A 60,711-nucleotide genomic window follows, 5' to 3' on the forward strand; every position below is an offset into this window, starting at 1 on the left:
AGTGATGATGATCCTCTAGACAGGAAACCGGGCGACACAAACCTGTCTCATTCTGTAAGATGGATGGAGCATAAGTCCAGAGTCACGTTATAAAGAGACAGGACTCAGCCTTACATTTGAATACAACTGTCAGGCATGTGTGTACTTATACAGATATGTTTAACTGACACACAAAGCATGTTCTAAATAGCAGTTTAAAGACAGAAAAGAGGCTAGAAAGTGCACCATTTATATATACCACACTATAAATTGTTTCTGTATGTCTGAGGCTGTGGCATCAGTGTGGTCAAATGTATCTAAAACAAACCTCCTGGGCATTAATGTCATGCATTTTCTAAGTAAAAGTGTCTGTCAAATTGTCTCCTCCTTATTATCTCCTTCTTGATGTTCATACATTTTCCTTACAGCTGGTGGAGGTTTACAGCAACCAGCTGAAACAATTGTAATCATCTTGAGAGAAGTGATTACCCCCATTTAGATGATATTGCCAGTCTTCATTTATTTTCCACTTTTAGTAAAAACAAGTGTCAGGATGAAGAGAACATCAAATCACTTGTTAAGCCCGACGTGTTCAGCTCAGCAGAGAGAGATGAAAAAGTCTGCTCAGGTTCAAGATGTTGTGTTTTGAGTTTATTTTTAATATATCACCGAGAAAGCAGTCATGACAGAGCGCTGGTATTGCATCGCAGTCATATTTGATCATGAATCTTTTTTTAAATATTTTTTTGCTAGCTTCTCACTATTTTTGTAAAAACGTGAGGTTGGGTGTGCAGATATGCGTGTCTTGTTGTGAGTAATGTTTTTTAAATCAAGCACAAATCAGAGGGCTCTCCGTCTCCATCTTCCAGTTCAATCTCATATATCACTCTTCATTCATCTTCACATTTATCATAAGGCACAGACCAAACCCCTCCTCCTTGATTGAAGATACCAAATTTTCTAGCGTGTTCTTTCAAATGAAAAAGGAAGATATATGGAGGCATCAACAACACACAGTTGATTTTTCCAAATGGTTTAAAGATGCATTTTTAGCCCTTTTGTTTAGAAGTCTTACTCACAGCTTCTTTAAAATGTTGTTTGACATAAAAACACACTCCCTTTTCATTGTCACCTACTGTCACTGTCAGTGTTTTTCATAAATAATATTATTACACTGTTTAGAATTTAAAAAAATGTAGGTTAACATGTTTCGTTTATTTGTCTTCACGCAAAACTACCTCAACTATTTTACACCTTCTGTATACTTCCCTTGATTATTTTTACTCTGGTGTCTCTTGAAATGCAACGTACTGCACATTCAGTACTATTCCACATTGGTTACATACTATAACCACAGCTCCACGACAGGTAGCTGAGCCCTTTAACAGACCCTAATCAGTTTGTGCACTTTCCTCTGTCAAGGAGCACAGTAAGATTTGAATGTTTCTGTCTGGAGGGGCCAAGTCTCGTACTGCTCCACACATGAGATTGTAGAGCTTTTAGTGAACTAGAACGTCATATTTGTTTGAAGTTAAGCCTCCACAGTATCTTGATAAAGATCAGTATAAGTTAGGACACGAATGAAATAAATCAGTAAAAAGAAGATGAAAATGAAAAAAAAAAATAAAATACTGCTGCAATTTAAAGAGGCTGTGTTTTTATTTTATGTGAGGGAACATGCAGAACTTCCATCACTTGTGTTTTATAGTCGTCCTTTTCATAAAAGCCTTATAAATAACAATATTTAATGCTTTGGTGAAGGTCTTTATGGACCAACTCAGTAAATCACACAGGTAGTGTATGAATTGCACTGGTGATGTTGTGTGCCTGAGTGTATTTGCATGTATTTTTGCATGTGTGTTCTCCCATGTGTGTGTGTGCATACTGTATGCATGTGCGTGTCACAGCAGAATGTAAACACATACTAAGACTTCCTGTCTGAAGTCCAAACTGGGGGAAGATTTAGAGAGAGAGGGAGGGAAGTAGAAAGACAGTCATTGAAGGGAAAGAGAAAATGATGAGAGAAGAAGAAGAAAGACACACTGAAAGGAGTGAGACCTACAACAATAGGAGCAGAAAGATCTGATGATGTTTGAGAAATCTAATGTGAAAAGAATACACTGAGTAACAGCAGACATTTTCACAAAGGGACAGAAATGACAAGGAGACCTCTTGATGCACTGATCTGAAGAAGAGTGTTGTTTGCATCCGGCTGGCATGACTCGAGAACCTGAATGGAGAGACTCGACTGACACACTGACAAGGGAAAAGACATTCTCACTGAAATGCTGAACCGCTCCAGACAGAAGAGCAACTGACCTACGTGGATGTTCAGAGATGACACAAGGGTGCAAAGGTCACTGAGGGTTGAAGCATCCTGAGTTGGAAAAGATCCAGCATCACCTAGTTGGACACTGACCAAGGATTTTTGGATTAGGAAGGACATGAGGACACATCAGATACAGATTTGAAGTCAACAGTTCACATGTTGATGGTTTGACACGAACCTGTCTTCTCTAGAGGTAAGTTGTCCTCAACAGTGAGTAAGAAGTGTTCACATTCTGGACTTAAAAGAGAGGAAAAAGAGTGATGTTTCATCCTGAAAACCAGACTAATCACAAGGTGCATGTACAAAGGTAATGCAAAAGATCACTAAAACAGGGGCATGGCTAGTCAAAGAAAAATATTAGGATTGCATTATCTTAACAGTATGTAGAATAGAATAAGGAAGCAAGACCATCCATTTATGAGTTTTTCCACAAACTATCTGTAAATGAGGTAGAGTGTTGCAAATTACAAATATGCTATACTCCAGACCATGTTGGTAATATATTACACAACCAGAGTACAAGGAAAGGCCCCTCTGAACTGTAATTGCAAGTACAACTATCACTAAATTTAGAGTTACAGCAGCAACAAAATGTTCCATTTGCCCCAAGGGGTTCTCTGCAGAGCTATAATTTGATGCAGGACAGCGTGAGATCTGTATACCAGTATTTCATCCTGTCTCTCTCCCTTTTATATATATTTCTGTCTTTCTGACAATCCTAGGCACACACACCCAAACTAGACTCCCACGCTGCTGGAATTTATTTGGACAGTGTTATTTGTGATCTGCCTCTCGGCCCTCTGCTCTCCTTTTTGTATCACTTTACAGTGGTTACATCACCACTGTCTTTGATGTTGGAAAGGCAACAATAGCATAGAAACAGTGACGCATTAGATTATCAAACAACCTTGGTTGACTCAAATTAGAGGATACACAAACTTGTTCCCGTGTTCTTTATATCTATTTTCAATTAGTGCTGATTTTCACACTGTTTTCTCTGGAATTACAACAAATCCAGTTATTTTGGTTTCCCCCTTGAAACATGTTACTTTCAAAAACTTGATTTATTGTGTTTTAACACAGGACATTTGAAAATAGACCAGTCACCAAGATATCAGTCAAGTACAATGATTTTCAGATGCTTGAAGGCCTACAGCCACAGCTTTAATGTGAAATTCCTTTCATCCAAACACTGTATGCCTGTAGGGAAAAGACTATTTTCATTTAAAAAATTCATAATATCATTAAGGATAAATGTAGTTAAAAAAGTTAAAACAAAAAAACAAAAAGACAAAAAACAAACAGAAAACAAACAAACAAAAAAAAAACCAAAACCCAACAGTTGGTTTTACGTTATTTAGTAGGCCCACTTGGGTTTTTATCATTTTTCCCAGAATTAATTTTGTTGGACGTTATTTAGGCCAAATGATCAACTTTTTGAGTCGTCATGAAGGAATGGTTGCCTACTGTAGGTTAAAGTTTTTCTTTTATCCTTCTTTATGCTACTGCACAAACGAGGGCTGTGCTACAGCAGTACTTTTAGTTAAATGTTGACACATCTTAGTTTAGCATGTTATCATGTTAACGTTTGCCGGTTACCAGTCAACACACACACCAGCTAAGGATGAAAGTAGAAGTTGAAGTTGTTTGGTCATGAACCAAAGTGTTGAACACATAAAAATTTTGCCTTCATGATGGGGGTAGAGGAAAAGTGCCTGAATGCCTGTTAGCGATTATCCATCCAGTAGCTGTCAAGACATACCTCTTAAAACCACAAAGGTCAACCTAATAATGGCACAAGTAAGGGGATCACCAGAGATGTCGGGTTACATCCTCGTGTGTTCTGTACTTGCATGGCTAAAAGGAACACAGTGTAGCTTTGTATAGTCAGCTTTGACTATACATCACTGAAAACCACTTAAATACTTTACTTGTCCTTGTCATTTGTTTCTCAACATATGAAGTGAGTGGTTTAATACATAATTTCCCCAGAGCAATGCTCATAACACTCGTTAGCGCTGTTAATGATGATGAACTAGCTCCAGTACACTGAATAATATCAGGGGATATTACTGTGAAAACACCCATTTATTTCCCTCAGTGGTCTTAATGTTCTATGGCCAGACTGGTCTTGGTAATGCAGATGAATCATATCATTCATGCCTCATCCTCAGCTGAGCATGTTATTCTCATTAGCCTGAATAGACTACATTTTTCATCAGCTGGATAATTATTTTGCTGTGAGAGATTAGTTGTGAATTGTGAGCGTATGCAACACAATATGCTGGACCTCTTCAACCTTTCCAGGCTGGGACTCACATGAGCAATTAAACTACATTTGTCATAGAAGGATGCAGTAGCATGCTAGCTGCCAGCTAATTTTGGGTTCACACTCATTTGAACGCTACGAGGAAATTGTACTGTTTAGCCTCATGTGTTCTTTAATGTTTGAAATGCCAGTGGATTCCTTACGAGTTTGATTCAATCTATAAGATTTTTTCATCTTCTTCATAGTCCTCAATTGATACTGTCGCCTGTGAGAGTCCTCAGATCAAATCAGTCTATTTCAAATTTAACCAAAGTAGTAAAATAAACGAACCAAACACTAAAAAACAAAACCAGTTGTCATGCCTCAAAAACAGTATGGATGACACTGTCAAAAAATCACCTTCTGTTCCCCTTTTTCTTCTCCTTTTTCTTCTCTTCACACGTCTTCATACACAACCCTAATGCTTTTTTTATTACGACTGTCCTTCATGGGCCCTAAAGGCTCCATCCTAATATGGCCATTGACCACTTTATGAGCCGTGTCAACTGATGAGGAAACACCTATAAGGACAAGCAATTCATATATGATAAATTTATATCTATTTTCAGATTATATTCCAATGAGATATATACAGTGCAGTCACTGTCTGCCCTCTGCTGATATTCACACCTGGTAGAATCAAATGAATATTTGCATATTTATCTGAGCTGAAAACAACGTGGAAGGAAAGGGTTTTGATTGTGCGCTGTGAGACAAAATCATCAAACTGTGAAACTGCAACATGTGAAAAATACCCTGAAGATGACATAGTAGTCTGTATTTGTGTCACCTGCAGTTGTAAAGTGATTGTACATACTGCAGCATCTGTTTCACCTTTATCCACTCAGCAGTTATTTTAGAATAATCAGTGGATGTTTCACTTTTTGTTACTATAATTCAAAGCTGGGAAAGGCATTTACAGAGAAATGTCTTCTGGTTGTTGAATATCATGGAAAACTTGATGGAGCCAGCTGCATGTTAATAAGATCATCTGATTTGATTTGTAGCCAATAAAGGTGTTATGAGGTTTATAAAATGCTGCACCCACAGTAAAATCCCATTCTGCTCACCTTTAAGTATTTACCAGTTAATTCCTAACAACATATCTGCATAAGGACTCCTCTGATTTATTATATGAAATTACACACAACTTAAAATTGTAAACATCCTGAAAATAAGGCTGTCCTCACACAATTTATCCAGTTTACCCAGTTCCACTGTGTTTATCCCAATTACGAGAAGAATTCACCAACTTTGTTAGAGATAAATAAACACATACAGGCTATCTCTGAGATAAGGAGTGATTCACACAGACACTGTAGGCATAGATAAATAATTATATTATAAGCAAAGAGTCTAAATAAATCAAATATTGGAAAAAAAGTGGCTTTGTCAGTGTGGCCATGCCAACAGCAACAACCACAGCAAGGTCAGAGACAGGGGGGAGAGTGGACGTCAGGGCAGGGGAGTGGATGTTTGTGAATGTCTTTGTGTGTGAAAGTGGGGTGGAAGGGAATATTTAGGAATCAGCCTCACTAACCGGATAAACAAGAGTAAGACTGACTCATTATACAAATAACATTTTTTAAAGTGGAGATTAAGTAAGATGAAGTAAAAAGGATTTAGCTGCACCGATCTGGCTAAAGTCATCAAAATCATCTCAATAACCTCAGAAGAGGTTGAACCTTTGCCCTGCTCTGTATGTTACTCTTTTGTTTCCATACAGTTGCTATAAGTGTGAACATGTGTGGTGATGTTACAGATGTGTTCAGGGTGTTTCCTAGTCACCCTAGTGCTGGCTGGGAGAGCCTCCAACTCCTAAAAAGCGATACATGGGTATAGAAAATGAATAGATTATACAGGAAAATAGAATCCTTCGGTAAAATACATTTTGCAGCTTGCACCAGACTAAAATCTAACATAAATATTTACTTCATCACAACACTGTGTCATTTTGTCTGACAGTTTCTGCGCCAGCTCCGAATCATCATCATTGCTCTCTCCGTCTTCACGTACTTGCATCATCCTCATCATTATCATCATCATCACTATTATGATGAACTTCAACAGTACTGAGTCCTGGGTTTTTATCAATACTTCATTCCCCATCCTGCCTGTAATAGCTAGTCCCACTAACAGGAGTGGCATGGAAGCATATCTTCAAAGGCTGGCTCATTTAGATGAAGGGCTCTACAGTGACTTCTACGGCCTCTGGATCGCGCTGATGGTCATTAACTCTCTCATATTTCTGGTAGGAACATTTTACAGAGTTGTTTTTGATGTTGTAGATACTCGTGCTCTTTCCCCATCCATGTTGACTATGCAAACTCTAATTTTCCTCTCCGTTACTTCACGCCTCTCTCGTTTTTCCAGGTGGGCATGGTGCTCAACACGGTTGCACTTTACGTTTTCTGTTTCCGCACCAAGCAGAAGACCACCTCAGTGATCTACACCATCAACCTGGCAGTGACAGACCTCCTGGTGAATCTCTCTCTGCCGACTCGCATCCTGCTGTACTACAGTGGAGGAGCATGTCTCACCTGCTCCTACCTGCACATCTTCAGCTACTTTGTCAACATGTACTGCAGCATCTTGTTTCTGACCTGCATATGTGTTGACCGTTACCTTGCCATTGTGCAGGTGTGTTTTCTGTAGTTTGGTAACTGTCCCTTTACAACATACTGGATACCTGCTTATTCTGTTCTGAAACACGGAAGGGATGTAAAACTTATTCTCTTATGTCCTTGCAGGTTGAAGCTTCCCGTCGGTGGAGGAACTCCAGTGTGGCCAAATGTGTGTGTGTCTCCGTGTGGCTGTTTGCCATTGTGGTCACCTACTCCTTCCTCTCCTCTGCTTTCCAGCATACCGGCTGCTGCCTTTCAAAGCTCCTCTTTCTTACCATCACTGAGTTTTTTCTACCCCTCATCATCATTGTGGTCTTCACTTTGAGGATTATGTGGGCCCTTGCTGACCGCCGTCTGATGCAGCAGAGCAGGTATAAACACTGTTACACTCGCAGAAAATACAGAATGCAGACTACCATGGCATTTCAGATATTTGTGCCTTGTTTGCTTGTTTTAGGTGCTGAATACAGCTGATGGGATGTCAGCAGTGATGGTTTTTACTGTGTTTTCTTAGGGAGAGGAGAAGGAGGGCTGTCCAGCTGCTGACCACAGTGCTGATCATCTTCACTGTGTGCTTTACACCCTTCCACGTTAGACAGGTGAGGGAGTGACAGGCATGACATATTAACAAATATTTTGTAATGGCTGTGGTGATGCAATGAGTGTGTTGTTTTTTTGTGTTGTAGGTGGTAGTGTACTTCTACCCTGAGATGCCTCATCATGTGATTGTCTACCACTTAACCGTCACTCTCAGCAGTTTGAATAGCTGTATGGATCCTGTCGTCTACTGCTTTGTTACAAATAATTTCCAGGTAAGACTTGAGTGTCTTCTTTACTTCCTTTCTCATCTTTCTTCATTCCATTCATACCAACATCCTTCCTCTCTACCACCTGTCCATTTATCCATCCATCCTTGCCTGCAGCCGTCCATCACTATTATTCACTTATCGATTCACTGAATGATTTCTGCCTTTTTCTCTCCCAGGCCACTATGAGACATCTTTTCCGTCGTGCAGAGCCCGAGCAGACCAGCGGAGACATCATCAGCATGCAACACAGCTCCAAGGCCTCAGGAGCAACGCCAAACGCCATCACTAATAATGTGATCATGATGACCAAGATGCATACAGTGTAAATCCCCTTTCACATGGGGTGAGGAGAACTGAACGTTACAGAGATGCCACAGTTGTCTGGGGAGGTGTGGCTGATATGTCTGGACTCTGCAGTATACTGACCACTGATTACAGCATCAGTGTGTAATGGCACAGTGCTGAGAGCTCAGCATCGGCGGCTACTGCCATCCACAATAATTTAATAATGAGCAAAAACCTACTCGTACAAAGTAGGATACCGCAACAAAGCTAGTTCAGCAGCCTAAAAACTTTTACTAACTACTTGAATGAATTACATGACTGACAAGAGACAAATTTAGTCCGCACCCTTACATTGTCATCCTGCCAATAAAACACTCTCATTACTTTTCAGCTGACACTCCCAAATTCAATACAGCTTCCGCATTCCAATATTACATGTTTTCAAGTGTACTTGCACAATCAAATACACTAAGTCAATTCATTTTTAAGAACTAAAAAAATCATATCTGCAGTGCAGCTGATAGATGTAGTTTCCATTTTGGTAACATAACAGAGATAGTCTAAACATCTGCAGCACTACTTAAAGGTTTTTTTCATACCGTATGTAATCTCCAAATAAATCCTTTGGTTAAAAGCAAGTGAAATTGGTATTGCAAAAGGAGTAATGTAACCTCTGTTATGCAAAAAAAAAAAAAAAAAAAAAATAGAAATGGCCGAGACAGAGGTGCTAGCATTAACAAAAGAAGAATTTGATGGCCACCCTAATACCTGCCTGGGAGGACATATATTGGTAAACAGCTTCTTAAAGTAATAGCTAGTTAAGTGCGGAAATTAAAAAATGTACAATTGTAACATAATGTAAATCAGACCACACTCGTGTATTTCTCTTACTGGAGGATAGTGATATGATATTTTTGCTTGGGTTTCATGTTGACCACAAAAAAGTATTTGGGAATGATGACCACTTTTGTGCAGCAGAGGGCAACATTGCACTCTCATTTAAAGACCATTACAGGACGAGACCAGAGACAATTTTATCAGTTAGATGGAAACTGCTTGTTTGACTGGGAGGACCTACATTGTGATTGATTGTGAATGTTTGCAATGGGTTGTTGGGCTGTAATCACATTGTTTCATGAAAGTAAAGTCCGATATTATATGCTGTTAAATGAACACTTTGTAATTTTGGCCTAGTCAACAATCAGCAGAACCTCTCCTTTCAGAAAAAAAGTCACATTAAATGTAGATTTGAAAAAGTAGGGTGGAATTTGATCTGGTTATTTTCCTTGTCTGATGTTGATGGGATCAGGTTCTGGTGAATTAAGAAGGTAAAATTGTAAGAGTTGCTCTGTCTGGTTCTTCAAATGTAAAATAAGTCTCATTAGTCTTTAGATTTCACGTCAGAGGAATGATGTTTATAAAACAAACAAAGCACAAACCACACACAAAACACCCAAGTTAAATGTTTCATCATAGCAAATTTGAAATATTTTACCTCCCTTCAAATGATTGATTTACTGTTTGTACATTATTATTACTTGTATTAGTTTTATTTCATTGTTATCGGTATTATTAATGAGTAATACCTATACCATAAGTAAACTATTTTTCTGTAATTCCCTTTTGATATACAGTCCATGGTAATTCCTCATCCTCCGTGGGGGAGTAGCTTGCTCACGTCACTGGCGTTTCTCTTTTGACCACGCCCCGCTTTGTTACTGTGGAAACCAACGAGACTGATGAGTGTAGTAAACCAGATGGTCACTCAGTTAGCTGGCAAAGGTTAGCCAGATTGCTAATTCAAATAGGGAGTTTTGCCTCAGCGTTATCACAAATATTCAAAACACGGAAGTGGCTGTACTTCACCTTAAAGAGAGAAAAATCTCAGGTATGTTACATCTTTCTTTATCCATTTTGGGTGGTTCCCTGTGTCGCAACTTGTTAATGTTAGCTGCCAAATTTATTAGCCAACCTAGCTCGCTGAAGGAACGTTAGCGCCTGCAAGTCAAATCTCAGTGAGAAGTTAATATGTCAAGAGTCAGGTTTTTTCAGCCGAACGAAAAAACACGTATAAATCTATCTATCACCGTGTGCACCATCCTCACATGCTAAAACTGGCTGATACTGTGTGGTTATTAACTGTATAGACTATAGAACAGGTTGTCATGTAGTTCAGGTAAGTCACCGTTAGAAAGAGTTGTCTCTGAGCTAAACATGTCTCAACTGGTTCAGTGAGCCCCCTCAGACACACACCTAACGACATTCCTGTGAGAAACACTAATTTTCAACTCGACTTCGAGGAGGTTAAAAACTCCTATATAGTTGTTACTGTCCACAGGAACAGGTTACTCTGTCACTCCGTGAAAACATAACGACAAGGAAATGTTCAGGACTGTCTCACATGTGTGGTTTTAAGGCTCAGTTCATTTTGTTTAAACATTAACCCATTCGTGACCGGGCCTTTATTTGGGATACCAGTCCTTTGTTTACCTCAGAAAAGACAGACATAACGTGACAGAATAAAGATGAGAAAGAAATGAGGCTTTCATTTGTTACATGGTATGTATTCATTCCAGCGGCAGTTTAGGAGATGAGATCTACCTGTTTTACTGTTAACAATTATGCAACAGCTATAGTGTTGCAATAAGGGTTGATTTCTTAATGTGGCTTTGTTCATGCCTCTTGATGTCTTTATAGTCTGCCAGTTATATAGGTCAAGGTTTATGGTTTTGGGTGATGTCACTGAGTTAAACACAGTCAAGAAATGCACAAATGAAAAGCTTAATAGTAATTTGAGGTATAAAGGTGTGGCAAAACTGCTTGATCCTTCTTTCCTTTATTCTGTCATATGATGAGTTTATACTCTCAATAAAATGTTAGTTATGTATAACAGGATGTGTTTTATACTGTGTAAACTTGTTGTGAATGTACTTCATCAATGCAGGACAGCATTTTTCTAAAGCCAAGGGATTTTTTGTTTCCCTTCATGGGACCCAACTGCACTGAAATATTTTTACACATGGGAACCTTTTAGTATTTGGCCCCTGACCCCATATTTAGAAAAAAATAAATATTAAAAAATGCACTTTTTTTGACTTATCTTATCATTAGCTGTAAAGTATGGACACCACTTCAGAAAATACCTGAAGACTTGGCATATTAAAATCAATGAATTGTACCCCCTGTTTTATAGCTTTAGCCTATCGTCTAACTGGTGTCTGTTTTTCTGCAGGTTGCTGTGTGACTCTGTGAGTTTCCACATGTTTTGACCCTGACTTGTCCAGAAGAACACTTAGATGCACGTGCACAGACTTCTGCTGACCTGCACTCTAATCTTACACAATCCAAAATACTGCATGCATGCAACTTAGAACACAAACTGACTAACAACAGGTAATGCAGTTGCAGACCTATCCTACTTACCACAAACACAGCTACTGGAACCCATAATACATATATCGCAACCCAACCCTCTCCTCCCACCTCTCCTGATCCTTCTTGCTCCTCCCCTCTGCATACCTCTGGAGCTGTGCAGATCACTGCTCTTCCTGAATTTTGAATTTGTGCAAGCCGCAGTGAGGAATACTACTGCTCTCCCGTTAAGATACTGAGTCATGCACACTGGTCAAATGATGGCCAAAGGATAAGATGTATGGAACATATTTTTACCTCATCATTTTTTTGGACCGATTAATCTAATTATAACAATGATCTTTGCCTCTTCCTCAATTATTTTCAGTTATTTGCTTTTAAACCCAGAATGTGCTGACCAGCAGAGATGCTCGCTGATTATTCTTTCTGGAAATCTTTGGCCCCTCTTAAACAGTAAGTGATCAAGATAAAAATGATGGCCATTAGATGTTCTATTAGTATATTATAACATGGTACAGTGTGCTTACATATAAAGGAAAATAGCAATAAGTGGTATACATTGATACATAGCAACCATCAAGAAAAATAAATGGTTCCTCTGAAGTCAAACAATGCTGAAAAGGGAGAAGAAGCAGAGGAGAGGGAGGCTTCTGGCCTTCTGGAGAGGAGAAAACTTAAGGAAGAAGTAGAGGAGAGTGAGAGTGAGAAGGAGATGGAAGAGGAGGGCAGAGGTGTACGGATCCCTCTGCATCGCTGGGTAATGCATGGGGCAGTGATGTTTGGACGTGAGTTCTGCTACGCCATGGAAACAGCCCTGGTGACACCAGTGTTGCTACAGATAGGTAAGGAGATGCAAGACGCACAAAGACAAACACACCCTTTCTCTTCTCTCGGTCAAGCAAAGGTTTTACCAATATTATAGGTATCTAAATTCAGCAATATTCAGCACTGGAACTTCCACTTTTCAAGTGTTACTCTCGCTTACTTTTTCAACTGTGATAAGTATGGGACACAGACATTAACAAAACCTGTATTAAAAGAACTTGTACATGACAGATGGGTGAGTGACAACAACATGTGTTATTATTATTAGACCCTTCCCACTTAAGTAAAAGTGTAAGTGATATGGTAATAGTTCTATCATTATAGCCATATGATGTTTCAAAGATAGTGTTTACAGTAACTGTAATGTGTAGCACGTTTCGTTACCCTGTCAGGTACCTTAGTTATGCAGCGTATTTGTGGCAGTGTTCCTCTGGTTAGTGTCAGGAAACTGGAAGAACAACACTAACAGTTTGTCCAGATGAGCATCTTGTTCTTGGTGCATTTTCTTGATATAAAAATGTTTGGGTTTGATTTGTGATGAATCCTGTCACAGCTATCCAAAAAGAGATGCCCATCTATCTAATTTCCAGCTGCAACAGTTGTTGGGTAACAGCAACAGCAATGAATTTGACCATCATTGATCATCCTGGCTGCACCACTGTGTCATGTAACCTGTGTGCCCAGCAGCAGCCAACAGGAGCTATGCAGTTAGATGTAAGGTTTGCCACCATAGCAGAAATGGAACAAAGGCATTTTTCCCCTAGCTAGGTATTACAAGAATGTCTAACACAGCACATTTCCGTCTCACTGTTTTCCCCCCTTTTCACAATTTTGTAAGAAAGAAAATGTTTTAAAAACTTTCAACCATATCGCGTTCAGGGTGTTTTTGTCCAGTTTTCCTTGGTACTATAAAAAAGTAATCTATATGGTGAATGTATACAGTCAGTTAAAATTGCAGTTTAATTTATTCTTTATGGTATGTATGTATGTAAAATGAGTTGTTGTGTTGTTTTTGAGTGCCTAGAGTCCAAGGCCAGACCCTCGGAGAGAAAAGACCGTTGTAAATTAATTGCCATATAATGTGGGTGATAGGCGACAATTGACTATTTTGGCATAGGATGTTTGGTCTTAAGTAGTGTACTTGGGGTAACATAACCTGCCACACTTGGTGTTTGGAATATATCTTTTCCAGGAGGTGCCCTTTAAAGAGGGAGAGGTGCACACAGGTAGACCAACGAGACATGTCAGGCAAAAGAGTAGTAGACTCTGTACTCTGCATCTCTGTTACCTCACTGTGTCCATTCAGTGATGCAAGAGTGTGTGACAACACCACCTTCAGAAACATTAACGTGTTAAGCTTGGATGAAGTACTACAAGTTTAACAAGTTTAAGTTAAAACATTAGCTCTGTGTCTTTACAGGGTTGACTTTGCTTTTCATTGTCAACACTGTAAAATCTATATTAATCTACAGTTTGCTGAATTTCCTAGAACACTTCAAGCATGACAATACATTTATTAATACAGTCTCTCTTGGATTGTCTTTGAGCACAGTCGATGTATCAGGTGGACTGTTATTAGCACTTTTAGGGCAGTACATCCATACATTGTTAGACATAAACATGGATCAGTTGAAATGGAACCTATTATGACTGTCTCAAAGCTACATAGGACCAGAGGTTTGTGTTTATGTTTTATTTAGTGCAGATTTTCATTGCATGATGCATCACCAATGATGCAATTATACTACTCCTCATCTTCCTAGCAATACCCAGGAAACCCATGAAGTAATTCTTGATTTTGTAATGTCTGCTTGAATAACCAACAGTTTAGCTTAAGTCATACACAGTAAACGCCAAAGAAGGGTTTGCATTGATCATTTTGACACAAACAGTGGAAATGGAACAGTGGTGTCCTGTTTTGATTCTCCAGTCTGAACAGTGATCTTAAGTGTGACTGCATTGTCAGCCGCTGCAAAGTGCTGTAACATAGCAACACTAAACTCAAGCAGGATGTATGTTCAGCTTCTTGCAACACAAACCTAACTAATGAGTGTGTCATAGTTTTGCTTAAAGGTGCCCTGTGGAATATTCTTTAAAATAATAAAAGAGTTATGTTCACATACTGCGTTACTCACCGAAACACATTGTGTGAAACCTATAGGTCTAATAAAATTGTTGAATTTATTGCTTCTTCTTTTAATATTTGCATAGCCAAACCTGCATTATTTGCATGCGTGTTTACAATCTAGTAGTCTTCTTTCAATGTCAGAACTGTGTTATCATGTCACCCACGTGCATGTGCACGTGCTTGTGCATGTCTGTCATTGTCCATATGCATGAAACCAACATAATGGAGACCCACTCATAGAAAACTGCCTCATTGTGCTGCTTGAGGTCAAAAACTCCTCAGAGTACCTTTCAGTCTTCCTGTAGGCCTGTTGACAAAAAAAAAGAGTGTGTAGCGTTGGGAAAGAGAGACAAGGCAAGATATTTTTCCTACTGCAATACAGTCATCTGCTGTTTTGTTGACTTAAGGGAGAGGGAAGGCAGGAGCAGAGCAAGGCAGCATGGGTAACAAGTTGTTCCCGTGAGAATCAGTATGCTCACCCAGCCAGCTGCCTGGATTCAAATGCACCAGATTTTTACATTGAAACTAAATATGTCTTTATATGGGGTGGAAAATCAGGAGATTTTCATGTAGCACAGACTGTTTTTTTTTTTTTTTTTTTTTTTGTACGTACTTACGCATACATTTTACATAGTGGAACAATATAAACTATCAAACCACATTGGTGTTAAACTGGCTATAAGGATGAGTGTTTCCTCATTTCATTTCACAGCATGATAAAGCCTGTGCCTGCCTTATAACAGGGCTAACTGGAGGTGATTTCACCACTTTCCTGGCTGGTTGGTGCATATTTCTGTCTGTGTTGTAACAGGCCACCTCATTATCTGAAATGTTCCTGCCACCCTCAAAGCCAGTGTAGAGGAAGCTGTTTAAGAGCACTAGTGGTTCTTCAGTTATGCAGTGGTATGCAAGTGCTGTCATGTGCTACGCTTTTATAAACAAAGGAACACAGGAAAACTTTCACCTTTTGTGCAGACAAAAAAAAAAACTTCCTGCAAGACAAATGAATGAATAGGTTGATGTGATCTGTACCAAGATGGCAGTAATTCAATACAAAGGACATTAGGTTCATGATAAAAACACTAAGTAAAACAAATTAAAATAAATGAAAAGGTTTACTGATTTCAACAAAATTAACACAAAAGGCAGACTATATTAGATGCAGCAAAGAATGTTTTATGCTTTAGCTTGGGCAATACTAGCAAGAATTATGTCTATAATATTATGAAACACAGAATGGGTCGATCCCCTGCTTGAGAAAAAAAGTATATTTTAAGTCTATTCTTGGCTTTAGTCTGATTCTACTTTCTTAATCTGAATACAGCTGACAGCTCTGTTCTTGATTGTTTCCAGGTCTTCCTGAGCAATATTACAGTTTAACCTGGTTCCTCAGTCCCATCCTTGGTCTCCTCTTCACCCCTGTGATTGGCTCAGCCAGTGACCGGTGTACTCTGCGATGGGGACGGAGAAGACCATTCATCCTGGCTCTGTGTGTGGGTGTGCTGCTGGGAGTGGCACTGTTTTTAAATGGATCATTAATAGGTGTGTAGACAGTTTCAAAGAAGATCTCAACTTATGAAATTAAAATAGTTATGTTTAAAACCATCTGTGCATATGTTGTGGTGTTCTTTCAGGCCTTTCCATTGGTGATAGCCCAGGCAGCCAGCCAATTGGAATCGTCCTTACTGTACTAGGTGTGGTAGTGTTGGACTTCTGTGCTGATGCTTCTGAGGGACCAATCAGAGCTTACCTACTGGATGTTGCTGACACTGAGGAGCAAGATATGGCCTTGAATATTCATGCCTTCTCTGCTGGTAAGACATGCATGTATGAATACTCACACAGACTTGCACAGACCGTCCACGTGGACCTGTATAGAAATAAGCTGTTCAGAAAAACATCTAAGGAGTGCACACATGTACATCCTCAAAACTAACAACTTATTTAATAATGTGAGCTTTAAAAATTTTTTGAACATGTAGACAATATATTCTCAGGGATCTGTCTGTTACTGTATTCGTCCTTGTTTTTTGACACAATAATTATCTCTCTGTCTCTGTCCATCCCTGTTGCTTTAGGGCTTGGTGGAGCAGTGGGCTACATGTTAGGTGGTCTAGACTGGACTGGCACAGCTCTGGGCCAAGCATTTAAATCCCAGGAACAAGTCCTTTTCCTGTTTGCGGGCATCATCTTCATTATCTCTGTCACACTGCACATGTTCAGTATCCCTGAGCGACCTTTCACTCGATTCAACCAGCTTAAAGTTACAGGAAGTGGGGAGTCTACCAGCCAGTTGTCTCTCAGGCCCGTAGGCCACATGCCACCTTTACTTGATGTGATTGCAGAGGAAGATCCCTCTGCTCAAGCCCCATCCCGAGAGGATGACGAATCAGATTCTGATGAAGGGGAGATGGATTTCCTTGCTGTTGAGCGAGTGCGGAGTAAGAGTGATTCAGTCTTAGCCATGCCAGACGCTACCATCGAGTTGGATTCGGACCTCAACCCAGATGCACAACTTTTCTTGCCAGAAGTGCATCACTTTCTACCAGAGACACAGGGAGAGCTAGAAGATGCTTTCAAGCCATCAGACCAATGTATTGGGTCTTCATCTCCACTTGGTGGACCACCTGCCCTTACTGATGTGATGGTCTTAGAGCCTAAAAATCCAGTTTTGCACAAGCATAAGGATCCAACAAACTCTTCTCATTCTCCCCCTCACATCAGTTCTGGCTCAGAGGACTCACACATGAGACAGGTGAAATCAGCTGCTGAAGTTGCAGAGACTGTGAAACAAATTATTGCCAGCGCAAAAACAAATGCCAAGTGTCAATATCAACAACTTATTTGATATGTGATTATTTTTCCTGTTTTTCAATAGGCAATATATGGAACTCTGTACAGTCTTTCAGATATGTGATTTCATGTGGTCTCTGGGCATCTCTCCAATCCCAACAGGTCAAGGCTGCCAATGGTATCAATGCCTGCTTGTCCTCTTCTGATCACTCCAGTGCAATGAAAAGCCATACTTCCACTAAGCTTGGGAGCCGGCCCTCCAACCCCTCTGTTTCATCACAGCCATACCGACACACCTTCTACAGACAAGTACATTTGCATTTATCATTTTTTGAATTACTTTATGTAATCATCATAGATATTTGCTTGACACCACAGTTCAATTTTGCAATGTGAAAGAGCTGACGCCCTTCTTTTTTTCCCACCAGCCTTCTTTTACTTTCTCTTATTATGGACGAGTAGGATCACAGCGCTATCGACTGCGACGGGCAGGACCTTCGAGCCCTCGGCGAATCACCACCTCTCGCAGTCTGAATGATCTGAGTGACCTCCAGCAGCGTGCAGACAGGCGAGAGCTGCAGCTTTCAGCTAGCAGTCTGTCATCTGAGGGCTCAAGCAGTGAGGGAGGACCAGACAAGGGTACAACTGTTCGACTGCTGTGGTTGTCCATGTTGAAGGTGAAGTAAATTGGAAACTCATGTTATTTTTTCTCCTGTTACCGTTGCACTGCATCACATTTAGTAAGTTAGGTGTCTGCTGTTGCAGATTAACAAACCAAACTTTTTTGTGGAACTCCTCTATTTTTACCTGCTCATTTTGATCCCTGTTTTTTTGTCCTCTGCAGATGCCGAGGCAACTGTGGAGACTGTGCATATGTCACCTCCTAACGTGGTTCTCCATTATAGCTGAAGCTGTGTTTTACACTGACTTCATGGGGCAAGTCATTTTTGAGGGGAACCCCACGGTACACACTCTCACACACACACACACACACTCACACATACACATACACATACACATACACATACACATACACACACACAAACACACACACACAAACACACACACGTACCCTTATGCCCTCATTGTTGGTACTAACTGACATCATTTGGTATTTTTATACCGTGCAGTAAAGGAATACAGAACATAAACACAGCACAGTACAAAGTAGTCATTTGTGCAATATAAACACTGTTATGTCAGTTATCCAGTCTTTTTGTCAAGTTAACATTGCTACAATAACATTGCTTATTATTCCACTTTTTTCAGGCACCAGCCAATTCCACAGAGCTACAAAATTATCACAGGGGAGTACAGATGGGCTGCTGGGGACTGGTGGTCTACGCTGCTACTGCTGCAGTCTGCTCTGGTAAAACACAAACACTGCTTCCATTTTTAGATCTGGATTCAACTAACTACATACAAGACAACTGGCGAGTGAACAATTAAACTTCCTTTACCTTTTATGACCCTCTTTCCAAACATGTTATTTCTCTCCACACAGCCATCCTTCAGAAGTACCTGGATAATTTTGATCTGAGCATTAAGGTCATCTACATCATGGGAACTCTAGGATTCTCAGTAGGTCAGTTAATGCATAAGAATAAACAGCTGTCTGCAGTAGAGTGTAGCAGCAACAGCAGTATTTCGTACTAAAGCTTTTATGCCTCCTTGTCTTAGGAACCGCAGTCATGGCGATCTTCCCTAATGTTTATGTTGCCATGGTGATGATCAGTAGCATGGGCATAATCTCCTTGAGTATCTCCTACTGTCCCTATGCATTACTCGGGCAGTACCATGAAATCAAAGAAGTATGTACTCTCACAAAAACTACACACAAATGATGACACACAAATAAATGTGTGAAACTTTTAAGTAGCTGAGTTCAGCCAATTTTAAGCAAATTACAGCAGTTGAAGTTGATGTGATATTGTTGTGATTGCTCTGTTTTGTCTGCTGGGACATTCATGATGTAGCTGTTACACATTACTAGCCTTTTTTGTTTTCACAAAAAAAAACTAATGCCTTGAGACTCAGCCCCAAATCATTTAGGGGAGGGTCATCTTATTTAACATCAAAAGCATATACTCCTAGCTAAGTGAAAGCCAAAAACATTTCATCTAAAAACCTATATACTGATCATCTAGAGAGAGAATGTTTGCAGCTGAAATTACAATCTCTCCTCTTGTTTTCCTTTCCTCAGTACATTCACCACAGTCCAGCAAACACTCGGAGAGGTTTTGGTATTGACTGTGCCATCTTATCCTGCCAGGTGAGCATTCACACTCTCTAGACCCAAATTAAAGTTTCCTGTTTGCTCTAAATTTGAACTGATGCAGCAGTAATATCCAGGTTACATTTAGTAATTTGAACCAGCAACACCCAAACATGGGGTGGTTCTTGGTCTTCTTTGAACAAATCCACTGACAGCATGATTTAGGCTGTGGGCTATAACAACATGGACATAATGAGAATTGGTGAATGCCATGACAGTTTGTGTCACAGCCCTTTTCTCCATTTCCAGGTTTATATCAGCCAGATTTTGGTTGCATCGGCCCTGGGAGCTGTGGTCGACGCAGTTGGCAGCGTGCGTGTCATTCCTGTAGTGGCATCTGGAGGCTCCTTCCTTGGCTTCCTTACTGCCTGTTTCCTCGTCATTTATCCTGATTTGGAACCCAGCAGCTCAGAGCAGGACCAGGACTTGGTGGATGCGTCTGGAGATTCAGACCAGAATGGAGAAAGGACCAGTGACCAGAGACTGGCTCTGCTGAATGTCACAGACAAAGACAGTTTAGAGATGACAGAGAATGACTCTGTTGCATAACCATGAACACTGAAATAATGGTTAAGGTTTATCCTCATGTACTACTGTGAGGATTATACCAAATGCATCTGGTTTACCTATTTGAAGATCTGTGCTTTTCTGAATGAGGGAAGATAACAAAAGAGGGGAAATATGGCAGAAAGTTGACACCCCATTTACAGAAGCCTGGGTAGGATGGATTTGGCTAGATGTCTTCTTGTAAAGGACTGACAAGAAAAAACTTGCTCAGTTTTGGGCTGCTTTGCTTGTCCTGTTGCTACCTCATCCCTAATATGGGGTTTCTGCAGGTCCTTAAGAAGTCTACCTTAAGGCCTTAAAATGTCTTAAATGTGATTTTGACAGATCTCAAAAATTGATTGGACTGGGACTGCCAGTGTGGAGGTCAAATTGGTCTCAGTTTGCATTTGTAATGGTCTTAAAAAGTCTCAAATTGAACTTGTATAAACCTGTAGAAACCCTGTATTAAATACCAATAAATCTTTAGATTGATAGAAGTAAGCCATTAAAACAAAGAGAGCCACATGACAGTGATTTAGACAGACTGTTGAGTCCAACTTAGTGCAAACTACTGAAGCAAACATAAGCCTGTATTGCAAAAACATAAATGGGAAGCACACAGAGCACTTTCTGTCTCACTTCTGGACAGCACTGTCACACTGATGCTCCAGAATGTGTGACATTTTACTTTACGGAAGCTGCTCTATAATTGCTTATTGGACAATCTTGATGCTGGTAAAATGTTACTTTGTGAACCTCTGCGTTACTTGTAGACTGAATACAGATGTAAATATTAGTTCCAATCTGTTCTGGAGATACTTTGAGGCAACATTGTTATTTTATGCTACAAAGTTTCCAAACTACATGTTAAACCTGCTACATTTGTTGTATACATACACAGAACAGTTTGTTTAATTTCATACATTTTTTAATACACATTTATGATGTTGGAACCGGTTAACATAGCAAGCTAGTGTGCAGTTCAAAGGGCTCTTTTATGATCACCTATACAGAAACACCAAAAAACGGAATGCCATATTCTTTTTTCATGCCATGATGCACGTGCAACATACTATCATACTGTAGTTAAGAGACTAAGCCCGCAACTGAGGCAAATTTTTTGGCACTGTAGTCGATAGATGACAGATTTTTCACTGCCATTACTGTGAACATACACTGTAAGTGGTAGTTTATCATGGCCTCTCATATTTGGGGTTTCAGTGTGATTGTATTGCAGGGTGCCATTTGTTTCACTTTCTATTGAATCAATTTTATTGGTTTATTGGAAAGGTACATTCCAAATACAGTTGAAATAGGAAAATAGTTAATGATGAGTTAATGATGAGCTTATGTTCATCATGGAACATTTGTCATATACAGTCTTTAAAAATAATTGGATAGAAATACTCTATCATTGTAAAAGGGATTGGACTTTCTAAGGCTTTGTATTGGAAACCTTGCTTTACAAATTAGGTTACTGTGCCTTTCTGGTCATTTTACAGCTGTAAACCTCTGCCTTGCTGTACTGAAAGGATAAATAAGAAGATAAATAGCTCCGATACTACCACGTGTCATAGTCTCTACGACACTAACACATAATTCAGTGTCACAGACCTAGTGTAAAAAGCTATAGGCTTATGTACAGTCTTAGTCTAGTCTCTATTCTCTGAAGACTCATCTTCAATAGAACCGTATCTCTGCTGAATATGAGAGTTAGTGTAAATGCCCAAAGCAGCATTAAGCTCACTGATGAGAGCATTATTCATTTAATTTTGGAGTTTTAATGTCACATGGTCTGAGAGACCTATAATGCTGCATCTCAACTGGTAGAGAGGACCACTTCTATGCAAGACCATTGACTGATCTATGCAAACTTGTCTTTGTCTCAGCTGGGGTGTTATGACCAAATAGTTGAAGTAGATGTTATTATAATTACACCTTTTAGAGACTTCTTTACTCTGTTTATCAGTATTTGGGCAATGCTGACAGTATTTGTTTGGACCTTGTATCCTGCCAACTGCTTTGCCAGTCATGACAGGAAAGTGTCTTTTATGCTGTGTTTGCTGTCATTAAGGATTGTGGATCTCAAGATTTGTACAACCCTAACCCTACAAAGGGAGCATCCTCATATTGTGGATTTTTGCATAAGATATCAAAGGGGAAGGGCAGAGACAATTAATAGAAAATAATTATTAACAATAATAATAAAAATAATAATAATTTAATTTCTTCTTGTAAATAATACAGAAACTCTGCGAGTGTGTCTGACATGCAAGGTGTGCTTGTGTTCTTAGGGAATTGTCCTGGGGCGGTTTTTTAAAAACACCTTTTGACAAGAGATAAGGGTATATAGTTTTGTTTGTGGTAAGAATTCATTTTTGCTAACATTATGTTTTTCAACTGATATGAGATACTAATCTAGAAAATGTTTTCCACTTGCATTATAACAAGTCATTGTAAATTAAAAAAGAACAGGAATTTTTCCAGCTTTTTGCCAAGGAAACAAAGTTCTCTCTACACCTTCCATTTCTCTTATAATAATCAATTGCTTTAGTTTGGTTCATGATTCATTAAACTTCAGCTGGTCTAAATGTTTGGGGATGTTTCCATCTCACCAAGAAGCTCTGTCTGTCTGTGGGAAAAACTCTGGTTTTCATGCTGAATAAGAAAAATAATTTGGGTCACTGAAATTGTTTTGATTTTATACAAATGTTAAGACTTTTTGGGTGATAGTCTGTGTTTTATTTTGAAAGTCCATCACGGGTGTGATTTTTGGTTCTTCTTGCTGCTGTACAGACTTTTGTAAAATGAAAAACGGTATTTTTGTACCAATTATTTGAAAAAGACAAAGAATACACCCTCAGTTTTTTTTTCTGTGTTTTTACTATCAATCCCTCACGCTTCTCCCTGCGGGCATTACTTTTCTTTCTTGCTTTTCTTTCTGTTCTTTCACAGATATTTGGGATTTTGTAATTATTTTAAAACAAAACCTGAAGCAGCAAACCACCAGAAATGAATAAGTGATTTTATAACAGCCAGGGGTGTGAATAGTTGTATTTGCAGTTAATAAGTTACAAGTAATAGCTAAATATGTGGCCTGATACAAGCCTGTTACAAGCTTGTTTCAACGGATTGTGCAGCTGATCTCATGAATCATTCTGTAACAACATAAAAATAATAACTATCTGCAAACTCACAGTCAATTAATCTCACAAAATATATACTATAATATGATTTTTTTTTAAAAATCTGTGATAATAATTCAACTACTCATAAAACTAAATGCAAATAAGTAAAATCATACAGTTATTTAATTTAATTTTTAACCAGTGGGGGGCAAACAAACAAACAAACAAACAAACAAACAAAAAATATTTGAAACAAACGTCTCAGTTAAGGTATACACTTTACAAATGGAGCGCTATCTGGCTGCCTGTACATTATGTTCAAGTCCACCACTGTCACCCTCAGGTCAGACTGAGTTATTACAACAGAGAAAATTCTTTTTCAGTCCAAGTTATTTCGAGTCTAAAATCAGTGGCCACTCTCAGAGGTGTCTGACAGGAAATCACACCAGAGCGTCGAGACCTGAATGCAAGTAGAAAATGCCGCAGCGCATCGAGTATCAGACCTGTGAGTGTGTTTGGATCCTGAGAGCTGTCAGTCTGATTTTAAAAACTCCACTCACTTCATTAGTCAACTTGGCCTTCAACGGACTTTGACAGGTTATTCAAGAATACACCGTGGAGCCCGATTACGGTACAAGATATAATAACAACACTCACAACATTAATCCGCGACACCGCAGTGTTGTTCCTCAAATCATCAATGCGCATGTTTGTCCCTGCACGCACAGAAACAGGAAGAGGACTGACGGTGATCGAGGGAACTGGATGAGCCGGTTTCATTTAGCAGCGGAGGAGTTTGCTGCCAGCTCGGGTTCCGGGGCTGCTGGCATGGCCGAGACAGGGGCGGATGAATGAGGAGCCGTAAGCGGGTCTGTGAGGAGGTCGGTGGCCGGAGAGAGAAGTTTTAAGTTCTTTTAAGTTGATTAGTAAATGATCTGCTTGTGCGGCTTTTGGGCTGAACTTTGACAGGGTTTGTCGTTTGAGGTGAAGGGGCTGGCGAGAAGCATCCTCTCACCTGCTCAGCTTGTGACGCTGGGTCACATGTCACACCAGCAATAACTGTCCCAGCTGAGCCTCAACCTTTGATGAGTAAAACTCCCATAAACTGCTAAACGCTTTGCTAAACTTTTATCCTGCATAGACTTTATTCTGTGTCATGGCAGAGTGAAAGTGTTTTTTTTTTTTGTTTTGTTTTGTTTTGTTTTGTTTTTGTCTTACAGTGACTTATTTTATTCCTTCATAATGACTGGAACAGTCAGTCTGTATTTGCTCTAGAGTGGATATTCAGATTAGGTGAATTATTAGCTACATGTAATTATTTTAATAAGTAAAACAGTGACAAATCGTGTTGATCTGCTCATGATATAAGTGACTATAAACACTCAGCGTTTACATAAAATGTTCTGGATTTGCATGGAAGAAGATCAAAGTGGTGGACATGGAAAAGCTGGAGATATCAATGTTAGTTGCTCTTTGAGGCTGTGATTATAGCCCCACTTTTATTTCCATGTAATTGATTCTGATGGTCAGACTTGCTTTTAGATTATGTTTCTGGTTGCCAGCTTGGTTCAGAAATGACAGATACTGTAATTTTTCACACTCCCCAGATCTGACCCTTTACACTGCTTTCCTGTGTTTTAAGGACATATTTGACCCAGATCTCACTGCAAGCTTGACCGTCTCGGATCTGAAAGACAGAACAGCCAGATTGTTGTGTGTTCATGTCATGTGTTCAAGTGACATAGGTCAGTGTTACATCAAAAGATGTGATTACATGAAAAGATGCAACACTAGTCCAAATATTGCATCTAAAAAGATTGTGTTGTTATGCGTTGATGTGGAATTTTCCCTGTTTCTTGAGGATCATATGATTGTGCTGTAGATTATAATGATCGTGTCGCATCCTTGAACTAATAACGGAGGGACAGCAGCCGGTCATGTGGCATGCTCTTTAATGGGTAATTAGTAAAGTTATGCTGAACATTCTTGCTGCTGAGGGTTGGTTATCATTTCGTGACATTTCCCAGAGAGAGGACATGAAGTGATTTCAGCCTTAACATGTTTCGTGCAGTTGGCTACAGGTCTGCTCATGACAAGGCTGTTTTAAGGTGGACTTGATGTTATCATTCTTGCTGTGCAACCCAGTTACAACAAGCCATTTTCTGTGTGTGTGTGTCTGTCTTCCTCCGCACACGTGAGCCTAATTTTGAAGACGAGACTAGACCTTGTGGTGTCTCAGCTGTAAAGAAAGAGTAATAGGCCCTAGAGAGAGAAAGACAACCAATGATCTGTGAGGGTATACAAAAAGGAGTCTGTACTTTGTCACAGTATGTGAAAAATACTCATTAAATGATGAGTGACATCTGCTTTCATGCCAGCACTTTCCTTTGTAGTATTTAATGCAGCTTAACGGTTTCTCTTGTTTTCCTGAGTTGTCATATGAATTTCTTGGGACACCTATTGGGTGCCACTGCTGCCACGGTCTAAAAATTAGAAGCTGATAAACTGCTGGCAACAATGTTTTGTTTCAGAGACTGATTCATGCAGCAGCAATCAATACCACTGTGCATTAGATCCATAAAAGTAGACATTGTAGTACAGTATGTAATAAAGTTCATTCAGATGCATTGTCTTGTCTCTTCATGCTGAGCTCTGATGAGGGCTGTCGTGTAGGTGTCAGTGAACTGAGGAGTTTAAGCATGGACTGATGGAAAATTTTCTTAACTGGTTGAATTTACAACTGTATTTGTTTGCAGTCAGATCATAGCAAATGTACTATATTTACATTTTGTTGCTATGATAATTGCTGAGAGGCTGTTTCTACTCCCTCCATCATGTGGTGGAAAAAAAAAAAACAACTGACTGGATCTTTAGAAGTTGCTGTTGATGAGAAGAGCAGCAGTGATAATGAGCTGGGACAACCACTCATATGTCATATGTTGTGACTTTAATTAGCTGATCGTATTTGTTCTCATGCGGAAAGATAAAGATGAGAGAAATGAAACAACTGTCTTCCTCATTTAAAAAAAAACAAAAACAAAACAAAAACAGAATAACTATAAAATATTTTAGTTTTTTTTGTCTGTGATCTGTATCTCTTCATCTTTGTCATTCACTGGCTCCTTTTACTCCTCTCTCTTCTCTGCTACTTTTAGTGGTTGTGATCTAGCTGGTCTCAGTTGGCCCTTGGTCCAGTTCTGCTGGTCCAGCTGGGTCCTGGACTTGTTTCAGTGATGGCGGACCATCTGCCTCCTGCTCTGCTGGAAGCATGCGTGGTAGTTGGAGCATCTGTCGACAAACTCAGGGAGGTCTGCCAGGTATTTGCCTTCAAACGCGCCATGAATGTGGTGAATACCTGTGAACCCTTTTATTACCCCAGCTAGTTCCATTGAGATTAAGGATTTTTGAGTGAGATCTGGCTAAAACAGCAGCATCAGTGCAAACCTAGAGCTAAACCTGGCCTAGTGGTTGAGAAGCAAACAATATGACTACAGCATTCCCGGTTTGATTGTGGTCAGGTCAGCTCTCTCTACCATGTTTCCTGTCTGTTTGTCAACTGTCAGTGTCTAATAAAAACAAATGAAACCCAAAAAAGTTAAATATCATATGAAGATTCCCATGTATTATTATTTTAGACTCACCACGAAAGACCATCTTTAATATTGAATAATTATGCAATGAGCAAGGGAGAGAAAACATGGTGAACAGTGGGACAGATAGAAAAAATGATAACAGTGCCCTGATACGAATGATGCTTAAAGGCTATGCTGTCTGTGTTGATTCCCTTCATATCTCCCACTTAGGCTGTTAACAGCAATGGAGCTCCAGAGCATCTGCTGTTGGAGCCAGAGGTTCTGCATGTCCTGGCACCTCCCTTTGTTAGCAGGCCGCAAAATGAGAGTGAAGTGATGAGGCCACGTGGGAAGAGGCGACGCTCCTTTCTCAGGAGGAAGAGGGAACAACCTCACTCAGCTGCTGCTGCCGCTGCTGCTGCAACCCACAGCCAAGGTTGGGTGCCTGCTTGTCTGGTCTGGTACACTCGTTGGTCACCTGTCTATACATACTTACAAAAGATCTTAGTTTATTCTCAAATATTAAACATCTGTGGGGCCACAAACTTTTCTTTTCCGTCCTTGGCAAACTGTTTTACCCATATTCTCATCAATGATTGGTATCATTTAGTTTTTATATTGTTTTAGCTGCTGATATTTTTGCAGGTGGAGGAGCAGAAGGAAGAAGAGGAAGTGAAGATGTCAGTGTTCCTAAAGACATTGACCTCATGGCTTTGCCTCAGCTCTGCTTCCCTGGTATTTGGTCTCCTGGTTTGAAGTTTGTGTTTATAATAACCCCTGAGAGCACTGACAGTAATCTCTGAAACATCATTATATTGTCATTATTGAGGTGTTTGTTTCAAAAGTTGTGATATCTGATTTTGTACATGCATGGTGTTCAGCCATAGAGCCACATAAATCTGACATCTTGTAATTATAGCATATCATATGTGATAACGTGTGTGTATATATATTTTTCTTTTTACCAGATGGGCTCCAAGTAACTAATGAACAGAAAGATGAACAGTTTCACTTCCTGGTTTTCACTGATGTCTTTGGCAACAAATCCCATGGAGTAGTAATGCAGTGTTACCGACCAATACTGGTACACAGTACTACACGTAATACTTCACACACAACAACAGTTAACTTACATCCCAACTGTGTTTTACTGCTACAACCACATTTCTACCTTCTGCAATGCTCATGTGCTGCTGACAGGCCAGATAACAAGATATTTTAGGTGCAGGCATGGGTCAACAAGTGGCATTCAGATAAAACTAACTTGACCTTAAATGAAACCAAGTCACTGTTGGATTGTCTTTCCTATGTTTTTACAGGAAGGGACGTCTGTCTTCCACAATGGACCTGGGTCCTCTAAGTGTTCAACGCTTTTCTCTGCCTTCAGTTTCTGTGTCATATCCAAGTATCCGTACTTCACTGCTCTCAAAGACTGTCTGTCCTGGTGAGAGTCAGCGTGCTAAAACAAACAAAAAAAAAAGATAGCTTTTCCATATAAAACAGTGGTTTTGTTTGTTTCTGTTTTTGAGACCTACTTGTCAGCAGGCCAACAGTGTATGTGTAATACATATTTGACCAGAACCATTGCTTATCTCTTATCTTAAGATTATTGGTGAAGAATCATTCCTCTGGTAATGAAACTATAAAATTATTGCTATGATGCTCTTTGTTTGCAGCAGTTCTTGTGATAAGAGGGAATTCTTTTTGTATCTCTGTCTCTGTCTGTTTCTTTGTTAGCCTGTTAGTCCAGCTGAGAACGTGTCGTTTATCAGACATGGAGGAGAGAGTGAAGGAGTTTGCAGCCAAACTGACACTTGTGCCCGTGCCACCTCCTGGACAGCTACATTTGGTGTGTGTGTGTGTGTGTGTGTGTGTGTGTGTGTGTGTGTGTGTGTGTGTGTGTGTGTGTGTGTGTGTGTGTGTGTGTGTATGTGTGTATGTGTATGTGCAGTGTGTAGCCAGGCTGTAGTGATATGAAGATCTATTCACCATGTAGTCACTTGTCCTAAAGATGTTTACATCCTTTGATTGTGATAAAGCCAGGCAGATGGTATTAGAGCACCAACTATATCTGTGTATGTTTTCCAGATGTTTACTTTGCGTCCTCTGACCATTGTATTACCATCCAGTGAAGACAAAGACCACCCAGCTATAGATTTAGATCTCCATCTACCTTTCCTCTGCTTCAGGCCACAACAGCTACTGCAGGTACTGCACACACCTGCTGTATTTGTTCGTGAAGCAGGGGGAGACTCATGTTAACCCTCATGTCTCTCTCTCCATTTGTCCCTCTCTCCGTCCTTGTCTCTGTAGGTGATATCTTGTCTCCTGCAGGAGCAGCGGGTGGTGTTATTTTCTTCTGACTGGGCCAGACTCACACTGATGGCAGAGAGTTTGTTGCTTTTTCTGCAAGTCAGTTCAAAATCTATGTCTGCAGATCTACAAAGGGCAAAGTAGTGTTAAAGTTTATCTAAATTTTTTTAAGTTTAATTTGACTCATAACTATGAGATCAGAATGACTTTTCTCTCAGTTTCTCCCACTGTTAAAAAAAGAAAAAAAGACTCAAAAAAAGCACAGTGCTACATGGCTTGTGGTTGTTAAAGTGAAAAGTAGGGCCAGGCTGGAGTTGGATGCCTTAAAATAGGGACTTCCTGTTGATGATCAGGAAAATAAAAGCCCCTATTGCATAAATGTGTGTCTTTGGAATGTGAAACTGAATGTAAATTGTGAAAAAAGTTACAGCACAATACAGTAAATCTTATGATAGGGATCAAATACATTTTTAATCCATAGTACCTAACTATTTTCTCAACATATTATTATTCTTTTATTTTGCTGGTTCAGTTTGTAGTTAAGTCAATTTTATGCAATTTAAGAAGCCATCCTCTAATATTTTGGCCCATCAGTTTGTTCATTCATGCCTCCCTGATCTTTCCTCCAGCCTCTATCATGGCAGCAGCCTTATGTTCCTGTCCTGGCCCGAGGCATGCTGGACTTTCTCATGGCTCCGACGGCCTTCCTAATGGGCTGCCATCTCAGCCATTTTGAAGAGGTTGCTGCTGTAAGTACACAACCCTCCAAATAGAAATTTCCAGGACAGGATATCAGAGAGATATGTGATTGCTGCTGTTTTTGTATTTGGCCGCAACTTATTTTTACTTCATCTAAGAAAACATAAAGCAAAGAAGGTTATATACTTAAAGTTCAAATACAGTTTGCTAAGCTATTGTTGTTAGTTCGAGTACATTTGAACTTCATTTGTAGGTCACATGTTCTTTGGTTTTTGGTTGTTTATGTTAACTAATATTGAGTGGATTTTTACAGAACAAAGGAATAAACACAGACAAATGAGACATTCATTCTAATCTTGACACTCTTCTATCCAGGAAACAGATGATCTGATCTTAATCAACATTGATAATGGAAGTGTCTCCACTTCCTGCTCTGATACTCTTGACCTTCCGCACATTCCCCCGGCTGCTGCAGACTGCTTCACACAGAGGTACTCATTATTAATCACGTAACTACCAAACTGTAGTGTGCACAAATACTAATCTGAGTATTTTTTGCAGGAGTCAGTCTCTGCAGATACACTTTGACTTGGATCAGTGCCACCACACAAGCTGCACCGACATCAACGAGCAGCGGGCACAGAGAAGAGCGTGGCAGCAAAACGTCAACCATGACATCCAGAGGATCACACTGGAACTTATGGTCAACATATTCAGGTTGTGTGTGTGCATTCTTTGGGTACTAAAATACAATGGGATGGTTCTCCTAAATTATAGATATTTTTTAATATATGCATGTATGCATTTTACAGGGATGTTAGTAGTCATCTTAACTATGAACATCGGGTGTTTAACAGTGAAGAGTTCCTGAAAACCAGAGAGCCAACTGAACAACTTTTTTACAAGAAGGTAAATACTAACTCTGTACAACAAGGGATATTTTTCTATCATAATATTTTTGCTATTATTTTACTGGAATGGATGACACCTCTGAGCAAACATTGGATGCTGGACCGGATGCGCATCTTCAAATTAACATGACTGTGTTGCAGGTTTTGGAGACATACATCTTCCATTCTTTCCTCAAGGATCGTCTCAACAGGAAAATAGACAATTATGCACGCATGGAACTCGGCACTCGTTCAGAGATGCAGAAGTAAGATATTAAATCTATCTAATAATCTTCAGACTGACTGAAAACATTCATAAAGTTCACCACCTGATCTGTGTGTATTGATACAAATGAGAAAATACTCAGTACAATTCAAAAGCATCACAACTTACGGCCTCAAAAAGGGCCATACACTTGTATCAGCACCTCTAAAACAATTGCAATAAAAACATTACAGACTTTTTTTTTTTTTTTTCATTAAACTGGTAAAAATATATATTTAAATTCCCTTTTCTAACTAATGTATGTTAAAATGCAAATTTTGGGGCGGCCCGGTAGTCGAGTGGTTAGGGCGCGTACCATGTTGAGGGCAAGATGCTCTTAGCAGGCAGTCACTGGTTCGACTCCCAACTGGTCTGACTCTTTCCTGCATTTCATTTCCCTCTCTCTACCCCCTTTCCTGTCAGTCTCCACTTATCTATAATAAAGGCATAAAAAGCACCAAAAAATAATTTAAAAAAAAAATGAAAATTTTTCTTTTTTTCTGTGTTTTTTTTTTTCTAATGTAGTTTCTTCATCTCCTTTTTGTGCTGGAACAGTATCCGTGCAATGTATTGTATATTATCATTTGTCCTCCAGGATGAAGGCTATGGTTGAAGTCCCACGCAGACCCACCATGCAGGAGATTCAAGCCCGGAGAAAGAGCTCCATCACAGAGAACAGGCTGAATAAAAGACTGGGGATGAGCCTTCCTAACTTGGGAGAAGCCCAAACTATCAGCTTCCAGAGAAACACAATGCTGACTCGGATCATCGTGTCTGACCCAGGTGAAGCTGGAGAGGAATATACCATTTTATTTCTTTATCTATATATGAAGGTACAAATTATCATGATGAAGAAGTGGCAATAAACAATTGAACATTTCCCCCCTCCACTCTGTCTTTGTCCCTAGCCATGAGAACTCCTCCTAAGCCTGTAAAGGTGTTTAAACTCCCAGACTTCCCGGCGTCTCTGTCCTTCCACTCTGTCCAAAGTTATTACAGTGAGCTCATCCAGCAGCTTTGCAAGGCCATCTTCTCCATCCAAAACGAGAACTCCACTCTGCTTGCCAGGTACTGTGCTTTCATCATACTCTATGCTCTTCCTGCAGTGGTTTCAGGAATAACCCTGTCATTCCTGTCTTCTCCATTTTACTCTGTATGATCAAGTGTTTTTCTACTTCTCTTTGTTGGTCTCTTAGCATTTCTAGGTTTGTTTTAACTCCTCTGTTCTTCCTCTCGTTGAAGCTCCTTTATTCCACCGAAAAACTTGAATGAATTGAATAATTCTCCCTCTGTAGATTCTACTACTTGCGTGGTTTCATCAACACATTGTGTTCACGGCGGCTGGATGCTCTGAGTGATTTCCAGACCCTCTACAAGACAGACACCGCCATCTTCCCCACACAGCTAGTCACGTGGCTCGTGGACTCGCTGCACCGAGATGAGAGACAGCAAGCCGACAGACGACCTGAACTCAAGAGACTCATCCTCAAGGTAAGTCAGCTCACACCTTCATTGTCACCTATGTTGTAGAAGTGGTTAGTTGCGGGGCAAATTCATTTTTGATAGACTGTACGCTTGCTGGTGTGATATCTCTGCCTCTGTTGGAAATTACGTAATGATGATGTTAGTGATCTTTTCCTCTTTCTTGTCGATTAGGTGAAGACAGAGAATGAGAAGCCGTTGGTGCAGCCCGACGACCATGTTAAGAAGTTCGAGCTTCCTCAAAAGCATCTGCATCAGGATGAGTTTGTGCGGTGTGTCCAAGAATGTGGGATTGTTAAGGATGTAGCAACCATACACCGTTTATTTGATGCTCTCACTGATGGTAAGTGATGGAAGGAAGCCTGGTGTGTGTAGAAACGTTTCATTTCTGTTACAAAATGCTTAAATGCTGTGGTGCCGATTCAAGCTCCAGATCCGTGATAACAGATGGGTAAATCTTCAAGGCATCTTAGGTTCTACGATTAAATGAGCTCTGAGCTAACATGATGGACACAGAAGTGGCTAGACAGTAATTATTTTTCACCAGCATTAAGCGGAAGAATTCTGAATCGATTGGACCAGTGGCAACATGGTGAAATCAAGCAGCTGTCAGATGATCCATTCCACTCCTTTAATGCTCTGTGAGCGTAAAGTACAGTCTGTACAACGTGTTCTCTTTTACACAGACACACAAATTTTTAAAATGAACCTTGCTAAATGTAAATGTGGAGAAGGGTACGGACGCATATTAATGTCAGACCAGGGGCAGACTATAAAACCTTAGATCTTTGACTGTCTGACTGGAATCAGTGTTGGGAAAAATCATACTTTCTATGGAGAAATAATAAACCTCAGAATGAATCAATTAATTAGGAGTACCTGGAAAAAAAATCAAAACAAATTTGCCAAGGGCTTAATGATCTGTACAGAATACAACACACTCTTTTTTTTGAGTTTTTTTTAGCTAGTTTAATTAGCTAAAATGATCAACTTTCTAATGTGTAGCTAACATCTAATGTATTGTTTTTGGTCAGCCGCGACATGAGATTTAATATAAGACGCTTTGTTAATCTTTGGAGGAAAATTCGGTGTTACAAATTTCTAGTTAAATCTAATTTGTAAGTCAAAGGGAAAAAGTCACAGTTTAGAACAACAGAAAACAGGAGAGAAAAAAGAGGCAACGTCATGTGACAACCCCATGAAATGACTTTAGACTTAAAGTTGTAAGCTCATAGTGTGGGACTCCACTGACCACTGACCCAAATCACACAAAGTCTTTGAAGCCACTTTAGCACAATTGTTTAGTTTTTCTCCGACGTGTTTTTCCCCGTCTTTGTTTAGATTTCTATCAGACGCGATATGCATGGCTAGATGGAAGCAAAAAATAAACAGGATTGTAACAGGACTGAACGCCATATTGAATCTGTTTATGCACATGTTTTCAGTTTGCATTGGCACATGTTTCTTTTGTTTTGAGCACAGCCTGTTTGTCTGTCTGCCTGCACCGAGTTGCATAATTACTGTACATACCGCTCTCTGTGTGTCCTAGGCCAGCCACAGCAGGTTGACCCCAAGCTCTTCAGAGTTTTTTACAACTTCTGGAAGGAGACGGAGGCTGAGGCACAAGATGTCAACCTGCCCACTGAGGTCATTGACCACCTTGACAATAGCGAGTGTGTCTACAAGTTGTCATCCTGTGTCAAGACCTCCCATGGCGTTGGCAAAATCGCCATGACACAGAAACGTCTGTTCTTGCTCACTGAGGGACAACCAGGCTACCTGGAAATCACAAAGTTCAGAGATATACAGGTCAAGTGTCTTTAATCCTGCTTTCTTTGGAATCTGAAGTCATAACCTCTTTTCTTTTTAATCAATAACTCCTCCATCTCTGTGCAGGACGTGAAGATTGCCTCGGCTCCCTTTCTACTTGTTCGCATTCCTTCCCTTCGCATCCAGACCTCTGGCAGGCCTGAGGTGTTTGAGGCCAACCTGAAGACAGAGACTGAACTCTGGAACCTTGTGGTCAAAGAGATGTGGGCCGGACGCAAGATGGCCGATCAACATAAGGTAAAATCTGCCAGAGGAGCTCAAAACATTTTGACTGGCCTGGGAGGGAAACGGCCATATTTGCCTTCAGATTGATTTGACCTCGCAGGTCCAACAAAGGTAATCAGGTATGTCTTAAGCTAATAAGACGTACTGAGCACCACTGTTATAATCTGTAGCAGTTTATAGTGTTGTAGTTCATACAAAATAGTTGATGATGGTGCAGTCTTGTGTTTCATTGGCCCACCAGGCAAACTTGTAGGTCAAAACTGAGCAATGGTGAACGGTCTGTGATCTTAGCAGAGAGCACCCAGAGCTCAGCTGTGGATCTGTCAGTCATATCAACACAGACTGGTGGTCTTCCACTGGGCTTGGCTGCTGCTGACTATATAGATGTATACATTATGTAATATGACTACATTTCTGGCAGTGTTACATGATTATGATTTATGTGAATTTTCAGGGGTGTTTGTCATCCTCTTTATCCACACTGTATCTGTTGATTTCTATATTTGTGTAACATTTAGCTCACTTTATGTCTCTAGGACCCTCAGTACATGACTCAGGCTCTGACCAATGTGCTGTTAATGGATGCTGTCATGGGCTGTCTGCAGATCCAGAGGTCTATTACTGCTGCCTCAAAGCTGGCTTACTTTGATAAGATTAAACATGAAGGTCTGGGCTCACTCTTGTTCTTCATCCTCTGCTTCTTGCTCTTTTTTCCCCCCTTCTTTTCATCCAAATATGTAATTGTACGAAAGTGTGTTATTTTGTTCATGCTCATTCTGATGCCAAATCTGAGTCATCGTTATCCTTTATAGTTATTTCTTCCTCCCTCACTTGTGTTTCTCTTTACACCCTTCTCCATTTACTAATTTGTTCTTTGTGTTTGTGATGCTGCCTGGTGCCCAGTGCCCATGATGGTGCCTAAAACTACCTCAGAGACGCTAAAACACAAGATCAACCCCTCACTGGACCTGGCTGAACCTCAGACTGTACATGTGCTGCTATACACTCCAGGTACTATTTGGAGCAATTTGCAGAGTGTGTCATTTTGCTGATGAGTATTCATTTTTTGGTTTTTAGCCACATTCTACTATACATAGTCTTTTTCTTTACTAATATATAGATACTGAGCTATTTGCCTGGGCATGTCATTATTGCCCACACTCTGGGCAATAATGACAAATAAATGGACAAATAAAATTATTGACAAATAAATGAAAAGACAGAACTAATACATATCCCCTTTACTTCATTGTCACAGTAACAGTCATAATCATCATTATGACCACTAGTTTCACACAGTATATATTCCTGTTGCCCTCTCATTGATATTAAAAGTCCTTTACAGTTCAGAGAATCAAAGATGTCGTGACAATCAGTTTATGTATTTATGGTAATGAGTGTTCACAAATGGAACTGTTGTCTGAGGGGGGAGATTATCATGTGCCTCACATTTTCTGTGAGCTTTATTCTCATCTGTTTAATTTACTGTATAGTTGCATGTCTGCTGTACACTGAGTGTAAATGTCACAAGACACCCAATGTTAAATGGTGATAAGTAGTTCTAATGAGCATTCACATCAGAGTAAGGACAGAAATGACAAAGTAAGAACAGGGGACAAAGGACAGACATGTGTTTCAATGGCTATATCTGTATCTGTGAATCAATTTGCATCAGAGCTCTGAACAGTAATCTGTTGTTGCTCAGCTTGGCTGTTTTTTTTAGGTTTACATGAAAACATGTCAGCACGATGACCTTACGTGTGACTGCTTCTCTGAGTGTGTGTGTGTGTGTGTGTGTGTGTGGCATGTGAACCTTTTGTAAATGTTTGTTTGGCAACAGATGCTCCAGGGAAACCTATCCATATAACCTGATTAGTCTTGTTGTGCTGTGTATTAGCAGACAGGATAATAGTGGTCTTGTTGTAACAAGTTTTTTTTTTTTTACTGTAAACACTCAGCTCCCACAATTCACTGCTCCCCCCTCCCCTCCCTCTCTCTCTCTCTCTCTCTCTCTCTCTCTCTCTCTCTCTCTCTCTCTCTCTCTCTCTCTCTCTCTCTCTCTCTCTCTTTTTACCCTCCAGGTCAGTTGACGTGCAACAACTCAGAGGGTGAGATGAATCCGAAGCTGTGGGTGGCTCTCAGTGGGGGCAGAGTGGTTGTATTCGATGCAGCTAGCTGGTCCATGTTGCAGGACTGCATCCAGGTTGGAGAGTCACAGCTGGTAAGAGCAGACATGCTGCACTCCAGGAGCAACATTTATTTAAATGGAAATTACACCAATTTTAGCCATCAGAGTCTGTTTACATGCAGTCTTGTTGCATGACTTCATGTGTGAAAAAAAGTTAAGTGGCTCCAGTTGGAGCATGAACTCTGATAAATTCATTTAGGTCTGTGGAGTTAGAATGAAGTGAGCTTACCAGACCTCTGTAGCCCGCTCCTCATCTCTGCTGGAGGCTAGAGGCTACATTAGCCACTACCAACATTATACAGCTGCATCCCAAATGGAGATGCTGGTGGTGGCATTGCATTGTGGGTATGCAGGTACCAGGTTTTACTACTATTTTGTAGAATTTGTATGAGATTAAATGGTCTTTAACATTATTCTAAAAGTTTAAGTTTTGTTTTGTAGAAAAAAAGAGAACTGTTAAAATTCCTCGGGGCAGATCTACCACATTGCCTTAGTTGAAGCTGTCACTGGAGGCTGCAAAGTTGTAGAGGTTCACCTTCTACGTTTAAATACACCTGTATTTAAACTTAATGTTACTTTGATTTATTATTATTTAATGAAAATTATATTATATCATATGATTAATTAATTAAAATTCTAAACACTGGCATTTTTTGTATCTCTTTGCTGTTACAATTTGTTACAATTTTGCAGTGCATGAAATTCTTGTAACCTCCATAGTTAATAGAAAACAAATGTAGATATTGTACATTTATATTGTGTATTTACAGATTTACAGATTCATTATTAAAACTGAGACCCCCTGTCACATCTTTGATGTAGAACTGCATGCTGGGATTGGTCCAGGAGCAGGTGTGGATTGGCTCCCAGGACTCCGTAATCTACATCATTGACACTCATAGCATGTCCTGCAACAAACAGCTGACTGAACACAGGCATGAAGTGACTGGCCTCACAGTGGACACCAGAGATCAACACAACAGGTAGAGACATGACTAACTGTGCGTCAGTTATCGGTTACTACACATTAAACGGGAGTCTAAATTTGTAAGTAGACGTGTTGCAGCACAGAACAATGTGTTTCTCTCTGTCTCTCAGTCAGCAGACGTACTCCTGCAGCAGTGATGGGACGATCCTGCAGTGGGACTCAGTCAGTCTCAAAGTAAAGCGACAGCTCCACCTGAGCTGTGACCGTCTCTCCTCCATACAGATCCATGATGGCACGTTGTGGTGCTGTAAGTGCACACTGTCCTTTTTGATTTCTAATCTTAAACTCTTAATTCATGTGCACTTTTATCTGTATAATTATTTCTCCCCCGTTACCCACTCTACTCATACTCATGGATGGCAGATTTTTTGTGCGCTCCACTGAACATCTTGCTGTTAACTGACTTAATATACCCAACTGTAATTTTGTGTAAATTAATGTGGCTTTTTGTATTCCTTCTTTACAACTGCAGTCATCATCATGGTGCTGTGTACATGACAACTGTGAGACCTTCATTCCTGTGTGAAAATGTATTGACTAAACCAACAGTGTTGGTTCACACAGTACAAGCAAAAAGGATCTTGATAATGACTTGTTGAACAGAAGTGTCTCTGTATGTGCAGGTTGCGGTGATGGCATAGTGGAAATGAAAAAGAGTGGGATCCCACAACGTAGGATGGCACTTCCTGCTGACCTTGGGAGCATGCCCAGTAGCTTCAGCAGCTTCATTGTCATGCCAGAGGTGACTTTCCAATTCCATTCCAATTTGTCAATCAATTACACAAGATAACAGCTATTTAATTGTTCAGTCTGTCAGTCAATTTGTGCATGAAACAATTTTGCAAGCCAGAGGGACATTAAGCACATCACAAAAAAATAATCTCTCAGATTTCGCATAACTGGAAGCAGTAGTCACTGCAACCACTGAAACTGAGAGATTCAAACATGTACTGACATTTCCCAACACGTGGATATCCAGATACAAAAACTGTACGATTTGTGTGACTGTCAGAGATCTTGATATGCATAAAGGCTCCCTGTCTACAGATAAAATGCTTTTTGTCAGTGTTTGTGCATCCTCTGCATTTGACTTTACAGTTTTTGTGTGTTTGTGTGTGTGTGTGTGTGTGTGTGTGTGTGTGTGTGTGTGTGTGTGTGTGTGTGTGTGTGTGTGTGTGTGTGTGTGTGTGCGCGCGCGCGCGCGTGTGTGTTCCAGCGAGGTCAGTTGTGGACGGGCTGTGCAGACTCAGGGGAGCTGTGTCTCTGGTACACTAACAACCACAGGCGTCCATCCAAAAGAATCTCCCTACCAGGCAGTTCAGGGGTCACCTGTATGATTCGCGTGAAGGACCAGGTGAGCTATGATAGCATGTCATGTGTGATGTCAAGTCACGTCTTGAAATTGATTTAGTTTGCTACCTATGTTTTTGTAAAAGACTTAGAGTTAAATAGCTGAGAGGTCTATACAAATAAATTTGATATTTTGGCTGTGAGAGATGAACAATGATGAGTTAATTGACAAAAAAATAATTTGTAACTATTTTGATAATCACAAATAATTCCCAAAACAGGTTTGTTTCAGCTTCTCAAATGTAATGACATGATGCTTTTATTTTTCTACATGATTGTAAACTAATTTTTTTGGTGTTTTGGACTGTTGGTCAGACAACACAAAACTTTTTGGCTGTAGGAAATTATATTGCATGTTTTTCACTATTCTCTGACATTTTATAGACAACTGTAGTAGTTCAGAAAATAATCTGCAGATTAGTTGCAGTCCAAACATGCTATAATATAAATAGGGGTCTTTAAAAGGAGAAGTCTATATCAAGAAGTGTGTACTGTATGCCACTGCTGTTTTTCTGCTTTGAATTGTTGTTGCTGACTCTCATCTTGTCTCCCTTTTGGTCTTTTTTTTTAATCACTTATCCACTTTTACCTTTCCTTGATGTCCTCTCCTCCCCTCAGATCTGGGTGGGCTGTCGTGGCCAGAGCGGAGTCGGAGGTCATTGTGACGGTCAGCTGAGGAGTCAGGTGTTGGTGGTGGACCCACAGAGCCACACAGTGGCAAAGGAGCTGCAGGCTCATTCAGACAGCATCCAGACACTCTGCTCAGCTGAGGATCGCTATGTCCTGAGCGGCTCTGCACGCCGTGATGGCAAGATCGCCATCTGGAAAGTGGAGTAGAGAAGAGAGGCAGAGAAAGCAGCAGAATGGAAAGACGTGGGTATAAGTGAGGCAAGAGAGGAGCATGAGGTGAAGAAAGAAGAAAAAAATGCAGACTGCACTTGAAAGGAAAACATGACATGAATGAGGGTGGAGATACAAGATCAAAGTGAAATAAAGAAAAAAAACAGCAGCTCATAAAGATGACTTTGAGACTTATGAAAGAGTGAGCCCTTGGAGCAAAGTGCAGTGTGCTGAACGTAACGAAGATGTGGTTTCTGACACTGGTCCTGGACAATGAAGAGCAAATCTTTGTCTTCTTGATTTAGTCTGGGTGTCAACAGCAGTCAAATATTGAAATAATATAATTGTCATTCACATTTTATTGTCATGCACTGATAATAAATTACGTCTTCAGGTATTATCATTTACCGTTGTTTACTTTTTGGGTGTTTGCTTGAAATACTAATGCACTCGACTGTCTGCCTGCAATGACGCTTTACCAGGGTAATGCTTCAAAGAGTCACATTTTTGAAGCATTACATTTTTGAATTATTGTTGCCTGAATCACACATTTAGCTGTTATCAATTTGTCAGTGATGTATTGATTCCTGCGAAAATAATCAAAATCAAACTGCTCTTTGAAACATCTTTGTACACAGTGTATACTCTTAGACACAAGGCTCTTGGGGTGCACGATCAGAAATCAAGAAATCCGGCACATCTAGCCTTAAGCATTAAACCACATAAAACATTTTACTTTTTCCTTCAAGTGCGACATTAAATAAATCTGCATTTGTGAATTCCATAATATTCAAATGCAAACAACTCTAAAGTTGACTAAAGATACAAGCTCCACCAAAAAACACACAAAGCAATATAGAGTTCAACAATGTTGATGTTTTTGTTGAGTGCATGATTGGACTTAAATTTCTTTATTAGTACAAATACAATGCAGCCACAGTCACGGAGCTGGAACACAACAACTCTGTGTGAATTATCAACAATGACTTCAGTAATGATTGCCTTTATACTTTGTTAAAAGGATTTAGGAAGACTCTTGAATATTAATATAATGTTAACATTAAAAGAATGATAAGCTATAAATACATAGATTACAGAGTAAGCTTTCATGCATAAGGATGGATGGGTGAATGAAATAGCCTCTCTGGTCTCAGTAGTACAACTCCTGATCCCACCAACCTGTGGGAGGACAAGGCGTAGATTCATGAATAAAGAATGGATGTACAGGAGAGATGTTAATGATGACTGATGAATGGATGCTTAATGGTGGGTTAGGGTTAGTGGAGAATAATGAATCTTTGCTTACTTCCAGGATATCTTCTGACTCCTAACTTCCTGATCTCGTCATAGACAAAGATTAAAATGCCATATGGAAGAGGAACAAACCACCACTGGACCCTGAAGCAAAGCACAACATGTAACATTAGACTACAGGCTACAGCTGTCTCAAAAAATATTTGTGTCAAATATGGAAAAAGCTATGAGAGTAGAAGAAAAATAATTTTCTACTTGTGGGTTCCATATTTATGATGTTTTATTTAAAATTAAATTTCAAAATTCACAGCAACAGACCCAAGTTTTTCCTTATGATCTAGTCTGAGCTTTGATTTCAAATGGTGACCATGTGAATGAGGCTCTGTGCGTTTTTACCTGATGGGCATGAAATTGAAGATATTGGGCATTCCAGGACAGTAACAAAGCAGATTACCGAGGCAGAGCTGGAAGACTATGGCAGTAACCAGGACACGGTTCCTGCACGCAAATAAACACATAAATAACCACACACCCAGCTGGTTCAGGTATAATTGTTTCCATGTGAAATAGACTCAAAAACACAAAAAGAACACAGATCCCCCTTCTTGCAAACGAATACGAAAGTTTTACACAACTGTACTGAACAACTTGCTCAAGAAAAGAAGCTATACACACTCTGTATCTGGTTTCTTAATGAACCGCTCCAAATATTTACATATCCAACCATCTTGGAAAAATATGCAAATGCTGATGAATATGTGAATTCAGTATAAGCCCAGGAGTTGTTTATGGTAACAACATACAGACACAGAATGAATCCTGTAAATGTTAATGCTAGAACTTTAGCTATTAAAATACACTATACTGGCCAATTCATGTTAAGGATGGGTCTGTACTGACCTGAAGAAGCCTTGCTGAAACACAGACAGACGTCGAGTTTTCCTGATGAGCACATCAGAGATCTGACAGATCTCTATACTGACGAAAAATACAGTGTAGCACGTATACTCTTGGTACAACCTCTGGCTGAATGTCTGAAAGCAGAGGAGGGGACTTAAAATATACATATATAGACAAAAATATATCAGCATGTAACCCAGATATTTGTGAGTCCACAGTTTGGACCCAGTACCAACCCATTCTTGTCCATAGCTGTCCTGTAAGTCCTGAAGGTGAACATCCTCCCACTGAGAACGCAGGCCAACACACAAGAGTGGAAACCAGCCCTCCTGGGCCATGGCTGTGAAATAATCTGTAAAACCTGCAAAAGACTGGATGGCTCCTAAAACAGAAACAGAAGGGGTCAATACAGTTTCAGTAGTATATAAATCTAGCTCATTGGCTGTGTGACACTATTCAGTGATCATATTAGGCAGAGGCTCAGCCCCTCAGAGTGCACTCTGTCAGAGATGCTGTCTTATCTGCTTTATTGTACGGTGAAGAACCTGTGTCTACTAAAGTCTGTTAGCGGGCCATGCATTTATTCACAGAACTGGAGAACAGTCTCACCTATCTGGAAGTACGAGTACACAGCCAGAGCTTCGTTTACCAGACGATCACGACGGGGGTTCCTGGGCTTCAGGTGCATGATGTCGCTCTCTGCTTTCTCATAAGCCAGAGAGACAGAGGGGAACTGCAGGAGAGACAGGAATAAAAAAAAAAAACATATCACTATGCAGCAGATAGGGGAGTGAGGGAGATGATTGTGTAGCTAATTTACTATTAATATCACAAAATAACTGCTGTAAAGACCAAGGCTGGGGTTCACAAATGAGAGTGTAAGTGCCACGGTGAAATGCAAGCAAATACTAGACACAATCATCATCTATTATCATAATAAATTGCAACAGTAATGACCAATTATTTCCCTTCTTTTTGAACTGGTACTAACAACACTATTAACTCACAATGTCAGTGGCCAGTTCGATGAAGAGGATAGTGATGCAGCCCAGAGGAAGAGGCACACTGACGGTGATGTAGATCAAATATGGAGTCAGCTCAGGAATGTTTTTGGTTAGTGTGTAGGCAATAGACTTCTTCAGGTTGTCAAAGATAAGACGGCCTACAGATAAACACACACACAAAGTTCTTACAATGGTCGGTGTACAAATCATCTACCTCATTTTCTCCTACTGTATCTCTTAGAGAAGCTCAGTGTATATGAACAATATGTATATACTGTACTGTATAAACACAGTTAATTATTCAGCATACACTTGGTATAGCAGACATTGAGTTTTCTTTTTTTTTGTATTTTTTGACAATCTGAATCCATCATTATAAGTATTTATATTTACTTTTTTTTCACTAAGTCTCACCTTGCTCTACTCCTGTGACAATAGAGGCAAAGTTGTCGTCCAACAGGATCATGTCTGCGGCGTTCTTGGCAGCATCTGAACCAGCGATTCCCATGGCGACACCAATATCAGCCTTCTTAAGAGCCGGAGAGTCGTTCACACCGTCACCTGTTACAGCAACGATTGAGCCCTGGGGGGGGGGGGGGGGGGGTGAAAGAACTCTCTCACAAGCCTGAAAATGCAGTTTGATCAGTCACACTGGACATATGAAGAGATGCAAACCAATCTATTCCCCTGCTGCTCATTGATTCCTGATCCTCCCAGGGAACCACACTGAAATAAGATATTAGCTTTATAGTGTCTGTCCTTGTTTTTTTCACATTATGTGTGTAGTTAACTTAATCTAGATGTATATTTTCATTTAAATGATCATAAAGTCAATTAGTCAGCTAGGAGTTAAGAAGAGACAGATAGAAAAATATGTGTATGTGTATTTCTGTGTATATTCACCAGACGTTGGCAACTCTCCACAATAATCAGTTTCTGCTGGGGGGATGTTCTTGCAAACACCATCTCAGGATGGTTCCGTAGTGCCTCATCTAACTCTTCACTGCTCATCTCTTTCAGCTGACCGCCACTGATGACACAAGCACGGGCGTCCCTGCACACAGACAACACAGAGTTACGCAAGACACAAGCATGCAACCAGACACAACAGTCCAGTGAATTTCTTGTAAATCTCTAAGACAACGATGAATCCTGTGATTTTGTGTTGTAATCACATATTAATAAATTGAAAATTATACTGGCATTGGTAGATAGTCAGTTTCCTGATTCGTGACAGAGATGAGCACTGTTGAAAGTGTGAACAGCACTGATTCAGTACCTCTTGTTGACCTGTTCGACAGGTATGCGCTTCCTCTGGGCAATATCTTCCACTGTTTCACTGCCTTCTGAGATGATACCAACATTAGCTGCTATTGCCTTCGCTGTAATTGGATGGTCTCCAGTCACCATGATAACCTGAGGTTTAAAGATATTTTAAAAACAATTATGAGACAGGTAAATGAACATAAACCAACTCTCTTGCAGAATTCTGCATTACCAAAATAAATTACACTCAAGTTTTTTCTAGAGTTCAAATCCAGTTCAAAACAAGCTGTTTATGTGCATGTGGGGCAATGTCAACACACCCTGATGCCAGCAGTACGACATTTCATCACTGCATCTGGTACAGTGGCTCTTGGGGGGTCAATCATTGAGATGAGACCAGCAAAGCACAGTCCTGACGTGGTGAAATTCATCTCATCAGGGTCAAATCGATATCCACGAGGAAACTCTTTCTCATTAAGATAGAGATGACAGAAACCTGAGAGCGGAGGAAAGGGTTGTTAAAAAAACACAACTAAAATTCATTCGTGCATTACATTAAATATCACTATATACTAATCAGTTTGTTATCAGCCACAAAACTAAATGTCAGCATAAGCTCACAAATTCAGAAGGTTTTACCAAAAGTGCCAGTTCTCTTTTGCTTTCAGTATATGGGGAGATTGTAGCAAACCACAGGATTAGGCAACAGTGTTACTAGAAGAACTTTCTAACCCAGTACTCTCTCTCCCAGCCCTCCTAGATCCATGTAAGCGGTCTGAAAAGCTTCTTTCCACTGCTCATCCAGAGGCAGCTCCTGGCCTTTTATCAAAATGGTGGAGCAGCGCTCTAAGATACGTTCTGGTGCTCCCTTCATCACCAACAGGTAGCGTAGGTCCAGTGGATCTTCCAGTTCATGAATAGACAGCTGGAGAGAGAGGGATGAATAAAACTGGACATTAATCTGTGCTCTTCGATCCACTGTGATGCACAGGATTATTATAGTTGTATCGCAGTATCAGAAGTATTAAGTATTAAGAAGTTTGGTCTTAATTAAATGTATCTAATATAAAAATAAAGATCTTTTGCCCACTAACAGCAAAGCTTCCTGCTCTCACCTGGAACTTGTTGGTGGAGTTAAAGGGCACTTCCACCACTTTCTTGAAGCGATTACGGTAGTCCATGATGTTCCCTACAGTGAGCTCGGTGAACTTCAGCAGGGCTGTCTCTGACGCATCTCCCACCACAAGCCTCTGCGTGAGACGGTAAAAGACATATTTAAAGAGACAATGAGAATAAATCTGTTCTAAAATATTTTTAAAAAAGGGGAAGCTGGTTGAATGTAGGCAAAACTACAAATGTACATATTGAAAATTAAAGCCAGAGCAAGATGTAACATTTTGTACCAAATGGATGTCAACTACACTTAAAACATTACATTTGTACCTTAGGGATAGGCACTCCTTCTTGATCAGGTCTGAATGTAGCTCTGTTACACAGGGAGGCCACTCTCGCCAGTAAACGCCATGTCTCCGATGACTGGTCAAAACTCTGGCCTGAAAACCACACAATCACATGATGAGCAACCCACACATGAGGTCATTATGGCTTCTTTTGTATTTATATTATCACATTGCTTATAACAACAGTACTGATCAATTTCAAAAGGCAAGACAGGAACAGGCTTTTGTCCATGTGCTTACCTGACTGATCTTCTGTGGTATCAGCGGCGTGGATGTGGTTGTCGAACCAAAGGTGAGCTACAGTCATCCTGTTCTGAGTGAGGGTACCCGTCTTATCAGAGCAGATCACTGAAGTGGAGCCTATACACACAGGGGTTAAAGATTACACATGTCTGCATGCATTTAACAGAGACCACACTTCTGAAGCTTAATCTTTATAAGATTTTCTCAGATCATAAAACAGACTCCGCCTGTACACAACAAAACTGCAAGGAACAAGATATGTCTGGTGCACTAGTATACTGACCTAATGTCTCCACAGCCTCCAGGTTCTTCACAACACAGTTCTTCCTAGCAAGTCGTTTAGCGGTCAGAGATAGACATACCTGTCACCAAGGACACAGGCTGTTACAAACTGACAGATTACCACAGAGCATTTTAAGTTTGTCTAGCCTGTAGAACATATAAACTCATTTTTACATACCACACACAGGATAGGACATTGCAAATCTTGGTGCCACAATCCAAAGTACCAAGAGGCTATAAACCACAAGCAATGTTACAGAGATAGAAATCCACATTTGTTGCAGTAACTCACAGTAACTGTAGCAAGCAGCCCCTCTGGCACATAAGCCACCACGATAGCCATGAAGAAGATCATGGCCTCCAGGAAAGCATATCCGATGAACATGGCAACCACAAAGAAGGTGAACCCAAAAAAGATGGCAAGACCAGCAATGATGTCCACAAAGTGCTCGATTTCAATGGCAATGGGTGTCTTCTCGTTGCCGACGCCACTTGCCAAACTGGCAATCCGACCGATGATGGTACGATCCCCTGTGTTGATGATTATACCAGTGGCTACACCTGAAGAGGAGAGGGGAGGAGAGAGGAGAGCAGATTGTGGATCTTTATTCTTATGTAGTAGAAGAATTTATATAAAAACAATAAATAAATAATACTTCAATAAATTACAAAATAGATTATATCTATGTACTCTACCTTCTAGACAGGTGGTAGAGAAGAAAGCAATGTTTCTGGTCTCCAGTGGATTCTCATGTGTGCACTCGTGATTCCTGGTTTGTGGTTCAGACTCGCCTGTCAACGACGAGTTGTCCACCTGTCACACACACTACATTAATATATATCTACAATGGTTTATTACACGTCCAAATAATAAAATAGAGTTGGAAGAGAATGTGTGTGATGATGAATCACTAAAAGGGCACCATTTTTAAGTTGATCCTTCTAACTCAGACACTAGATTTTATCTGCAGACAATATTAAAAGGTTGAGAAATTTTGTCTTAACAAGCAGCATATCTTTCTGTGTCTACATGTATGAGCATTATGTGTGTATTTTACCTTGCACCCCTGAGCGGTGATGATTCGAATGTCGGCAGGGACTCTGTCTCCTCCTTTGATCTCCACCAAATCTCCCACCACCAATTGGTTGGCGTTGATCTGGTTTTTCTTGCCATCACGGATCACAATGGCTTGCTGTTTTTGGAGATTTTTTAAGATAAGCAAAAAATGAAGGAAGAAAGGCAGAAAGAACACAGAGAAACAGAGGGAAACTTGACAGTGACAGAAAGGAAAGAGATCAAAAGAGGTGTAATGATAGAGAAGCTGTTAATATTCAAGTCCAACAATGCACTTACCTGTGGCACCAGATTCTTAAAGCTGGCAATGATGTTGGTACTCTTGAATTCTTGGTAATAACCAAAGCACCCGGTTACCACGACGACAGCAATCAGGGTGATGGCCAAGTAAAGCTGAAGTCAGAAAGAAGGTGTAACCATAAAAACATGAAGCTAGAAATGTCTGATCCAAATTGTGCCCCTCTCTTTCCTCTCTTCATTTTTCCTCTGTTGACTCTCTGTCTCTGTCTCTCTGTGATCCGTCCTTCTCAAAGCAATCCACATAATCTGTGAATGCACTCCATCTCTGTTGTTTTTTCAAAGTGCACTAAAGGAGAAACATTCAATATGGTACTACATCTCACATCGTCAAAGCTGGTGAGGTTCCCTCTCCCAAGCTCAATTCCAAAGGCGATGAAGCAGATAACAGCCGCAACCCACATCAGACACTGCAGCCCTCCAGCCAGCTGCCTGGCAAACTTTACATACTCTGGAGTTCCTTTAGGAGGCTTCAGTTCGTTAGGACCATCTCTCTCCAAGATCTGCTGGGCAAAGGCGGTGGTCAAACCCTGGGGATGGAGAACAGAAAATTAGATTTCTGTATTTTGGAAAAAAATGAAATAAAAAGTCAGGAAACGCGATTGTGAAAATACCAAGATTTATTTTAGTTTTTTTAACCTTGGTAACACTCGTGTTGTATCTCATTTCCAGCTCTTCAATTGTAATCTCATGGTCGTCCTGCAGGAGGAGACAGAGGGCATCGTTGATTCAGAAGGTGATTCATGAGGGTGATTTGAAATGACATCCTCCTCCTACTGTGCAGCCTACTTTACTGATTGTTCAGCCATGAATTGAATGGACTGTTGTTCAGTACATCAATAACTTTCATTACTCACTATATCCATTTCTTTCTTCATGCCCTCCAGTTTCTCCTTTTTCTTCATCTTTTTTTTCTTCTTCTTGTCCATCTCTCCATCCATCTCGAACATATTGTAAGTGTCCTAAACACAGGCAGAAGTGGGAAAATTATGAATATGCGTAAATTTATACAGAAAATCTACCTGTCTGTCCAGAATGCTTGTCATTCTTGATGATATAGATACCAGAACTAAACAAAATATACTTTTCTCTGTATCTGTTGTATGTTCTTCAAAGGAACTGTTCACTTAGTGCACTATATGAGAATATGTGACAACTCAAACAGCTTTTTAGTTTGGTTTGCAGTAAGTAAACTAATCCTGATGCTTCAAATATTGGAGTACATTATGTCCACGCCAGTCAAAGAAAACAAAGAACAACGAAGTGGAAGTTTGGTAACTGAAGTAGATATGTGCAGTACGAAAGACAGTAGTGTCTATAAACTGTATGCATATATAGCTGACATTAATTGAATGACCTTCAGTGACACTTATACAATTGAAATATAATATAAATTATAATAAATTATAATATAAAGAAAATACATATTTATAGAGGATATAACCCTTCTACAGGAATGTGTTTGCAGTACACAACAACTTGCAGACATAAGCATTTTTTTTATGTTTGTCCGATTTAGTCCGATTTATATAGAATACAATAAAACATTTGCCAAGGTGAATAGTGATCTTATTATCTGCTGGGTCTCCTACCGTTTTACTCATGGCTGCTGTTGTGATAGGGGACTGCCCTCCCAAATCGATGGAGGTCCAAACCACTCGATCTTTCTTCGCCCCCGAAATTTTGGCTGCCTGCTAAGATCCAGTCCCACACATACACCCTGTTTCTCTCTCTCTCTCTTTCTCTCACTCTCTCTCTCTCTCTCTCTCTCTCTCTCTCTCTCTCTCTCTCTTTCACATACACACACTCACACACACATATACAATGGTTAGAAACAGGACACATTTTCTGGAAAAGCCTTTTATACCTGAAACTCCCTTTTTTATACACACATGCGCACAAACGCCTGTGGACACAAACACACACATGGACACACACATGTTTAAACACGCACTCAAATACAACAATCTGCGTAGAATGGTACCTTTACTAGTAACAATGTCACCCCTAGCCAGGTCACATACAGCACACACTAGAAACAAATACACTCATATCACAAGCTATGCGTAGGCTAGTGTTTCTCTGCTATCTCTTATCTCTCCACAGCACGTTTCTTTTCCTGATAAACTGATTGGATGAAGGAGCAGTGAAGGTTAAAAATGACCAATGTCATTCCTACCAGTCTGCCCGACATTGCACTGCGTCAATTTACACCAAAAGGTGCACTACACAGCTACACAAATACAATCTACTATTGGCCATCGAGGTGTAAATGGGATTAATTGCCCTAATAGAATAAGTATCAACTGAGACAAAGTGACTTTATTAGCCCAGGGAAAATCAGCCATCTTTACTGCTGCCTTATATCTATGAGCTGGCGGTGAAATACTCCCATAGGAAAGAAGACAGGGGAACTCAAACCAGCGTGCACAATCCACAGCCTGACAGCTGCGGCACTAGATCAGACAGTGAGTGATGCCCTGCAGCACCATTAAAGCAGATACAAAGGGAGAAGATGGGAGAGATTTGCCTGCAGCTGTAGTTAATCAGCTGTCAAACCCACTGTCAATCCCAGCTCATAAGCAGAGCTGTAACACGTAGCGACAGAGGCAGGTTAATGGTGTCAGCATGTCCACTGAGTGTGTTTCCTCCTCTAGCAGGTTAACTTGCCGTGCGATTACTCTGGTGGCCACACACTCCTTCTGTCTGAACCCGTAACCTCCTCTGTCTACAGCCTCTACCTCTCACTACCACCGCGTTTGATTGATACAGTCCTTTCTGCAGGCGTGCACCTCATTTGATAGCGTCTGTCTGTTAGTGATTCCCAGCTGATGTTTCCACCACAACAACTCACTCAAAACTTATTTTAGAAAGTTCAGTCTTGATGTGAACAAAATAAGTATCCTCTCAAACATCTCAATGTTGTGTTGTACAGCTTTTTATGCATTTATATGTAATGAACTCTTGTACACTGCAGGACATAAAACTATTCAGGGTCTGTCGTACATGACTGGGAAACATGTACAGGTACATGACCACTGAATAAACAAACAGCTCCGCACTAATTACAAGGAGGCAGCAGATAAGGTGAAGTACAAAAACGAGATTGAAAAGGCAGTTGAGAGAAATGGCAAGGGAAAGGAAACTAGAGCTTTGCAAAACATTATGCTTCTGATCTTTTATCTGCTGATATTTGAACTTACTCATTAACATGGCTATGAAGCCTTAATGGCTAATCGAGAAAACATATTTAATTTTTTACACCACCTTCTGATCTCCTATAATTGGCTACTAATTACCGACACTGAGTCCCTGCATGTACTGATTAACATTTCATTTACAAACACCTCAGTGACAATATTTGAACAGAATCAGAAATCATATACAGTCTATTCTTTATTAAAAGATCTGTCAATTACTGTGGGAGTGACAAAATGTTCTAATCCTAAAATGAATGATTAATCAGGAATATTACAGCCACAGTTCAGGTACAGCACTCGCCTGTGCCAGGCCATGGAGGGCGCCATTATATCAGACAGGCATCAGCAGCTCTGGCTACATGATATCAAGAACCTCTGACAGAGGACCATTATACTAGTAGATGTTAAAAATAAGATACACTGTAAGCAATGCAGTAACCCAAATTACAGTTACTCTATCATAAAATATACTAGGTAATTAGTAATATTGCCTAATAGTAGAGAAATATCCCACCCAAACACACATACTGTATATAACTCACTAATTTAAGTACTACAGATTAAGACAAATTACTGTACCACGTAGGAACAAAATTTCATTAAAAAATGCATGATTCCAACAAATTGTATAATAAACTGTTATCCCATATAAGCTGAGGAGTAATGAGTAAAACTGGAGCTAAGGTCACCCTGTCCCTTAACTGTTCCTGCCCAGAACATGTTGCATGTTGGGTAACAGCCAGGTAAGATAAGTTGTGTTTTAGAGAGTCAACATCGTACTGTGCTGTATACTGTAGAGTGACAATCAAAGCAATGTTATCAGCCTGATTTTATCAGCTCTAATGACACATTATTGGGGGGACAGGGAAGGAGAGAGAGAATAGTGGGGATTACGCATGGGTAACATAAGAATGACAGACAGGGACATAGACAGAGGGACCAACACACATTACTTAACACACACACACACACACACACACACACACACACACACACACACACACACAATAAAATGTTCTCCCTGCCCTCAGTAGCTAAATTAAAGGGTTCACCCAAGGTGCTTCATATGAAACGTAAACCCAGCATCTCTGAAGGGGTCCAGAGATATCCAGATGTCCTGGTTTGTCCAGTCAGGATATCTCAGCGTCTTCTGCTTAGATTCTTTTCTTCTGCTTAGTCTTTTTAAAATCTGTTTCTTGCACGTTGCCCAGCTTTATTTAACAGACCCACTATCCCCAAAACAACTGACTCACAAATCTTCATTAATTTCTCAATATCTCTGAGAGCGAATTGTTGTGGTGTTATCGGTGTGTTTAAAACACCAGCAGTTATATTAGGATATTCTTGTAAAATCAGATAAGGGTGCATGCATTATTCAGTGACTGTAGGCGCCAAGCAATTCATCCCATATTATTTCATTTTAAGCCATTAGTAAATGTATGAGATTGTCGAGCCGAAATGGCCCAGATATGAAACCCATTTAATTCATAGGTCTTCAGAAATAAAGATACAGTGTGGCTGCATTATTCGGCAGAGGTGTTTTTTTTATTTTTTATTATTACCTGCTGAAAACTGCATCTCCTCCTTTCTCAGACCAGGTATTCATGTATTATTCCGCTCTCATGGAATCTCACCTAAATATTGACTTTCTTTATATCACATGACCGCTGGGGGGCTCCGTAGTGACGCGAGTTGTAATAGTTAACTAGGCGACTTGCTTTACAAAGAAGACACTGCCTGACACTCACCTGAAGTTACCTACCTACTACAACATAACCGTTAACCTTTACATATTAATAAATACACATTTAATCAACTTAAGACAAAACAATAAAAAAAAAATCGTCGGAATGAGTCCAACCAATTACAGCCGCGTCCGCCGATCACATGATACCGTCCAGCAACGTCATCTCCCCGCGACTCCCTCTGACGCATAGGTCCATGTGAACAGTATTCATCAAAGTTATCGTTTTTTTACAGGTAAGTAACGCATCACGATGCTGATGAGCTCTGCCTGAAACCTGCTTTTGTAAATAAAGCTCAGTGTCGAGAGGGGAGACGAGTCGACGCGGCCCTGGGCGGCTGCGTTTCACGGCGGTTCTTCCTTCTTGCGACAAGGTCAGGTTTTAACGTTACATGTCAGGTGAAACATCCCTTCTTCCGGCCCCCGGGACATCGCCTTCACAGCAGGAGAGGCGTCGTTTCAGCCAAAGTTACTGTCACAAATATATAGCAGTTCTCAAACGTAGCCACGTCATTGTCATTGTGTGCCTTAGATAAGTCGCTGCGTTATGGGTTACACAACCGGTACAGCCATTACACTACATAAGCGCCCTGTGTCTACCACCAGAGAAAGATGGTTTAAGCATTTTTTTTAGACATGAAGGTGAATCTGTGACTGTTGCTAAAGTAAATAGAGCAAATGAAGGTTCAGCTCATTGTTGACATGATTCTTTCCTTTAGATTTGATCTGGGAGGATGACGCCGGCTGCTGAATTGTCATAAACCTTTTCTCTCCTCTTCCACCTGTGGCCACTGTCTTGTCTCTCGGACACAATGGCCAGCCGCCTCTTGGGCAGATATGCCCGTCTGCTCTGCAGGGCCTCCTCCCAGGCTGCTGCTGCCGCCCGACTGCCTCTGCCCGTGCTTTCACCTGCAGAGGTGGTGAGGGCTCAGGGCTGGCCATGGGTCACAGAGAGGTTAATGTGTGAGGGGAAGACAGTTACCAAGGATGACCTCTTTCCAACCGTACCTACACTCACCCAGCTGGACGAGTTGGTGGATAATGCAGCGGTGCCAGAGGAGGTCCTGCTGGCCTGGAAAGAGCATGGAGGAAATAGTAATCAAGCTGCTAATGCCCTGATGAAGTGGACTGTGTTGGTGATAAAGACGAAGGGCAGATTTAAGGAACTGATGGTGGATTCAAGGCTACAGGATATGATGAATACTTTATCTCAGGAGGTAAGGGAGCCAGACATAGAGGTGAACTGGCGCAGTCATCATGTAAGATCATTAACATCTTATCCAAGCCTTTGTGCCTCTTTGTTGAGATTAATTACTCATTTATGTGGGGTGTTTTTCTTTCAGGTTTCTTCAGTGTGGAACAGCAATCTAGTGTCTGCCTTGCGAGCTCTCTGGGTCATGGATGTACCCTCTACTGATTCACTACTAAGTTCTATCCAGACAGAGGTCCTGTGGCGAGTGCGCAGGCTAACCACTAAGCAGCTGGGCTACCTGGTGGACTGGGGAGCAAACAGGAAGGGACAGCAGGATGTGGCACTGGTGAATGCTGCATTGAAACAACTAGAACTGCGCTGGACTGAAATCGCTGATACTAGAACTGTGACTGGACTGATCTCCAAAGGACAACGCATGTCACCTACTTTGATGGACAGATTAGAGGACAAGGTATCAGAGTTAATAACTTCCATCACAGTTGAACATGTAATCTCAAAGTTACTGTATGTAATAGACGTGGTAGTTTGGGAGCAGAATGTGAATTACTGTCTTTAAAAGCCTGACGCTGTTTTCCTCTGCAGAAGTAATTTACGTGCCAAAAGACTGTGGAAAGGAGATGTCACATATGTGTTTAATAGTTAAAAAATGTGAGCATGTGGTAGAAAAAGTAATGATGAATGATGAAGTGTCCAGACTAGAATATATCTAAATCATTATCTGTGGAGTGGCAGTCCGGGGAAAGGTCTAAGAAAGTCTTGTGCACATAAATAAAACATCCAATTATCTTTGAAGAGGACATTTTGGAACATAAATCTAACCTTAACCTATGAGAGTTTCAGATGATGGTACAATTGGTCCATAATCCTAAACCACAGTAATAACCTTCTACTTTTATCTCTTGCAGGCGTTGGAGCTTGCAGAGGGCTTCTCAGCAGAAGAGATCCGCAAAGTCTGTCAGTCTTTGGCAACTCAGAGTCGCAGATGTGTCCCCCTGCTCAGAGCTCTGTCCTACCATCTTCTCCAGAAGCCTTCGTCAGAGTTCACCACTCCCCTCATAATGGACATGGCTTTTGCTTATGGTAATGATATTATAAGATAGCCTCTAGCATTAAAGGCATGCATACACAAAATTAACCTATGCCAAATTTCAATCTAGACCTATGACCAGCTAGACCAGCTATTGTGAGCTTTTATTCTTCAAAGTTCTGACGGTACCAAAGGTTCTCTTACTTGACCTCTTAAATAGCACACATACAATGTTTGAATGTGCCGACCCAAGCCTCCCCTGAGTTACAGGGTAATAGCTGGGGGGACATCATCCCTGTCTGGAGGTGCTTTATTTAGTTAGGTTTAACACTGAAAAGCTGAGCTTTTCTGAGGTTATATATCAGATTTTTGTCATGTCAGTAGCTTTTGTTGGTAACATTTTGTTTTGTCAGTATTAATTTAGACAAACTGAAAACACAATTTTTAAACCTGATTAATCGAATGTTATGCAAGGCTAGTGGCAAAAAAGCTCATGTTTGAAGCTTGATGTCTTGTGCAAATCAGAAGGGATTCGAGCACTGTCTGCTCAGTAACATACTGCACGGTGCTAACAGTATCATCTTTCTCTTTGCTCCTCTGTAGGGAAGCTGAATTTCCATCATTCTCAGGTATTTCAGCGAATGGCCTCAGAGTTGTTGCCCAGAGTCCCTGAGCTCAGCTCTTTTGATGTTACACGCTGTGCTAAATCACTGGGCTTCCTCAAGTGGCTCCACATCCCTCTCTTTGAGGCCTTTGCAGTGGTCAGTCCTACACCTAAGACTAACTCTAATTCATCTGATTTTAACAAGTGCTTAATCTCTAACTGCAGATAAACAAATATTTTTCTTACTCATTGTGTAACTTTGTCTCTGTTCATTTTTCACCAGCACTTCAGAGCAAACAGTGAGAAGTACAGTGTTCTGCAGCTTTGTAATCTGCTCATGACTTTTGCCAGACTGGGCTTCCAGCCCAGCAGTGGAGAAGAGCTCTTCAGCAAGGTAGTAATGGCATTAAAGGCTGTCTGTTGGCTGTACATGGTTGTTCTACTTCCTTCATTGACTGTATCGTCTGCGTGTGCTATTTTGTGTATAGGTTCACTCTGTGCTGGAGGAGTCTCTCTCCCGTCTGGAGCCCTTCCTGCGGACAGATGTGGTTTGGTCTCTGTGTGTGCTACAGCAGGCAAAGCCTCACTACCTCATCCCACTCACACAACAAAATCACATTACCAAACTGTCAGGTAAGACACGTAGCCGTGGGTGTTTATCCTGTTTGTTTTTGATGTGAATATTTACAGTGAATTTATAAATATGCAGATACACCCACAAATTGCTGCATACATCACTGTCAGAACTTCAGGAGGAAAGTACCTGCTTCTCTGAGCAGGGGGAGGCTGGTGAAAGTTGTTCAGGCACCTGGCCTTGAGGCACAAACATTACAACATGACATTAGTACACCTAATCAGGCTGTCAAATTGATAATTAAGAATGACATATTTCTAATTAAATAAAAGCCATAAATAATAATAATAATGATGATAATGCCCACATTTTATGAAATTGGACCTTTACATTTGCACTCCTGGAATATATTTCACTATTCTTATTAGCCCACAGGGCTCACAGTAACATAGTTAAAATAAGCTTGGTTGAATGAGTCAATACTTTTGTCCTGCATCAGACATTCCCATTTTATCATGGGTTACTAGGCCCAAGTGTGGGTGATATTTTGTTTGGGAACATAAAATAGAAATGATATGACTCATATATGCATTCTTTTGAAATACTATGACCTCTCTCAGGACTCCTCTCTTAGGAGCTGAAGGCCAAAATACTATTCTGGCTCAGTAGGTGGCAGTGCAGCACCAATAGATTTCTGGTTAGAAAGGCACATCAATCCCATTTTCTTCCAGATATAAAGAATAGCACTGATTGCTAAAACATTCTTCTTGGTTTTTTCTGTCTACAGAGGGCAATGCAGCTCGAGTGGAGAGCTATCGGCTGAAGCTCCTTCACATAGCTGCTACTCTCCACTTGGAGCACCCAGGTTCCTCAGATTCAGATACTCCATCCTCCCTGACTACCCCATCTGTTCTGGCCAGCATCTCCCCAGTGCAGAGCAGTCTAAGAGAGGCATTACAGAGTTTGGTGGGTGGGAGGACAGAGGCCCTTCGTACTGGGGTTGATACTGTGTATGGATGGACTATTGGTAAGGGACCAAGGTAGATCATAAATATACTGTCAGATTATACTCTTAGTCATGCTGTCTGTTCCTTTCATTTCTGGAGATTTACACGGCATGTACGGTGAAAGCAATATTTAACACAGTTCTTTTTCAGATGGTGAGCTGGTAGTGGATTGTGACAACAAACCCGTTGACATGTTGATGCTGAAAGCCCCTCATCTACGCAGCGGAGGAGGAGACCAGGCTTTACCTGCTGGCTCACGCCGGTGAGTCATAGAAGCATGCCTAGGTTGTTAAAGATTTTTTTTTTCTCTTGCTGTCTTGGGTCTATTTGCTCTCTGTTTCACTCATCTGTGTCTGTGTTTTTTCAGGATTGCCTTCTTGGCTTGGGAATTTCCCAACTTTGGCTCAAAGAGTAGAGACCTTCTGGGGCGGTTTGCCATGATGAAGCGACATCTTCAGTTGGCTGGCTTCATCATAGTGGAGGTAGGGGGAGGCAGGAGGTGGGATAAGCCAGCTCTGCAATAGTGGTTGTCATGGTGGTTTATATACTTCAAAGTAAAAGATTCTTTTTTTTTTTTTTTTAAAACAGTGATTTATATTTATATATATATATATATATATATATATATATATATATATATATATATATATATATATATATATATATATATATATATATATATATATATATGTATGTATATATATGTATATATATATATATATGTATGTATATATATGTATATATATATATATATATATATATATATATATATGTATATATATATATATATATATATATATATATATGTATATATATATATATATATATATATATGTATATATATATATATATATATATATATATATATATATATATGTATATATATAGGGTGAACTGAGCTATTTGGCTTCTAGATCAGTTTTCCATCACACACACATCAAAGCCAATTGAAAAAGAAACTGTCTGATGTGTTGTGTTTGCTGTGATAGTCAGTGAACAGAGGCAGAGAAGCTGCGCTGCTGCTGCTGCTGCTGTATCTGACAGGCTAAGTCCATGCAAACAATGGACCTAATACTTTTGTATAGCTGAGAGTCAGGTGGGTCCCGCTGCAGTCAGTGGTATAAATAGAGCTCCAGCTGCAGCTCTGCCTCATCTAGGCCAATCCAAGCACTCTCGCTCTCATCTAGAACAATCTCCTGAGCCAGTTGTAGCATCACGTCCGTCTCAGGTTTGCAGTGTTAAATGTGTTGCATTAAAAATAGGACAATAAAATGATTTTTACAGTTGTGTTCGCTTCTTAAGCACTCACAGAGTTTTGGTAATGAGGAGGTATTTGCTTATTAACCTTTTAAAGAAATGTTTTATGAACCTATCCTTTTTGTCCTCTTTCAGGTGCCATATTATGAGTGGCTGGAGTTGAACACAGACTGGCAGAAACTGGCATACCTGAAAGATAAAATGGGGAAGGCTGTGGCTGAGGACATGGCCAAGTGAAGTCTTGATCAAAATTTTGCAGGCTCAGCTAAATCAGAGCTTTCCAAACCAAATGGGACCACAGGGAACACACACATACACCCACGTTCACACTTAGAATGGAGCAGCACTGCAGGAGAACTCTCCCATTCTTTGTCGGAAAAAAAAATATATTTTCACTCTGGTTCCCTTGGCAACGTGCGGGGCTTTCCCTGTTTCCATGGTGATGATAAGCAAGAGTTTTGGAGCCAGAGAGAGACAGAAATAAACACAACAATGTTCAGTTGAAATGATATGATCAAGGACAAGTCTGACCCGCAAAAACTGAAGCACCTGGGCCATTTGTAGAAGTTCGGCCAAAATGTTGTGCTTAATATCAGCATGTGAATAGATTGGAATAATTTAACTATCTCTGTGAATGTGTCTGGAGTCAGCTTGTGATGGAATAAATTGTTTTATTGCTGTTTTTGTTCCCACTTCTGTTATTTCTCATAAGATTGACTATAGATTAAGGATGTAGGGCTATGTGCGTGTGATACATTTGCACATTGTCTCAAGGGTTGTACACAGTAAATTAGATTGTATTTGGTGTGGTATTCAGAGCAAGGATGCTTCATTTCACATCTAACTGCTAGTTCGCACATCTCTCTGGTGTGTGTAAAGTGCATTAGTATATTTAGCAAATATTTATTGGATCAGCAAAGAGCAACAACTTGTTACTGTGTGCATCCAGAGGTTAATTTATTTCTTCCTCGCAGCCCGAATTTAGTTAGCAAAGAAATTAAAATCAATAAATACACCAAGTTTGGGTTACAGCCAAAGTTGTGTTAAAAAGTTTAATTTCTTTAAGTACTCCTTATCTTTTGTTCATGTGCATGTTTGTTGAAGAACAGCATTATCATCAAGGGACAAGGTGAGATTCTCAGATGAACCCTTTGTCGGCCTGAAACTGCTTACACAACATCATGGGCAGCAGCAGCACTCTGACTTCACAGCCTGCTAAGTGGCAGAAAGAAGAAAGCTGACTAATGCGAGCCGGGGTAGAGGAGAGAAAATGAGTTAAACTGAGTGGGAGCCAAAGGATAACATAAAGCCAGAATGGGAAATGAGGTAACAGGAAACAAAGAACACGAAAATTAATTGTTAATCTGATAAACCATCACATGATCTAGAGGCATCCTACTTCCTGATATTCAGGGATTAATCAATCAATCAATCAATTGATGCACTGTTGACAAAGAGCCCGGCTAGCACTTCCACTATTAAGCTCCTTGGTCCCAGTTTCCCCTTTCTGAAGGTTATCATAGGCAGTGTGTGTTCAGACAATGCTAAGTAACAAATAATATAGAAATATTTCACATTGGAAAGTTTCCTAGTTAATAAAGGAAACAGCTTTATTGATCCCTCAAATATAAAAATGAAAAAAAACAACAACAGTATTTTAAGATGAAAAAATGTTGTGTCATTCAGTAGTGCTGAAATATATAATCATCTTGTTCCTACTCCGCCTCTGACTGATACCTGAGGAGTGCTGCTGTGCACAGGACGAGTTGAGAACCCACGAACACCTTTTTTTCTTTTTGTAAGCAGTGAGCTTGTCAGCCGCTTTATTTGTTTTTGTTGACGTCAACCAGATCGCACGGAAGCTATTAGACATTATCCAGTAAAGCAGCAATCACTTCTGCTGAGCTGGCACTCTATAATGGGAAGTTTTAGGTTGTCATGGAAACAGCCATTACTGATGATTTGGCTCAGTGCTGCCGCCCCCCATATCTCTTTCTATTTCTGTCTATTTTTGCCCTCACTTGTTATCCATAAAAGTAGAGGAAAACTGAGGAGAACATGCAAGAGTGCTGGAGAGGTGGCTAAGATGGAGAAGACAAACAGATGCTCTAGTTGCCCTTGGGGGAATTGTCTCCCTGTTGATTCCTCGGGGATGCAATCAGAACCGGAGGCAGAAGGTCTAATTAGCAGAGTAGTTTTAAGTTTCACCTCAGCTCTTATGACTCTCTGTATTTTAAGTTTCTCTTTCTTCTGTTTGTTTT

The 60,711-nt window shown here is 40.3% G+C and overlaps 5 protein-coding genes across 8 annotated transcripts; 4 read left to right on the forward strand and 1 right to left on the reverse strand.

Annotated features, from left to right (window-relative positions):
* Positions 1 to 6,019: 6,019 nt before the first annotated feature.
* Positions 6,020 to 9,004, forward strand: gpr20 (G protein-coupled receptor 20). Its single transcript, XM_071469084.1, has 7 exons — positions 6,020 to 6,045; positions 6,582 to 6,867; positions 6,990 to 7,256; positions 7,367 to 7,611; positions 7,755 to 7,839; positions 7,927 to 8,052; positions 8,226 to 9,004. Exons 1-7 carry the CDS (start codon positions 6,020 to 6,022, stop codon positions 8,373 to 8,375), a joined length of 1,185 nt encoding a protein of 394 aa, XP_071325185.1. The 3' UTR covers positions 8,376 to 9,004.
* A 3,147-nt stretch (positions 9,005 to 12,151) lies between these two features.
* On the forward strand, positions 12,152 to 20,424 carry slc45a4b (solute carrier family 45 member 4b). Its single transcript, XM_071468171.1, has 12 exons — positions 12,152 to 12,548; positions 16,013 to 16,201; positions 16,294 to 16,473; positions 16,738 to 17,414; positions 17,615 to 17,761; positions 17,881 to 18,129; positions 18,297 to 18,416; positions 18,722 to 18,821; positions 18,957 to 19,037; positions 19,133 to 19,263; positions 19,656 to 19,724; positions 19,977 to 20,424. The coding sequence occupies exons 1-12, from the start codon at positions 12,296 to 12,298 to the stop codon at positions 20,274 to 20,276; spliced, it is 2,496 nt and encodes an 831-aa protein (XP_071324272.1). The 5' UTR covers positions 12,152 to 12,295; the 3' UTR covers positions 20,277 to 20,424.
* Positions 20,425 to 23,892: 3,468 nt separating this feature from the next.
* Positions 23,893 to 40,450, forward strand: LOC139612537 (DENN domain-containing protein 3-like). 2 transcript variants are annotated; one of them, XM_071468169.1, is made up of 28 exons: positions 23,893 to 24,032; positions 24,130 to 24,282; positions 27,205 to 27,409; positions 27,619 to 27,708; positions 27,942 to 28,057; positions 28,293 to 28,417; positions 28,711 to 28,822; positions 29,062 to 29,181; positions 29,287 to 29,385; positions 29,916 to 30,035; positions 30,361 to 30,476; positions 30,547 to 30,702; positions 30,798 to 30,894; positions 31,038 to 31,141; positions 31,736 to 31,923; positions 32,049 to 32,208; positions 32,436 to 32,631; positions 32,797 to 32,965; positions 34,172 to 34,431; positions 34,519 to 34,689; positions 35,214 to 35,343; positions 35,581 to 35,688; positions 36,759 to 36,898; positions 37,688 to 37,848; positions 37,964 to 38,100; positions 38,477 to 38,595; positions 39,070 to 39,207; positions 39,822 to 40,450. In XM_071468169.1, exons 2-28 carry the CDS (start codon positions 24,253 to 24,255, stop codon positions 40,038 to 40,040), a joined length of 3,786 nt encoding a protein of 1,261 aa, XP_071324270.1. In that variant the 5' UTR covers positions 23,893 to 24,032; positions 24,130 to 24,252; the 3' UTR covers positions 40,041 to 40,450. The 2 variants fall into 2 exon arrangements, with proteins under 2 accessions (XP_071324270.1, XP_071324269.1); XM_071468168.1 differs by lacking the exon at positions 23,893 to 24,032 and adding an exon at positions 26,557 to 26,718 and having other exon boundaries at positions 24,144 to 24,282.
* Positions 40,380 to 49,677, reverse strand: LOC139612538 (potassium-transporting ATPase alpha chain 1). Its single transcript, XM_071468170.1, has 24 exons — positions 49,417 to 49,677; positions 48,682 to 48,786; positions 48,464 to 48,523; positions 48,151 to 48,354; positions 47,807 to 47,920; positions 47,511 to 47,645; positions 47,149 to 47,266; positions 46,745 to 47,013; positions 46,454 to 46,532; positions 46,168 to 46,287; positions 45,911 to 46,020; positions 45,583 to 45,717; positions 45,200 to 45,392; positions 44,788 to 44,963; positions 44,481 to 44,617; positions 44,105 to 44,255; positions 43,616 to 43,784; positions 43,205 to 43,359; positions 42,807 to 42,930; positions 42,434 to 42,579; positions 42,198 to 42,331; positions 41,694 to 41,795; positions 41,350 to 41,441; positions 40,380 to 41,222 (listed from the first exon to the last, which is right to left on the reverse strand). Exons 1-24 carry the CDS (start codon positions 49,426 to 49,428, stop codon positions 41,194 to 41,196), a joined length of 3,069 nt encoding a protein of 1,022 aa, XP_071324271.1. The 5' UTR covers positions 49,429 to 49,677; the 3' UTR covers positions 40,380 to 41,193.
* Positions 49,678 to 52,878: 3,201 nt separating this feature from the next.
* On the forward strand, positions 52,879 to 59,130 carry tbrg4 (transforming growth factor beta regulator 4). 3 transcript variants are annotated; one of them, XM_071468172.1, is made up of 11 exons: positions 52,879 to 53,004; positions 53,488 to 53,985; positions 54,112 to 54,432; positions 54,887 to 55,061; positions 55,612 to 55,769; positions 55,896 to 56,006; positions 56,101 to 56,245; positions 56,974 to 57,213; positions 57,344 to 57,455; positions 57,561 to 57,675; positions 58,586 to 59,130. In XM_071468172.1, exons 2-11 carry the CDS (start codon positions 53,581 to 53,583, stop codon positions 58,685 to 58,687), a joined length of 1,884 nt encoding a protein of 627 aa, XP_071324273.1. In that variant the 5' UTR covers positions 52,879 to 53,004; positions 53,488 to 53,580; the 3' UTR covers positions 58,688 to 59,130. The 3 variants fall into 3 exon arrangements, with proteins under 3 accessions (XP_071324273.1, XP_071324275.1, XP_071324274.1); XM_071468173.1 differs by having other exon boundaries at positions 52,956 to 53,142; XM_071468174.1 differs by lacking the exons at positions 57,561 to 57,675; positions 58,586 to 59,130 and having other exon boundaries at positions 56,974 to 57,226.
* The last annotated feature ends 1,581 nt before the right edge of the window (positions 59,131 to 60,711 follow it).

This window comes from Trachinotus anak, unplaced genomic scaffold (assembly GCF_046630095.1).
Source record: "Trachinotus anak isolate AG129_WGS33_773 ecotype Australia unplaced genomic scaffold, CSIRO_AGI_Tana_v1 ptg000032l, whole genome shotgun sequence".
NCBI lineage: Eukaryota > Metazoa > Chordata > Actinopteri > Carangiformes > Carangidae > Trachinotus > Trachinotus anak.

What these genes read in the sequence shown, in the direction of transcription:
- gpr20 (XM_071469084.1), top strand. Translation starts at nt 6,020, where the DNA reads ATGCCAACAGCAACAACCACAGCAAG. An exon ending in TTAACTCTCTCATATTTCTG is followed by an intron (nt 6,868 to 6,989) that starts GTAGGAACATTT and finishes TCGTTTTTCCAG; the next exon opens with GTGGGCATGGTGCTCAACAC. An exon ending in TTGTTACAAATAATTTCCAG is followed by an intron (nt 8,053 to 8,225) that starts GTAAGACTTGAG and finishes TTTCTCTCCCAG; the next exon opens with GCCACTATGAGACATCTTTT.
- slc45a4b (XM_071468171.1), top strand. Translation starts at nt 12,296, where the DNA reads ATGGTTCCTCTGAAGTCAAACAATGCTGAAAAGGGAGAAGAAGCAGAG. An exon ending in TTTAAATGGATCATTAATAG is followed by an intron (nt 16,202 to 16,293) that starts GTGTGTAGACAG and finishes GTGTTCTTTCAG; the next exon opens with GCCTTTCCATTGGTGATAGC. An exon ending in AACTCTAGGATTCTCAGTAG is followed by an intron (nt 19,038 to 19,132) that starts GTCAGTTAATGC and finishes TCCTTGTCTTAG; the next exon opens with GAACCGCAGTCATGGCGATC.
- LOC139612537 (XM_071468168.1), top strand. Translation starts at nt 26,635, where the DNA reads ATGGCGGACCATCTGCCTCCTGCTCTGCTGGAAGCATGCGTGGTAGTT. An exon ending in ACTCGTTCAGAGATGCAGAA is followed by an intron (nt 31,142 to 31,735) that starts GTAAGATATTAA and finishes TTTGTCCTCCAG; the next exon opens with GATGAAGGCTATGGTTGAAG. An exon ending in TGTGCTGCTATACACTCCAG is followed by an intron (nt 35,689 to 36,758) that starts GTACTATTTGGA and finishes TTTACCCTCCAG; the next exon opens with GTCAGTTGACGTGCAACAAC.
- LOC139612538 (XM_071468170.1), bottom strand. An exon ending in TTTCAGCAAGGCTTCTTCAG is followed by an intron (nt 41,796 to 42,197) that starts GTCAGTACAGAC and finishes ATTTGCGTGCAG; the next exon opens with GAACCGTGTCCTGGTTACTG. An exon ending in TTCAATTTCATGCCCATCAG is followed by an intron (nt 41,442 to 41,693) that starts GTAAAAACGCAC and finishes GCTTTGCTTCAG; the next exon opens with GGTCCAGTGGTGGTTTGTTC.
- tbrg4 (XM_071468172.1), top strand. Translation starts at nt 53,581, where the DNA reads ATGGCCAGCCGCCTCTTGGGCAGATATGCCCGTCTGCTCTGCAGGGCC. An exon ending in GGACATGGCTTTTGCTTATG is followed by an intron (nt 55,062 to 55,611) that starts GTAATGATATTA and finishes GCTCCTCTGTAG; the next exon opens with GGAAGCTGAATTTCCATCAT. An exon ending in CTGGCTTCATCATAGTGGAG is followed by an intron (nt 57,676 to 58,585) that starts GTAGGGGGAGGC and finishes GTCCTCTTTCAG; the next exon opens with GTGCCATATTATGAGTGGCT.